Source organism: Leiobunum rupestre, chromosome 4 (genome assembly GCF_980474605.1).
Source record: "Leiobunum rupestre chromosome 4, qqLeiRupe1.1.hap1, whole genome shotgun sequence".
NCBI lineage: Eukaryota > Metazoa > Arthropoda > Arachnida > Opiliones > Sclerosomatidae > Leiobunum > Leiobunum rupestre.
The window spans coordinates 5,352,179-5,424,267 of record NC_143387.1 but is presented as its reverse complement, the minus strand read 5'-3'; the positions used below and the strand labels follow the sequence as shown (position 1 = coordinate 5,424,267).

At 37.2% G+C, this 72,089-nt stretch overlaps 3 protein-coding genes across 13 annotated transcripts; 2 read left to right on the top strand and 1 right to left on the bottom strand.

Annotated features, from left to right (window-relative positions):
* Positions 1-24,489: 24,489 nt before the first annotated feature.
* On the top strand, positions 24,490-43,787 carry LOC149945931 (zinc finger matrin-type protein 4-like). 9 transcript variants are annotated; one of them, XR_016480394.1, is made up of 6 exons: positions 26,260-26,713; positions 27,320-27,819; positions 33,384-33,444; positions 33,540-33,697; positions 39,590-40,934; positions 41,082-43,787. XR_016480394.1 is itself a non-coding variant. In XM_090172269.1 (5 exons), the coding sequence occupies exons 2-5, from the start codon at positions 27,363-27,365 to the stop codon at positions 40,108-40,110; spliced, it is 1,197 nt and encodes a 398-aa protein (XP_090028395.1). In that variant the 5' UTR covers positions 24,490-24,535; positions 27,320-27,362; the 3' UTR covers positions 40,111-42,137. The 9 variants fall into 9 exon arrangements, 5 of the variants coding, with proteins under 5 accessions (XP_090028395.1, XP_090028393.1, XP_090028391.1 ...); XR_016480393.1 differs by having other exon boundaries at positions 39,590-42,874; positions 43,569-43,784; XR_016480396.1 differs by having other exon boundaries at positions 39,590-40,629; positions 43,569-43,767.
* A 6,178-nt stretch (positions 43,788-49,965) lies between these two features.
* LOC149945930 (uncharacterized) lies at positions 49,966-51,784 on the top strand. Of its 2 annotated transcripts, XM_090172318.1 has the most exons (3): positions 49,966-50,084; positions 50,144-51,221; positions 51,303-51,784. In XM_090172318.1, exons 1-3 carry the CDS (start codon positions 50,022-50,024, stop codon positions 51,677-51,679), a joined length of 1,518 nt encoding a protein of 505 aa, XP_090028444.1. In that variant the 5' UTR covers positions 49,966-50,021; the 3' UTR covers positions 51,680-51,784. The 2 variants fall into 2 exon arrangements, with proteins under 2 accessions (XP_090028444.1, XP_090028442.1); XM_090172316.1 differs by having other exon boundaries at positions 50,144-51,784.
* Positions 51,785-52,306: 522 nt separating this feature from the next.
* On the bottom strand, positions 52,307-54,769 carry LOC149945929 (uncharacterized). 2 transcript variants are annotated; one of them, XM_090171801.1, is made up of 4 exons: positions 54,448-54,769; positions 53,991-54,369; positions 53,658-53,912; positions 52,307-53,209 (listed from the first exon to the last, which is right to left on the bottom strand). In XM_090171801.1, exons 1-4 carry the CDS (start codon positions 54,648-54,650, stop codon positions 52,517-52,519), a joined length of 1,530 nt encoding a protein of 509 aa, XP_090027927.1. In that variant the 5' UTR covers positions 54,651-54,769; the 3' UTR covers positions 52,307-52,516. The 2 variants fall into 2 exon arrangements, with proteins under 2 accessions (XP_090027927.1, XP_090027926.1); XM_090171800.1 differs by having other exon boundaries at positions 53,658-54,369.
* Between the last annotated feature and the right edge of the window lie 17,320 nt (positions 54,770-72,089).

Below are 72,089 nucleotides of genomic sequence, written 5' to 3'. Positions count from 1 at the left end.
ATGTTTTGTATGTTCTAATCTAGATAGCAGTACCTCCCCTATAAATTGATTTTTAACCTAAAATTGTACGTCTACCCAGTCAGGCAGACGCCAGTATGTGCCGGCCCAATAAAGTTATGTCTTTTGTTTAACTACTGAATTTATTACTATTAGTTATAAATTTAAGCATAATAAAACATGGTGCAAGAAGTGTTTCGGTAGCATAAGTAGATGTTATTTCTCTTAACGTCTACTGTTGTCAACCCCAGTGTTTCGACTTCATCTACCTAAATTCACTTTTGTTTAACTAGTCTTTATAAGTTATAAATTTAAGCATAACGAAACACTGACTGTTAGTTTTGTGTTTCAAGGTATATGCGTAATTATATTTAAGTTCAAAGATCTATTTATTATAATACATATTTACAAGCTATTCAGCTCTAGTCATTAAAAGTGTTACAATTATTTACATTAGGTCTTTAAGGGGGAAGAGTACGTTAAAATGGTCAAATTTGTTGGAGTAGCACGCGTTTGCTATAAATCCGACAGACCTAATTAATTTTTCTAGATTATATGGAACATTTATCTAGTGATTAAAACAATTTTAATTAATTTTACGTTAATACTTAAATCGTAATAATTAATTTACAATATCCTGTTTTTAGCATGATGAAAATTTCATTTTATTTCTTATTACATAATACAATGAATTCTGCTGTCAATGAAATATTTTTGATTACCGTGCGATTTTTAGTTCAAAAGATATTTAGAAAAATTAGTCAAAAAGTACCAAAAACTAGAGATGGCGCTAATATCCACGTTCGATGGATTAGAAGATGAAACATACCAACAGTCAGGGCCGTAACCAGGGGGGGGGGGGGGCGGTCAGGCCGTGCCCACCCTGGACCGTATGGTTGTATGTACAATTTTTTATTTTTTTTTATTTGTTTCCATTGCGTGCCCACCCTGAAATCAAATCCTGGTTACGGTGCTGCCAACAGTATGAGATATAAACGACAGTAGAAAAAAAGCGCCAAACAAGGGAGACCCCTGGGGCTCTAATTGTGGTCCCATTCGGTATTATTTGCTTATCACCAGTCCACCGTTTTACGGCCTTCTAAGAAGGAGGGTGGTTTTGACTATAGCGCAAGACGGGCATTGTCCGATGGCGCAGACTGGACGTTCTCCAATTTGATATCGGAGAGGGGGAGGTAGAAGTGAAGCGCATTTTTTGTGTAGAGACACCGGGAAATTCTTCCTTCTTTCCTGTGATAAGCTTGGGTATAAAACCTGCACTATTTTGGCCAGTCTTGCATATCTCAAAATCGGTTTATTCTCATATAAAGGCTTTTTTAAATTGAGTGTAATTGATTTTATTTCACCGATTTTTAAAAGTTTTCTTACCTTGTAAAGCTGTTATTAATTTGACGAAATTAATTAATAATCAGCGTGCATCAGTAGTGTAAAATAAAATATAATTTCCTAAAATTTATACTAACACGGTTTTTGGTTATTGTATAGCTAGAGATGTAAATACCAATTTGGTATAATAGTAAAATAATTCATACGGCTAAAAGTAAAATGCAATTTATTTGGACAATATTGGCGAGATTATTGTAAAACGTAGTACAATGTAGCTCAAAATAGTTACGGATAAATGAAAATCTATTGGTTTGAGAATTTTTATTTATATATATATTAAAATGAAACGTGCTTTATAGAATGGAAAAAGAACTTATTGAATACGTTTGCAAACTATTTTCTCATTTGTTATTTTTATTTATTTATTTTATTTTATTTTGACTTGGCTGAAGCGCAAAAATTATAAGCGCGTTTGGCAACTGGATAGGTTTATTCATTGATACATGAAAATAAAAACTCAAGTACGAATAATAAAAGAAAATTATACAATAAGTGCATTGATTATAACAGACCGAGGCGAGCTATATATTAAAGGGGCATTATTTACATAAGTTTACATATTACGCGGGTTTTGGTTTCTTATTTTTATTACCATTAGCCGTGCTTTTTCTTTTATATTCGGCGTTTTTCACGCTTCTATATGTAAAGAAATATTGTTTAAACGTTAGTATATATATATATATTGCTTTGTTGAATAGCTCGAGCTCGCGTCTCGTAAAATTAAAAGAAAGAGCGAGCACGAGTCTCGTGCTTTGAAAAAGAAAAAGGCTTAGATTTAAGTTTTTTAGAACGAACGAAACCTTTACAAATTTTTGGCTGTAACGGACATTCTGTATATTTGGATGTAGTCTCCCTGTTGCGCTCAATAAAAGCAATTGTTCTGATTAAATTAAGATCCGTTTCCTAAATCTATCGCGTCTCCATCACAGAGTAAAAGTAGAAGCTATTTCACTATATAAGATGGCTCTCGAGGTTCACTGCAAAAAAAAGCTTCACTATTAAATCACTAATAGCACGCTAAAAGTGCGCAACAAAATCGGATCACTATACACCAAGAGATCTCATTTGGAACATAGTACTTCGTGTGTGTAACTAGTGTACTATAGTGATCTACAAGCGTGAATAATACGTTCTTTAGCCAATTGAAAAGTGTGTACAGGTGGATCACTAAAAGATCACCTGCGCAACAAAATTGGCTCACTTGATCACTTAAAGCACACTTGGGAAACACATGAGATAACACTACTGTTTAAGTGTTCTTGGTGTGTTTTTAGTGTTCCTGAGTGATCATGTAGTGCTTTTTTGGCATTCTGAAAGTGTTTCAGAAATAGTTCAAAATAGAGCACTAAAAGATCACATGCGCCACTAAATTGGATCACTTGTTCTATTAAAGAACACACAGGAAACACAGCAGAACACTTTATTTCTTTAAGTGAACAGGTGAGCCAATTCATTTGCGCAGGTGATCTTTTAGTGCTCTAATATTGAACGGCACTTCTACAAATGGGCTGATGTAGTGCATTATTTTGGTCAAGCACGAAAAGAGTTGGTATAGATTTTAATTTTCAGTGTTCAGTAAAATTTATCAACGTCAAGGTTTAGTTTCAGTTAAATGTAAACCTTTATTACATTTTGACCCGATTAAAATAAACAATAACTAACCACAGTCTTCTCGCAAATCCCGCCTGTTGCAGCATCACACTTTTCCACAAATTTCTAAAGCTATAACGGCCGGCCGAAATAACAGAGTTGGCAGTGCTACAAATTGTCATATAGAAATAAGATAAATCAACGGTTGCTCGATTACGGTTCAATAAATAATAATTTATATTTTTTATCATGTGTCTGCTAAACGTTCTGCTTCTACAGATTTGACGATTAGATTTTCATACTTTCTCGTTGTTTTCAACGCCTGCGAAAGGGGCATAGCTCTCGGTAATAAATTATTTGAAACTATTTTTGTTTGCAATTTATTAACGTGGCTGATATAAGTATCTTTTTCTGCTACTACAGATATATCTAAAAAATAATTTAGACCCCGTGCGTTAAAAATCTTGGTTTTACCGATATTGTCCCCTAATGACCGTGTTAGGTAATACATATGTAAAAGCAATAGCCCTTGGCGTAGATTAGATATCAGGCAGCATTATAGCTATGCGCAGTGAGGAAAAATACCACATGTGGCTCTCATTTTTGTCTGCTTTATTAAGTTTACACTATAGTCCTTGGATAAATTAAAAGTTAAGCAGACGAATGTGAATTTACTTGTATTTACTCTTTTCATGCACGGGGCCTATAGACGCCGTGCGTAGAAAAACAGGAATAAGAGTCGTCGCGTACTGTCCATGTTTGAAAATAAGTGTGTTAGCCATACTGAAACGAATCTAGGTGGCGCCAGCGACGCAGAAGCTTTAGCTTAGCTTCTGCTAAGGGGGATCACCGTGTATCAATCGTCTGCTAAGCCCCATGCTCTCATAGCTTTGAATTCATTACGTATTTGTATCCTCTACATGTTTTGGACGGCCGCCGAAAGGGGGCATAATGAAAGTTTTCAGTAGCGAAAGGGGATAAAACCAAAGTATGAAATTTAAATTCGCTACCGAAATGAGACTAGGTGGCACAGCGACGCTCAAGCTTTAGCGTCTGGTAAGTTAATTTATATAAACTATTAGATGTTACGCATAGTGTACCAATTTGCACTATAAATTTAAAATACTCGAAAAGAGATTATGCGGTGTAGCAAATTTTACAACGTGGTGTTCTCAAAGTGATAATTTAGTGTACCAAACCATTGATACTAGTGTTCTAAATGTGTTATGCGTTCTTTAAGTGCACGCTGACCACTTTAAGATCACTGATAGATTAAACGAGATCACTTATAAGCGATATTTTTAAAAGAGTGAACACTCAGAGATCGTAAAAGCACACATGGGAACACTTTGTAGAACATATACAAATCACTTGTATGTGCTCGCAATGTGTAAAATAGTGATCTAAAGGTGAACGATTTATTTGCAGTGTTTATGTCCACTAGCGCGTTTCCCATTTGCGCAGTTTCCCAAAAGTGCGGTTTCCTTTTGCGCACTTTCCCGAAAGCGTGGGGCCTCAAGTGGTTTTCCACCACCTCAGTTTCCCATTAAAAAATAAAGAGTAAGAAAAATTTCCAGTTTAATCCCTTATTTTATTCCCAAAAATAAACTATACACATTTTTAGAATGCAATAGAAATATGATTTTCGTAAGCCCTATATCAACAAATGGGTTGAAAACACCTAACCTAACCTACAGTGCCTACGCGCCTACGGCGCGCCCTGCTAACTTAACCTAACCTAACCTAATCTAACCAGCACTCGGACGCTTTACCTCGAGACCATGGGTGGTTGGAATCTCCTTTAAATTTCCTTTGGTTTATTTTCATTAATTTTTATATACATATACGTAATGATCAAAACCGCGCAATTGGGAACTGCGCTTTTGGGAACCGCGCTTTTGGGACACTGCGCTTTTGAGAACTGCGCTTTTGGGAAACCGCGCAAATGGGAACTGCGCTAATAGGCATATACCGCCCTCGATACTTCATATTTCTCGTTTGTCGAGGATCTATTATTTCAGGGAGAAGGCATTTCATATAAAAACCTCTCTAGAAAAATGATCATTTTATTCTCCCAAAACGTTTCGTCCGCGGGAATTCTTTCTATCGAAATGCCTTTTGGACTCCATACTACTAAATCGCAATAACTCCTCCGCGCTATATGTAATTGTCCTTGCGTTTGGTAAAAGTAAAAATGGTTGCGAGAAAGTTTTAATACGCCATTTTCTAGTTTTCCAAAAAAGTATGATAAAAACTTGGGTGCCTCTTGTGGGGTCATTTTTTCTATAGTTTTGGAACATTTGACTTCAACGAGACCCTGTTGTCGTCTATTAGTCCATCAGGAGACTCAGCCAGATAACCCTTTTCTAACGTCAACACTATTTTCAACAGCACCCTCGGTGGCCAGATTTACGCGCATAACGGGCTTTGGTAAGAACGTTTTAAATATACCACTAAATATATTTGGCATCTGAATTTAATCATATAAATTAACTGTTATACTTATATTTAATTGAAATAATTTTTATTTTAACTTGTTAGACGACAAACATAGCCATACACTGTGATCGTGTTCTGTATTTCCATTCGTGTGGGGTGGCGGAGTGGTTAGCACTTTCGCCTCGCAGCAAGAGAAGCCGCGTTCGATTCCAGTTTGTTGCACTGGGTGAAAACTCAGAACCATTCTATCTGCGTAAAGTTTACAAGTTATCTCCCCACTTGTTATAGGGGTTTTCCCACGAGTTTTTCGAATTCCTCTTTCCTTGAAAACTTGTACAGGTTAGCGGAAATAGTTAGTGTAGGGAGATGTCTGCTCGCGTGGCACGAAGGACTCGCCACCACCCTCCTACGCATTGTTTAAGGCCACCTGTTTAAGGCATTATAAGTCGCTATATTAAGTTAAATTTTATCATCAATTATAAGTCGCTAGATGACTTGGGCCTAAGGTGGTGCCAAGGGTATTAGCCTAGCTTTTTTATTATTCTAAGAAGAACGTCTAAGCGTGTATTATTAGTAGGGTTGTCGAGCCGGTTCTAGGCCATATACAATGGAAGGCCACCGCCTGTCACCACCTGTATGAAGCGCGTACGTTTCTCCGATACTATTGTACACGTTCTACCGTACGAAGACCGTGTAAATTACGAATTAAGAAATAAACATCATTTTAAAATGCAAATTAGATTAAAATTGAACCATTAATTTCCCCGGAATTATTTTCCTAGTGAGGGTAATTCCCTCTCCGAAATACTTCATGTACCCAAACTTGCACCGCAAGTTTTTTCTTTTTAGGGTAATCTCTATGGGAGTTTAATATTACAATAAAGCTAATAGGTACAGTTAAGGGTACTTTTGGTCCGGAAAATGGTAAATAGGGCCGGTAATGGTGACTTTGGTCGCTTTTAGTGTATTTTGGTCCATTTTGGTCTATTTTTGGTTACGTCAGAAAAGCAGTTGGAAAAACGAAGAGCCGTAATTATACCACTCCTCCACCCCAATATCTATAATTCCAAGCAATGCTTTTTCCCTGTTACTATGATCTTCCAATCCTCTCTATAATTTAGTGGATACAAGGTATTATCAAATTAATGTGAAAAAAATGGATTGAAGGTGTGGAATAAGTAAACGTTATCTCAAATACTCCGGTAAAACGGTATATACAGAAATACATGAACCGAAATTATCAACGTCCTATTCCTCTAACACGGGAGGCAAGTTCCCATTCCCCCCCTCTTTTTAGTAAGGAGGAGAAAACCCCCCTCGAAATTCCGCCTCTCCCGATTTCACCAAAGCTACTTGAGTACGCCACCTGGCTATTGATCTTTCCTCTCACTAGATGTCGAAGTAATCTACCCGTGATGCACTAGAATTTTTCCTCTCCGTTCGGTTTTTATTTCCTCCCTCTAATCGTACTATGGGAAAATGCCTCCCAATAAAAAGCAGGTCGTTGATAATTTCGGTTCATGTATATCTGGTATATATTATTCCTTGCGAGGATAGAGTTAACTACGATATAAGAAATAAACATTATTTTAATTTGCATATTGAATTAAAATTTGAATTATAGACTTAAATGGTGTAGGGTGTCCGAAGGTTACTGAATTAGATGAAGACGGGCCCGTGTTTTCGGGTCTTATTAAACACAATACTAACTTTGTAAGTAAGAAATACTCTTGCGCTTTAAAGAAAAGCGCTTTATATGCAACGTGGCTGTATAAAAATGTCAGTCATGTAACTGTACAATTGGAGAATGAATAAAAAGCAATGATTAGAATATTCAAATTGGTTTTTATTCGAAGGCGAGAGAAAGTCGTGCAAGCGCATGGTGCGGAAGCGGGTCCGGCACGCGGAGTACCGCGGCTGTCTCTAGTAAACTAACGGTCGCGGACATGAAATGGGTTTTCAGTAATAAACATATTGTGACAACCATGCGCTAAAACAAATTTGAATCCCTGTGATGACCAAATTTTTATTTTTGAGGCTCGTATTATCGTAATAAAGCAAAATAAAATATTTTCTGACAAATTTATTGAGTATTTCTTATACATGAATTCAGATATCATACGATCGTTTACATTTTTGATTTCAGAAAATCTTTCCAATATACTAAACAATTTTATTCCCCGACACAAACTAATAGCAAAATATACGCAATAGCCACCGCAAGTCTTACTAGAATTTCCATGCAATTGAACCGAATTATACGTTGCAGTTAACTTGTTTCTCTCTATAAAATAGTTAAATTTAAACAAATCAGGGCTGTTCCCGAAACTCTCGAAGAATGTATGAATATTCCATTGACATGTTTGAAGAAAGAGACTAGCGTATGATCGCATAAACAACTTCTCTTTGAAATTTGGATTTAATGGTTTTGACGGGAGACTACTACCATCAAGGTATAGGGCGATTTGACTTAACGAAAAAATTTTAAAGTTAAAAGGTGACATTTTGCAGTCTAACAAATACGCATTCTGGTCTACAAATCCGATCACCACCTTACTCGGTATTTGACCATTATATAAGTTGTCTTTAACACATATTTTGTTCCCTTGTGAAATTGAAAATGAATTACATTCCGTACGGGTGATAGGATATTTAATTGTGGCCAGTTCCAAAGTTTTAGCGTGGGATAACATAATCTCTGGCGTCAAACATTGATGCGTGTGTGAAAATGACTTTGCATTTTTCACCGTCTGTGTGTAATTTTTGTACACAAAACTCGTTTGAGCTTTTGATAAACTTGAAATTTAGGTCTATCAGGTTAGGTATAAGTCGATTTTGTTGACAACCATCGGCTCGTACAACTCCTATCCTGTCAAAAACACCTTCTCGGGCAAATTTTGCGCGTTTCTTAAATCTGTCGTTACTGAAAACCTCGTCAAATTTTGCAGCTTTGTCTTTATAGAATAGAGACGCGGTTAAGAAACTTTCCTTGGCTGGACCACCAAATGTCAAGAGCGTTTGAATCATGCTCTTGTAAGGGTACTGTTGAGGGCATGACGTTACCCAATGATACGTGAACTTCGCCAAAGAGACTGTGTAAAAACAAATTTTCTGGACCAACTTTGTCCGCAGGAGTTGTTATTTTGGATACGGGGTCATGAATATCGGGTTTTGGTAAAGTTCCATCTTCTTTCACAATTTTCACTTGAACTTGAAGTAGGGTGTTTTTCAGATCAATGTACGTCTCCGAGTTTCCAGCGATACTAAAGATAATTGCTTGGTTTTCATTTACGTTCGATGTCGGATTATATTCAACCCATTGACTTCCTTTTATGCCAGTTTGAGTATATGGTACGTGAAAAACATCAAGTTCCGAGCTAATGCTGTTCTGCGAACTGGGGTGTACTAAATTGTTAAATGATGATTACGATAATATATCGGACTGTAGCAGAGAACGTCTTTTCTTCTTCCTAATTTGAACCAAACTGATAACATGAGACTTTTACGACCGTTTCCACTTACTTTACTCACTGCTATGAACGTGTCTAACTTGTATTATCTCTTACTTTTGATACCATTATGATCTCAACACAAAACTCTGGGAAATGTATACAAATAGTACAGAGTATACCTGATATTTTTTTCTAATTTTTAAATTGTGAGTTTTTGAAAAATTAACATTTAAATTTAAGCCTAGTTTTGAGGAAATATTTTTGAAAAAATTAGTTATACCTCATATAAAGGCCCATTAAAAGAGCTTTAAAATTAGGTATTGTACATCCATCAATCTCAACCGGTTCTAGAGAAAAAGGGCAGTTAAATCAAGATGACACCTTTTTCATTATGATTAAAATAATTAATATTTAAAAAAATTAAAACTTTTTGTTATGAATTTTTTTCATAGCTACATAACTTCCTTTAGTATACGAACTGTCATCAAAATAAAAAAATGCGTCTGAATCAGTGTGTTGATTTGACGTGGAATGACTCTAATAAGTTCATAAAAACGTTAAGGAAGACGGAATTACCCGTTCCAAAGTCGAACGCGTACGAGTTTCCGAGTCGAACGTAAGGTAGAACGTAGATCAGTTCCAGAACGGAACACATTGAAGTTCCAAAGTAGTACGCCTTCTAGTTCTTGCGTGAAACGCAATTTAGTGCCGGAATGGCACTTTCTGCAGTTTCAAAGTAGAAGGCATTCCAGTTCCAGAGCGGAACGCCTTCAAACTCTACAGTAGCACATATTGGAGTTCCAGAATAAGACGCATCCGAGTTCTATATATTGCTAAATAGATTTCCAAAATAGAACTAGCTACAGATCCAAATTACCACTTATATTTTTAAAATGGAACAGGCTACTGCGGGTCTACTTAGAACTGACTAAACTTCGTGCTGAGTAAAACTGCTAAACGTGCGATTTCAGGGACAAGACTATAAAACTGTCTAACTGTTCTAACTTGCATTTTTTGTCTAAGAGTGATGTATTATAAATTCATACAGCTTACCATCATTTTTTGGGGAAACGTCTTCGTTTATAGTAATTCATCGCCATATACCTCGCTCGTCGTATCATTGAGATTTGTGATCCAACAGTAGTCATAATGGGTGAACAACGAAACTACCGCCGATTTTGTACGAAGATTTATGAAAATAAATAAGACATAAAATGTGTAGGATTGTTTATGATACACGGAAGGCAACGTCGTAACCTCAACACTACTACAAATTAATTCTGCACGTTTTTTGGTTATGTCACTTAAACGAATCAGTTTTTCATGCGCGGAATCGCGGATAGAAATTTTTTTTGTGTTTTTAATAAACTATAGGCGCTACAAGCTCTATTGAAGTCTGATAATGATTTACAAAATTACAATTTGTCGGAGAGTGACTGGAAAACATCGCATGTTTGGTGACTATATTAAAGGTAGGGTTATGGTGTCATACAGGATGGCTCGATTTGCTCTGACCAGGTGTGTTTCTCAAAAACTAATGGAGCTATGGTACCGAAATTTCCAGAGTATACGTACTTAGTTGGCAAAGTATTAAATAGTAAATTTCAGATATAAAATTGAAATATTTCATGGTTTTGAAACATTTATTTTATGACCGGTAGGTGATGGAAGTAAAATGTCAATCAGAAAGTTGTAGAGCATACTTGAAAACGTACAATTAAAGTTGGTTCAAAAAAGAATAATTTTAACTTGGTTATAAGGTTGTGAAAAAAAAAACAAGTTTGTCGTAGGAGGCAACACGGTTTTACTATTAGCTTAAACGGCAACGCAAATGGCCAGGCACTGGGGTCAACAAAATATTAAGGTGGAAGAAAAAGGGACGGGATGGATTTTCAAGGTGTCGCTGCCTTCACCCCTTTCGTGGGCTAGGGAGAACTAAAAACATTAAGAGAAATTTAGAAAGGGTCAGTTTAGTCTAGTAGATATCTTTCGACGGCGGTGGAAGTTTTAAAATGGGGGTTATGAATAAAGAAAGCATTCTGTAAGACTTTGCGGTCCTCCGAACAGTTTTCTGGCCTCCCCCCCCAGTGGATGGCCACATGCGTTGCCGTTTAAGTTCTAGTCAAATTCTGTTGCCTCCTACGACGAACTGGTTTTTTCATGACCTCCTAAGTAAGTTACAAAATAAGTCTTTGTCGATCGAACCAACTTTATTTGTACGTTTACATGTGCACTCTACAACTTTATCATTGATATTTTCCTTCCATCACCTACCGGTCAAAAAATAAGTGTATCAAAACTGTAAAATATTTTTATTTTATTTCTGAAATTTAAGGTTTAAAAAGCTCCCAAGCATATTCGTATACCCTGGAAATTTCAAAGCACTATCTAAATTAGTGTTTGAGAAAAACGCCTGGTCAGAGCGATTTAGGACATAATGTATGTTAATAGTACGTAAGGTCTTATAGCTTAAACCTCATATAAAAAGTTACGGAATAGTTTTTTAGGCACTTTAATCTCGCAACTAAGAAGATCTCTTCCGTATCATATCCAAAAATTTCACCATAGTAATGCCAATATATCATTGGCTTTTATAATAGCTTCAATTGGCAATTGATAGCAACGACGGGTCTATCAAAGAAGCTTGAATTTTAGCCTAACGAAAATTGCAAGATTACAAAGAGTTGTCCGTTACGGAAGCAAACTGGATTGCTGTAGGTAAAAGTAATTTAGTGTCTTTCAGAGCTAGAGCGCGTATGTAAAAACAGATAAAAAAGTAACATTTATTCGAGGAATTTTTTTTCGCGAGACTTTGGGAAACTTGTAGATAAGAGTAAAACGGTTACAATTACGCCGGTGTGATTGTTTAAAATAGTCTTAGCCATTCGCAATATTTTATAACAAAGGCTTTTACAAAGGAACGCCTACGAGTGAGCTGGTACATTGAAATGAAAATTGCAACGAATACAATACGAAACAGAGTTAAAAGAGGGCGATACTTTGAGAGAAGAGAAATTTAGTGGAAATAAAGCCTTCGAGAATCGAGACGAAGAAATAACTTAAGTACTTATTTATTTTAATTTGACTAGTGAAATCGGTTAAAAGTTAGCGTCATTAAAGCTCATTTTAGAATTTTAGGTTATATACTTGTCAGACTCAATTTATACATTACAGATCTCAGCGGACGAAATGTCAATTCAATGAAATATACAACTAAACTAGCCAACCACTCGATGTATCTATATTAAGATAATACAAAACGTCAGAATAAAACAGGGAAATACCCGAACAAGTAAGTGTTCCTTTGGGAGAGATGGGCCTTTCAACCATCAAAACGCCCACATCTGGTGTTATGAAAATCCTCACTGGGTTTTTCCTCACCATCATCAACAACAACTCCAACTGAATGTTTAGGTGGGTTTGCTCGGGGATCACGTTATTGGCCCATTTTTCCTTCCAGCTCGTCTTAATAGACAACGGTACTTCGCGCTTTTGCAGAACGAAATAGCAGACGCTTTAGAAGATATTCCGCTGGAAGCTTACAGACGGATGTGGTACCAACATGACGGCGCACCACGCCACGTACCTAGCTGTGTAGTGGAGCATCTTAACAACGAGTTTCCTCAGCGTTTGGTTGTCAGGAACGGTCACGTTCGATGGCCTGCGAGGTCTCCGGACCTAACTCCGATGGACCTTTTCTTGTGAGGGTTCATCAAAGCACAAGTTTACCGTTGAGAATAACGAAGATTTGCGTCACCGAATCATTGCAGCCTTCGAACTTGTCACTCCTGATATGATCAGACGCTCGTTTCAAAACATGCTTCATCATGCCCAAACATGTATAGCGGCAAACGGAGGTATCATAGAACCTCACTTGTAAAATTCTTATGTTTATTCGAATTAAATGTTCAATTAAATCTTTAAGACATTTCTTTCATTTACGTACAAAAATGCGAAGGCTATTGGCCCCTGTGGATAGCTTGTTTTTTCCCGTGAAAAGTGTTCTTTTCCAATGAAACCGAGTTCTTTGAACATTTTCGACAGCACTATACGACTTTCTCATTGAAAATTTTTTTCTAGCACCTACCGGTGAAAAAATATTTTTTACAAAAACCCGAAATTATTTCCAATTTTTCTGAAATATAAGGATTTAAAGCGATCCCACACTAGAAATAATACCCTAAAAACTCCGCAACTCTGTCTCTTGCAGTTTTTGAAAAAAATACCCAGTCAGAGAAATTCAAAACACCATGCATATAAGCCGTTTTAATTCATGCTTATTCTAGGTTTCTACGTAAAATATGTTGGAAGCATATAATTTGAAACCCTTTATAGTTATTCTCTATACCGAAAATTCAAACACCTGCAACCAATTTTATTATGTTAAAATACATAGCCATTGAGTCCTGCCCCGAGTTACATTTTCATAGCTAGGGGGCATCTACGAATCAAATTCCGGGGCGGTTTTCGCTATTCGGGAAGGTTGGGAGAAAAGGAAAGGTGGTGGAAGCATAGCTTTGAAAGTGCTAAATCCCCAAAACCCTGCTTAAATACGCCATTGTTTTTTAGAAGTAAGCAAAGGTCTTGCAAAAAGAGTCACATAAGGAGCCCCTAAAAGAGTTTCGTGGGGGGCCCCGAGGACCTTAGTTACACCACTGATTATCACCAGTCTCAGTATTACCCAAAGTTTTGTAGATTTTTCTTCCAATAGAGCCAAGAGCATGTAGAAAATGAGCTACTTGAATAGGGACTGGATCCTTACTAAGTTTTACAGCTGTGGCCTAAATGGTGAAGCTTTCTTTGTAGTCTTCCCATGCTGTGGCAGGGTCTGGTCCGTGATTAAAATTGTCAAGACCTTTGATACTGGCCGTTGTCGAATGAGTTGATTGTGTCATCTTTAAAGACGCCGAATTTGGCGGGAAGCAAGGCTTAGCATTTAATCATACATGTAGGAGATCGTTGGTCTGCCCTTAGAAATATAGGCAGGCGGTATTTATAGTGGGAACTAGGCGGGAAATTGTCACGTGTTCTTACAGTTATTAACGCTCGTAGTTAAGCGCCATCTAGGCATATACAACAACTCTCTCTTTTTTTTAGATATTTAGTCTTGTAGGTTTCTTGACTTCACGGCCTGAACGTGTTGTCCGAGTTCCTTCAATCGTGGATTCATGTTGGTTTGACGCAGATTGGTTTCGTGAAAAAGGAGGGCATGTCGGTAGAAATGGTGAAACCGGAATCTGTTCGGTGGTTAAAGGAAGGACATTCCCTTTGTGTGGTTGCGACGTCTGATAAGTTCGAGGACTCCCCTTTGAAGGATCTGGCTGGTCAGTTGAGCATGGACGGGCTCCTATCGTGCTGGGAAGTGCGTTAGTTTTAGCTGGCAGGGAAGCTGGAGGCAGCTCTCGACGGTCTTCCTCTATCTGGTTGTTTCGGTTCTGCATTGGTATTCGTGGCCGGCAAGATGGTGATGTGGACAAAGGTACCTGACCATGGGCACCAATGGCCTGATTGGGGTTAGGTGCAGTGTTCTCCTTGTTTAACGGAAGCATCATAAAAGATGGATTATGGTTGTCTTCCCATCGGCCATATGAGGACAATGTTGGTTGCTGGTATGACGCCCTCGACAATGTGGGTTGCACAGTGCCACAAGCGCCAAGTTCAGGATATCGTAGCTGCGACGGTCCGCGTCTCAAGTGAATCCTTGTCCTTCGTAAGATTGCCCCAGATTCAGTCCTGATGACGTAGGAGTGTGGCTCCTCTGCCATCTTTACGATTCGTGCAGGTTCCCAAAGTCTATGTGAAGCCTGATAGTATACGCTGTCTCCTACTTTCAGGTGAAGTGGAGTAGGATGTCGCTGACTTTCTACGACTTTGATCACAGACTGGTGTCTGTGATTCAGTTGTTCCCTGATATGACCGATTGAGGTAGTATTGTTCGTTCGGAGCTGGCGTCCCATAAGCATCTGCGCCGGTGTGGGAAGTTTACCCACAGGAGTGATCCTGTATTCTAGGAGGACATACTGTAGGTCATGGCCTTCCCTTCGTGCCTTCGTCAGGAGGTTCTTGATGGTCTGCACGGATCGCTCGGCCATACCATTCGATCTGGGATAGTTAGGGCTGCTGGTAATATGGTTAACGCCCCATCTTAGTAAAAAATCTTTAAATTTGTATGACGAGAATGGAGGACCGTTATCGGTAATTAATCGTTGGAGTGCACCATACCTTGCAAAGTGAGGTTTTAGGAAATTTATTACTGAGTCAGCCGTAGTTGTTCGTAGCTCTTGCGCTTCTATAAACTTCGAGAATTGCCAAGTTGAAAAAGGTCCGTCGCTACCGCTTCCCAGGGAAGAGAGGGAACTTGATGTGGGTGAACCGGAATCTTGAAGTTTGCTGGATCACGAGTACGGCAAATTTGACAATCCTTGATGAATCTAGTAATATCCTCTGCAATCTGAGGCCAGAATACGTGTAGCCGGGCCTTCGCGAGACAAGCAGTTATATCTTGATGGACCGAGTGTAATTGCTTCATCACGTCCGGTCGCATAAGGGGGGGTATGACCAAGCGTGTGCCCCGATAGATGATACCATTCTGTTCATGCAATTCCTCCTGGTATGGCCAGTAAGGGGAAACCTCTGCTGGAACCCGTTTTTGTGATGATGGCCAGCCGTTGTAAATGTACGCCAAGATCGTCTGGTAGGTCGAATCATCCTTTATTGCTTGTTGGAGTGCAGAATATTTCGCGTCCGAAAGAGATGTAAGGGTGTGTATTGTAACGTAGGGCCCCTCCATCTCCGTGGTGTTAAACATCTTGTGTGCCAAAGGTGCACGTGAAAGGGTGTCGGCTATCTTCAGCTTAGATCCTGGGACACATGTCAAAGTGAAGTTAAAATGCAATAGGCGCATTACCATTCTTTGCAGGCGTGGTGGGAGTAAGTGTAGTGGTTTATGGACTATTGCTGTTAGGGGCTTGTGGTCCTTTTCAATGTCCACATGTCTCCCCATGATGTAGTACTGAAACTTTTCGCACGCATAGACAAGTCCAAGGAGTTCACGCTCAATCTGAGCATATCGCCGCTGGGTGTCGGTGAAGGTTGTTGATGCATACTCAACTGGTCTATCGTCTTGTAGGAGAGCAGCACCAATACCATCCGAACTAGCATCAACGGTAATCCTACAGCGTTTCCCAAGGTTGAAGGCGGCAAGGACAGGAGCTGAAGAGAGTAAGTGTTTTAGAGTATCATATGTTACTTGTAGGTTGGCGGTCCATAGAAACTCCTTGTCCTTTTTTAGTAAGTCTCGTATAATTCACCATACCCAGGAAACGCTGAAGTACACGCTTATCTTGAGGGGAGGTAGTTCAGTTATCACCCTGACCCGGTCTGGATCAATCTCTATCTGCTCTGGGCTGATGATATGTCCCAAGTATTTAAACTTGGAGACTGCTAGATAGAGCTTCTTCTTACTGAACGTCAGACCAGATGCTCGTGCTCGTTCAAGATCAGCAGTAAGAACTTGGGCGTGGTGTAGATCATCTTTCGCCCTCAGTAAAAAGTCGTCGGTGGAGATGTGTGTATCTGGAAACTCATGTCTAGGAAAAAGGGTATGCATCTCTTCTAGAAAAACTTCAGACGCCGTACTGATGACGTAGTGCATGCGAAGGTAGCGAAATGTTCCAAATGGAGTGGCAAAGGTGCATAAGAAGGAGCTTTGCTCAGTTAATTTCACCTGCCAAAAGGCACTCTTTGCGTCAAGAACAGTGAATAATCGGCTTCCATGAAGTTCGGAAAAAATCTCTTGACCTGTCGGCGCTGGAAAGTGTTTCCGTTTTATGGCAGGGTTGAGCTTACGTGGTTCGAGGCAAATAGGAATTCCTCCATTGGGCTTTCTCTCAACGACTATGGGATGGACCCAATCAGTGGGCTCGGTGACTAGAGCAATGATACCATCTTTAAGCATTTGTTGTAGTTCAACGTAAACTGGTTGATAGAGAGCCTGTGGAATTTTATGAGATACAGAGACATGAGGCGTTGCATTGGGTTTAAGATCTATATGATACTCAACAGGAAGACACCCAACACGGTCAAAGACATCGTCATATTGTTGGATAATGTCGGTGGGTTTCTTGTGTGCTTGTAATTCAGAGGTTGCAAGGGGCTGTGGGATGAAAATCTTTCTCATACAAAAAACTCCAAGGAGATCGTATCAGCAAAGGAGGTACACATCATGTCAATACTTCCCAAGATCGGTACGGTGTGGCCAGTATAGGCAATAATACGACGAGATGATGGCTTCAGAGGTGGTTTTCGTGGTAATGCATCATAGATGTGTCCAGGAATTATATTGACTTGAGATCCAGTATTTAGTTTGAAATGAATTGGGTAATTGTTAATAATGACCCGTTCATACCATTCGTCGTTGATTGGAGACTTTTGAAGTCCGTTAGTGACGCTGCATATGGTGGTGAGCATATATAATGAGAAGTCGTAGGATTCGGGGGGTGAAGAAGCAGGTAGTTCCAGAAAATAACCATCCGGGTGCCGGGTGCTTGTTTGAAAAGTAGTGTGGCTGTCTTCATGAGGTATCGAATGTGGGAAGGTCGGAGCATCTAAGAGATGAGTATTAGATGACCTGCTTCGACATAAATTCGCCCAGTGTCCCCGACGAGAGCAGTTGTGACACAAAGAGGCAGCGGCCGGGCACCGCGCTTGAGGAGAGTGGAGTAGTCCACAGTTCAGACAAGTATTTCGCGAGAAACGAGAGGAAGATCTCCCAAAAGTTCCTTGCGACGCATGACTTCGTGGCTTGGAAACGTGGTGGTCATGAGGTCCTAGATTCGGGCGGAGACCATGAGATGAACGGTGAGACTGGGAACGACACGTCTGAGAGGAAGAGCGTCTGGAGAGCGTGTGTACATTGGCAGTTGTTCCTACAGAAGACGGCAAGGTATCGACCAATCCTGCGTGCGTAGCCGACGTCTCCTCAGCTTGATATATGGCAATGGCTTGGGTTAGAGTGAGATTCCGATGCGAAAACCAGGTTTTACGAAGAGCAGCGTTGTGTACCCCAGCAAGTATCTGATAGCGAAGCAGAGAGTCAGTTCTGTTTCCAAAGTCACACTTCGGGGCCTGGGAACGGAGATCTGTCAAAAACTCATCAAAAGGTTGGTGTTGTTTCTGTCGAGTGTGGAAAAATGCATGTCGATGTGAATCCGGATTGTTATACGGCTCATAATGGTGGTCGAAAGCAGAATAAACTTCTTCTAAAGAGGGTACCGTGCGTCCAGCAGGGAAAGGTATAGTAAGAGAGTCATAGACCATCTGCCCCAGCAGACCAAGAGTGTACAAAAAGACTGCAACTTGCGTTTCAGCCGTTTCATCACTGATTTTCGATGCTGTGGCGAACAACTTAAAGGTATTACGATACGCCGTCCATGCAGCAGCCGGATTAGAGGTCCCAGGATCAAAATGGTCAGGTCCACGGAAGCGGGCAGTGGCAGGACAGCAAAAGAGAACCGTTTGGTTAGGCAAAGTATACAGGTAGAGGCAGCATGGGTGAAACTTCTGAAACCATGTTGTAGGTCTTATTAAGGCAGCAGTCGTTATATAAAAGAATGGTTAAGGCTTTATTTACATTTAATCATACATGAAGGAGATCGTTGGTCTGCCCTTAGAAATATAGGCAGGCGGTATTTATAGTGGGAACTAGGCGGGAAGTTGTCACGTGTTCTTACAGTTATTAACGCTCGTAGTTTAGCGCCATCTAGGCATATATAACATTAGAGAGGAATGGATTCGAATAAAGTTGTCACCATGTTATATTTGTTTAAATTCATTAAAAACTAGAATATAATTTCAGCATTATTCTTTAACACTTTTTTACTTATCTCTAGTCATGAGACTACTTAGTCCTTTTCATGTACATCTATCTCTGACCTCTAGCGGGGAGATTTATAATTACATTCATAAACAACAATACTGTCAAAGGTACGGCAGTGTACACTCTGTTCGAAAAGTCTTCGGCCGTCGTGATTTTTGCACTAAAGTAACTTTTTCTCGAAATCTATAGTAGGTACGACGGGGGAAGCATTGACTTGTTTTATTTAAAAAATATTTTCTCTCATAACCTTTTTTTATTTTTCGCAAAACATGCAAATACAGGGGTGAAACGCAAAATGTCGTTTTCGACAACTTTTTAAATATTATGGATACGAACCTGAAATATGCATTTTTGGAATCAGAGGGGTTGATTCATATTTAGAAAGTATAATTTTTTGCTCACTGAGACCAACGGTTGAAAAGATATGGCGTTTGGAAGATTTTGGCAAGATTCGAAAAGTACGAAACTGCTTACATAGTCCCAATTGTCCACATTTACTAAAAACCACCGAGTTTCGACAACGTTTTACAAAAATAACTGGAAATCGTATATTAAAGGGCAACGCATGTGAGCTGGCATTTGTGTGAATATGTATGCAAAGTGCGAAATTTACGGTAAACTCTGCGTGGTCTCGCCAGTACTGAGGGGGGGGGGTGTAGGGGGTTAAAAAGCGCTTTACTTTTTCTTTATTTTGCCACAGAGCTTGCGTTGCCCTTTAAGTTTAAAAAACGCTTTGATTTCGTAGCACCCAAAGATTTGCATAGGGACTATTTTAAACCGGGTTGCGATTTAGACGCTAGAATGTCTTGTTATCAAAGCTTTTCCTTAAAAGGAAATCTTCCGTTTTAATGGATATGGTATTTACGCTTTTAGCAGTGGCGGACTGACCATAGACTGGGCCTTCCCGATGGCAGGTGCGCCCCATGATAAGTTTGGTCAGTGGGCCCCCTTAAACCTTACACAATATTCCAACCAAACTTTCAATATTAAATTATAATATCACTCAATAAAACTAAAACTGAACCTAACCCTATATTTCGGGGTAGGGTATGCCCCCCCCCCCTGGATACGCCTGTAGTATTGGATGGGCCCCCTTTGTCTCCTTTCAGTTCACATTTGTAGACCCAGTCCGCCACTGGCTTTAAGGAATTAAATGAATACGACAATTGCTTTTGGGAGAGGTATTTTAATGTTTTCGCGATGTTAGGCTTAACTAGATTTTGGATATAAAATACACACAGGTTCCAATTTTTATTTCCAAACTAAAAACTCTTTTCAAATTTGCGATCTTACGCTGGGTATTCGCGCTCTCTTTTTTAAAGTCACGCGCCCAATCTGAAAACGTTTTAAAGAGCCCACAAAAACATTACAGGTATTGTCATAAGTTAATGATACCTGTAAGTAGACAAATGGCTATGCTACCTATGGCAGATATGTTTGTCCATATTGACCTATACTATCTCCGAACTCGGTATCAATCTAGCCTTAACAACTGTAAACCAGTCCGCAGAGTGTTTTACCCCTCGTTACTATATACTTTGACTTTGGCTCGCTTTGGTACCAATAACCGAAAAAATAAACATTTTTTTCACTTAGATTTCACACCTTGGATCTTTCGGGGGGAACAATCTCGGAGTTAGAAGAATTTTGAGAAAAACATTTGAACACAAGCTTGTTTTGCAAATAAATTGGAGTGGAAATGGAGGTTTTATACCATTTTCAAACCTTAACATCAAAGATGTTATTATAGGTAAAAGTAGAATATACGTATGTTTAAAAATATATGATTTGTAATTGTCTCTCTATTTCACAGATGATGTTCGTCAAATGCACAGATTTAGAAAAGTTACTGCATTTGACATTGAAGAGACCATCAAAATATGGCTCAAACATAAAGCAGATCGTAACGGAGAAAGGAAGGTTCGAGCAACAAAGCTCAATCCCATTGGCAAGCAAACACATCGAAGAGGAAATAACGATATGGAAGAGAATCTTTCTGCTTACGATTCCAACAAAATTTTTGTATTATGCGCTAGATTATTTAAATACAAGTAGTATTTAAAAAGTTTTGTAAAGCATTTATTCATAAAAGTTATTAAAAAATGAAGAAAAATATTTTGTACAATTTTAAATAAATAAAATATTTTCAAAATGTTAACAGCATATCAAATTATTTGTTTATCTGAATAGTACGTGAAATGGAAATAAAACAGTGGAGGACATTATAATAAGCCTCTAGTTTTATTTTTGTTTCATGTATGTATTAGGTAGTGTAGGTTTCCAATATTTAATACATCAGTTTTGGGTCGGAAAAAGGTATTTATATCAAGTCGGCCCGACGTCGTTTCGGAGTCGGTTTTTCGATCTTTTAAAAGTTGGTAAAGAGTCCACGTTTTTTAGTCGGCCAACCCTTTTACCCCTAGGACATTTCGACCCACAATCCGATGGTCGGCCGACCGTCGGCCAACTTCAGTGTTTTAGTGTGTTTCGCCGACGTCGGCCCGACTCTAATTTGCTAAAGGGGAAGCAGCTGAAGCGCTTCCTAGGTATGGCTTCTTACTATCGTCGCTTTATATTTCAAGTCCGTTAAATCATTTTACATAACGGAGTTACGTGGAATTGGTCGTCTGACCAAGAACATGCCTTTACTACTATCAAGAACAAATTGTCAACAGCTCCTATTCTTTCATCTCCCGATTATAATCACCCCTTTGTAATTTATTGCGATGCTTCCAATTCGGGCTTTGGGGCAGTCTTGGCCCAAATTATAAATAATAAAAAGGACGTTATTCAGTACGCTAGTCGTTCTCTAAGCGAGATCGAGCGCCGGTATTCAACCACTGAACGGGAATGCCTTGGCGTCGTATGGTCGGTAGAAAAGTTTAGACCATATATTGAGGGGTCCCAGTTTGAAATCTTAACGGAACACAGTGCACTGCGCTGGCTTCTCACAGCTCCCGATCCGACTGGCTAATTCGCCCGTTGGAATGCCCGTCTCCAAGCATTTAATTTTAGTGTTAATCACATTGCTGGAAAAGATAATGTCGTAGCCGACGCACTTTCCCGTATTCCGGAAGAGTCTGATTAAATTATGTCGGTTACTCCTGCGCCATTAGTAATATAAACCAGACCGCCCCGTCGGTCATTTTTGATAGCGAGGAGATGGTGCAGGACCAGCGGAGCGACCCTCAACTAGGTTCCCCAATTAATTATTTAGAACAAGATTTAGTTCCCTCTGACCCTGCTGTACAGAAATGGGTGGTAGACTTAGCGCCCCTCTGTGATATAAAAGATGACATTTTGTATAAAAGCGTAGGTGATAAATTTGATGTAGGGTGGGACCCTTTTAAAATCCTTGTTCCTGGATCGCTTCAGGCTAGAATTTTACATATCAGTCATGACATTCCGTCATCTGGTCACTTTGGTGTGAAGAAAACTCACAAACGTATTAGAACTCAATTTACGTGGCCAGGTCTTACGCTAGACGTTCATAAATATTGTCGATATTGCCCAGTTTGTCAGGCCCATAAAGTACCGTCCCAAAAACCGGCCGGCTTAATGAAACCTAGCGATATCCCCGAACCTTATGGGAAGTAATCTCAATAGATCTTAAAGATCCCTTTCCCCGCAGCAAACGAGGATTTAAATATATTTTAGTTGTCAGTGATTATTTAACTAAATGGGTAGAAATTTTTCCGTTACGCAACGCGACCACAACCCCAATAGTACGTCACCTATAGTTGACGATGTTTTCACCCGCTTTGGTTTACCGTCCAGTGTTGTCAGCGATAATGGCTCGGTTTTTATTTCCAAACTATTTAAAAACGTCTTTAACGTTCTAAAAATTAAACGTAGATATACCTACCTTTATCATTGTAATGTATGTTGTTATCTTGGCTCACGCTCTCAAAAGCCTACGTTCTCAGATGTCGCTATAATAGTCAAGAGTTCCTTTCCCCTCAAGTGGAGGCGAAGAAGCGCGCGGCCGGAGGCCGCCAGTGATCAGAGAGAGAGAGCGACTGAGTAAGAGACGTGAATAACCGTTAATAAAGATTTAAATATAAAGTATAATATGATTAATCATTAGTAGTTAAACAGTTATAATTAGTTATAGACAGGTATATTACAATAATCCTCAAAGTAATCTGACAGAACGATTTAATAGAATAATTGGTACCCAAATAGCGTCTTACGTCACCGGTAACCATCAAGATTGGGATCTACATGTAGGTCTCCGACAATATGCGATGGGCGTCCAAGAGTCTTCCGGTTTTTCTCCGGCTTAATTCATGTTTGGGAGGGAAATTAAAACTCCCCTAAATTTACACGCTAATAAAAATCCTGAAGAATTTTACAACAACGCCCTAAATGGCTTTCAGTCAAACGAAGCTTACATGTCAACGATCTCGTCCTACTTAAAGAGCAACGCAAGTGAGCTGGCATTTGTGTGAATATGTATGCAAAGTGCGAAATTTACGGTAAACTCTGCGTGGTCTCGCCAGTACTGAGGGGGGGGGGGTGTAGGGGGTTAAAAAGCACGTTACTTTTTCTTTATTTTGCCACAGAGTTTGCGTTGCCCTTTAAGTCAAAGATCTTCCTCCGACCTAATGGAAGCTGGACAGAATACCACGGATACATCGATCCTGGCGCAGACGGTTGTGTAAGAGCTAGCGGTCACTGTCAAGACAACTGACCGTGTGCTGCAGCGACGAATCAATAAATTATGCTTACTACCAATGGAATAATGCAATTTGAATAATTAAAATGAGATTTTAAGAACACCGGGATGTTGGATGTTCGCAACTACACGTTTTTATTATTTGAAATGTGTTTTTTAATCGCAGAGTAAGGTGATTGTTATATAAACTTTATTTTTATATTCTGATTTTCTGTATAAATATCATGGACTTTCAATTTATGGGCAGTGAGGCGAAGTAGGAGGGATGAACGCACCAGAAGTTTAGCGCGAACTCGGCTATAAAATTTCGGAAAAATGGCGGCAACACGAAGCGTAGCGGCCGCAATCTTGCCGCCATTTTTCCGAAATTTTCCCGCCGAGCGCGCGCTAAGCTTCTAACAAGGATGCTGGCGCGTTCATCCCTCCTACTTCGCCTCCCTTCCTATCCTCCTTGGATTAACTTGTTGTAAAAGATACGACGTCTAGCTTGCAATTGATTTTGAAGTATTTCTATTATCAGCAGACGCGAGTGTAAAATAATGTTTCTCAAATAGTTTCGTTGTATATATGTCACAAAACAAAAAATATTAAAGGGCAACGCAAGCTCTGTGGCAAAATAAAGAAAAAGTAACGTGCTTTTTAACCCCATACACCCCCCCCCCTCAGTACTGGCGAGACCACGCAGAGTTTACCGTAAATTTCGCACTTTGCATACATATTCACACAAATGCCAGCTCACTTGCGTTGCCCTTTAAACAACTGAAATAAGCTTTGACCAATTTGATTCGCGTCCATTTCCACTCTGGATAGTGCTCCTAAAAATACCAAAAAACCCTAAAAAAAGATCGCCCCGATTTCCCGTCGGTCAAAAGTTCGACCTTGTAAACCCGTTTCGAAAACGCGTCGAGCCAAAGGATTAGTAACGGTGCGACTTCGAATGGTTCGACGTTACGGATGTAAACCCCCTCTATCTACCCTTTCTACCAACACCCGCGGATTTTCGTTTTGAAAACTAGCTTTATCTGATTTACGAACTTTGCCCTCTTTCAATGTTACAACGTAGCGTACTTGATGCTTGCATCATTTCTGAAAATTCTGGTAATATTTAATTTATATTTGCCAAATATATTACTAAGTAGATAATTTGACATCATTTTGGGATGTCAATACTGAAACTTCATTTATCTGTAGAAAAGTATTTTAATTTTTCCTTGATAATCGGATAATCGTCTGGTGCTATTATGAACCGTTTCTCGGGCGTAAATGGTATCCGCTATTTTCGCCAAAAAACCGGTCTATGTAGTCAGGCTAATTTCTCCCGGAAAACAGGTAAAATGGGACTTTTTTTTCCTGTGTCGTGTTTGCGCGTTTGGGGAGAGTAATTATTCCTTTAATAATAATAATAATGTGTTTTAAAAATTATACATTTTTAGTCATTTAAATAAATTTACAGACTTCTTAAAATAATTTACACACCTCACGAAAACGAGCTTTTTCATTTAATGTAATAGGAGCTAATAGGATTTTATCGTAGGTTTTAATATGAAAATAAAATTTAACGTGAAAAATTAAATATTTCTTTGATAAATTTTCTATTTTCAAAGAAGTGAGTCGTTTTTCTAAACGACTGAGTGGAAACAGAGTTGCCAGTTGGGCTCCTTTTTAAAGCACTACGGGGGGGGGGAATGGCTTGGGGGGGGGAAATGGCTTGGGTGGGTGGGAGGCGGATTTTTGAGCTTGTTTTCATGGTTTCGACCGTTTCCACGAAATAGCGGCAGCGCAGCGGTCCAGGGGGTAATTCTATACAAAAATGGTTAAAATGAGGGGAAAGTTGAATGGAAAACCTGGGAAAAGGAAAGGGAAAGCGGCATCACCGAAGTGATAGAAGTCCAGGCCCTTCGGGGAGTAAAAATTATGTGTGACTAAAACCTCAACTCCGTCAAAAACGCAGTAAGAGTTAAAAGGGAGACTAGGGGATGAAGTTGAGAACGGAAAATTTCACGGAAAGCCCAGGAATGCCTTTATCGTCGAGCTACCATTCCCGATGTCTCTTTAGTGCCATAAACGCTAATAAGTAACAATCCATTGACCACTTAAGGGTAAAACCGTTTCTTGGAAAAATATGGAGTTTTGAGTCTAAATATTAAAAGTCTACAGTATTAAAATATTAAAAAACTTATGAAAATACATGTTCTGGTGTTGTTATTATTTATATACGGTAATTATTTGAATAAACTTCGTGCTACTAGATAAAATTTATCTATAAATTATGGCGAGAAGTTGGGCTCTTATTTTGAAAAACATTTTCAACGATGGGCGATTTTTTTGGGCTTGTTTTATTTCCTTTTGGGCTGATGGACGTAAATTTTATATGGCAACTCTGAGTGGAAATATCGGTAGTGACTCGGTGAGCGGGTGTGTTCAGTTTTAGTTTTACTTATAACGAAATCCTTTTACGACATTCAGAACGCTCTCGGATCACATTCCATCTACCATTTACTATGTGTAATTCAGAAAATGGATTACCAGAGCGATATGAGAGCGCCCTGAGAGTGGTTTAAGGAAATCGCCATATAATCGACTAAAGGTAACAATGGTTCCGAATTTCATTGGCTGCTGGTTATAACTTCGGGTTTCTTTTCCGTGGTCTACGAAATTCTCTACACTTATATTTTTCGATTATTTTGGCTAAGTTTGGTTAAGGTTAAGGTTGAGGTTAGGTGAAATTATATTAAATTAATGTAACATATTTAAGATAAATTAATTTAACAACATATTAAAGTCATATCGTCTGTCGTTTGCCGGAAATATACTTCAAGCGGTGAGATGATTTTGAACCATTGAAATTTGGGAACCGTTGCTACATTTACTTATATGATGGACTTTGAACTTCGACGTCAGCCACGTGTTATTACGTCGTGGACGTTTGACTAATTTAGAACTAAAAGTATAAGTCCTATAAAAATTTCGTGGCATTTAAATAGACTTTATAATAATTGATTGATTTGGAAGATTTCATAAATTAGAGTTCTTGGTGATAACCCACGTTATTATAAATAATTACCTTATCAACGCTAATCACGCGTTTACAATTAAAATAAAACCCCTTCTGACCTACCATTTGTTTAAGGAAATTTTCATATTCTTATTAATTATTATGGAAAGTGAAAATTCAAGCTTTTGTTCTGTGTGCTCAAAGCATTTTTCTGGAAAAGATAACTATTTCCAGCACATGATAAGCGAAAAGCATAAAAGAAAAGTAGCCTTTGCGCAGAGGTAATAATTTCAAATCTATCTTTTCGCCTAAACCATTAAATAAAATACTGTACTGAACCCAGCAAATATATAGCTTCCCTTAACAATGTGTTTTGGTATAGCATTTGAATGAAAAGGCTTGGTGGAATTTAAGTTAGTATCAATATTTATTTATTGAGATATCCATGTTTAAATTAAGTCCTGACTCCAATACAGCCACATCAGAGTAAGGCGTACATTCTATGTTCATGCAGTGGCGTTGCTAGGGTATTTAAGGCGGCGCTTGAGCCACCTTGTATCATTTCTAAAGCGCCACCTAAAATTTCCGAAAAGTGCCTCCTAAAATTCAGAATTTTTCCAATTCACTCAAGTGGCGAAAAGTGTATTCGAAATGCTTCCTTATAAATACTCATCAAAAACTTAATTTTTCCAAGTCAACTTTCCAAACTTCTTTGGACCAGGGCTTATGGCTTAAGCGCCGCCAGTTTTGAAATCCTGTTGATGCCACTGCATTCATGGGTGTATATGTAAAAATTCGTGATTAAATAAATATATTCACCATCTTACTTACTACTTGACACTTTTAATTGTCATTACAAAGGTATATTTTAATTTTTTGTTTGGAAGGCTTGGACTGACTGACTCTACTAGCAACAATTTAAGTGTAACAATGACTTCAGTCCATCCTGAAGTTAAGCAAGAATTGCCTAATGTTATCTTAGGCAATGGATTTTTCTGCGATATTTGTAAGGTAACAATGACTGGTCCAGAATCATACTATGCTCATATGGAAGGAGGTCCTCACGCAAAGAGAGCCAAAAATTTAGAACTACAGAAGACCGTCGATCCCAGACTCTTAGTCACCGAACAAAAATCAGGCTCGAGCTTATGGAAATTAGAAGAACAAACTACTTCTGCTCCAAAAGTTGTGAAACAAGACATGCAAGGAATGTCTGTAAGAAATGTAAATCACTGTGACATTTGTGGCACTACGATGACAGGTCCGCAGTCCTTTGCTGATCATATTAAAGGCGCTCCTCATGCGAAAAAAGTCAGGATCTTAAACTTTCAGAATAACATTGGAACAGCTACTGTGGAAGCAATTGAATCGACCACTTCTAAATTATGTAAGCTGCTAGTTCTATTAACTATTTTCAAAGCAAAGCGACTAATTGTAGCAATGATTCAAAATTTAACGAGTTTATTTTCAGTAGTCATTTGCTAGATCTAGTTGGCAAGAAAGCTTTCTCTATTGGCTAATTTGTTTTGTGGCAATTTTCTCTCTTACATTCACTAACGCATAGAGATACGTTCTTAAACGCCACACTTGAATGCGCTGGAGTAGTTAAAATATTGAGGACATATTCTCTTTTACTTCGCGGGAAGATCTCATTTGAAAATGGTGTTCAGGCACACTTTTGGGTCTTAGGTTTCTTTTGCCTCTCAGCCATAGTGCCATGAACATGGCTGCGAAACCCAACCTGAAAACAATTGGTGTAGTTTTTTAAATGTTTAGGGGCTCATGCAGTGAAGGGTTTTAAAGCACTTTTGGCCTTGCTGTGAATGGTTGAAAGCCGTAATAAGCTATTGTTGGACCCCAATTCTTAATAGCAATAAAATTATTTTCAAACCCTACTATAGAAGTGGTAAAATCAGAACTAACTTACAAGGAGACATCCCGAGGTGTTTCTCCCCGATTTTGTTCAAACTCTGTGGTTAAGTAGACCTTTTGACCTTGAAAGCTCCTGAAGGGAAAAGTTTCAATGGCCAATTGTTTTTCCATGACCAATAAAAATTTTTTAGCAACTCAAAATTTAACTTAAAAATGGGTAGAATCAATAAAAACAGACCATAAAATCAAATACCCAAATTTATCTATTTTAGCCAATTGTTTTGCTAAAATTTTAATTTTTTTCATTCTTTGAAAATGGCAAGGGGGGGGGGGCGTGATTTTGCCATTCTATTTTACATAGAGAAAGTTTAAACTTGTTGTGATAAACATTTTTGTTTGTCATAGCAAAACGAACGGCCATTTAAACTTTTCACTTCAAGGTACATACAGTGGTGTAGTCGGGCCAGGGCGTCGCCCCAGTGCTTTTTTCAAAGGCCTTAGTTTTTCCATTTTGCCTGGGCGCGCCCTGCCTCTTTTTTTCAACTTGCTTTTATTTCGTAAATCATTTTTCTTGAATTAAGGGTATGTGAATTTCTTATAATTTTTGCCCGCATGAAAATACCATAACAATTTTTTAATAGTCACCTAGTCACGGCCAGCTTCGATCACGCTAATAATCGAAGTTGGACGTACATTTATAGCGGCCGGTACAGCCAACTTCAATTACGTGCGAAATCGAAGTTGGCCGTACCCTGGTTCTTTTTTTTAGGACTACACCACTGGGTACATGAAGGTCTACTTAACCACAGAATTTCAACAAAATCGAGGAGAAACGCCCTTACCAAAAAATAAGTTGGCTAAAAACCACTTACGACAACTTGTATTTCAACTTGGTTTTCAGTTTGTATTTGGGACAAATGCCTACTTAAAAATAACTTAAATCCTCTTTATTAATCAACTTATTTCCAACTAAACCAGAATCAACATTTACATTTAACTACTTAAAAGCAACTTAAATCCTACTAGGGAAACATCTAAAAACCAACTTAAAAATATTGTAATTTCCTGACTACTAAAAACCAACTAATTATAAACTTAGCAAAAGCAGTATTTTGCTACCAACTTGTTACCCCTTTAATAGTAACTTGAAATATGCTGACAACTTGAAATATGCTGACAACTAAATACAAACTAAATACAAACTGAAATCCCTTATTTTTTGGTAAGGGACACCTCAAGATGTCTCCTAGGGTGGTTCAAAAAAAATTCAAATATCGAAATGTTTTGGTGCACATGGATTTTCTTGTTCATTTTGATGAGAACATGACCCACGAAAATTTTTAAGTAAATTCATTAATATTTAGGACTGCCTCAACGAGCTAAAGTTTAACCATTATAACCCTTACCAAAAAATAAGTTGGATTTCAGTTTATATTTAGTTTGTATACACATTATTAGTTGATATTAACTTGGCATATTTCAAGTTACTAGTTGAAGGGTTAATAAGTTGTTATTCAGTTGGTAGGAAAATACTTCTTTTTCTAAGTTTGTAATTAGTTGGTTTTTAGTAGTCAGGAAGTTTCGTATTATTTTTAAGTTGGTTTTAATTAGTCAGGAAGTTACATATAATTTTTAAGTTGCTTTTAAGTAGTTAAATGTAAATGTTGATTCTGGTTTAGTTAGAAATAAGTTGATTAATAAAGACGATTTAAGTTATTTTTTAGTAGGCATTTGTCCCAAATACAAACTGAAAACCAAGTTGAAATACAAGTTGTTGTAAGTGGTTTTTAGCCAACTTATATTTTGGTAAGGGAAACAAACCCATATGCATTTATAAGCAAAAATCAGTTATGTCACTCAAATACTTTACTTGAACGAAAAATTTAATATTTATTACTTATTTAAGTTTTTACAAGGTTTATTATAGAAATAAGTAACGGTACACAATAAAATATTTGGCAGAAAGCCCCACTAAACCAGGTCATAACTGCTGAAAATCACAAGTTAGGACCTGGTTTTGTGGGGATTTCTGCCAATTTTTTTACTGTGTACCGGTACTTATTACTATAATAAACCTTATAAAAACTTAAGTAAGTAATAAATATTGAATATTTCGTTCAGTTAAAGTATTTGAGTGACATAATTTTTTTTTGCTTATAAATGGGTTTGTTTATAATGGTAAAACTTTAGCTCGTTGAGGCAGTCCTAAATATTCATGAATTTACGTAAAATTTTTCGTGGTTCATGTTCTCATCAAAATGAACAAGAAAATCCATGTGCACCAAAATAATTCGATATTTGCATTTTTTTTTAAACACCCTAATGTCTCCTTGTTATTAGGAAGAATTTATACTCTCCCTCGTAAAGCAAAACATGTTTTTCAACACAAACCACTCCCAGCTCCCTCTATTACAATACCACTATAAATCTGAATTTTTTTATTTTCTAATAATACTATTATAACGCTATTAAATTGTGACTGGTATTAAATTATTATAAGTTCAGTGACATTTGAGGGACACCTCACCTGGTAACATTTAGTAACACAAACGCAACACATTGAGGAGGAAGAGGGTAACTTGTGCATGGTTCCTGGTAGGTTTTATTACCGCTCCATGATCTTGGGACATTTATTTTTGGGCGAGATTAGTTTAGAAAATAACGGAGAAAGGAATGAATAATATTAGGAGAAGGAGGTTTAGGGAAGCTAATACATAAACTTGAAAACCTAGTACGTCCATGGTAATTATTAATAAAGAAAACAGTTCCGAAAAGGTCTCATGGGTAAAAAACTATTGGTTACTTGTAGTTTTGATTGGGAGTGACGCGAAACTATAACCAGGTTTCTGATTCGCTGTTGATGACCTCAGTTTGTTTGGGTTGGCAAAGACTCCCTAATGGGCTTCATAGTCTATCTTTCCTCTCTTGTCTTTGGATGGTGAGTGGAAACGTTTTCAGGGCCTCGTGAGTCTGTGCTTCTATAAGGGAAGGCTGCAGAAGTTTCCATAAAGGGGGTGATATTTGGGGCTTCTTCCTTTCGTGACTAGGTTTCTTGCAGCACACTGGAGTTTATTTTTGTGGGGCAATCGTCCTTCAACTTGTTTACATCGACTTTCTCTTTGCTTCACTGACAATGGGAAGGGTGTCTTTAACTAGCCTTAGCTGGATAAATACTTAACTTGGATATTTAATGTAAATTCCAGGTCTACTTAATAGCTTCAACTTTATAATTGTTTTGTAGAGGTTTTAAGGGATACCAAATATCAATAGGTCCAGATTATCAGAATACGTTCAGTTGTAGAAGGTTGTAATTTTAATTGTAAAACTTAAATGGGATTTAATTTAATAGGGGAACCAATCTGTAAAGGTTGATAGCTCTTGGTCTAAAATGCTTATTACTGAACTAACTCTTTTTTATAGTTATTTGAATGCATCTATTTAATAAAAACAAGATAATTTTGTTCATATAGCTCGCAAAACAGATATCCACAATACTGCAATACAGAAATCGTTAAATTTAAATTTTAACACGGAAATATATATTCATGGGTCTAATATCACATTTAAATATATCTACTTTGAATTTCCATGTGTTTAATTTGAATGTATTCTGCATTATACAATGGTGATAATATCCCTAGGGTGAGACACAACCCTTTATGATGGAGCTGAAACAACTACTAGATCGTGGGCCAAATTTAATAATAATAATAACCAGCTAGGCTATTACCCAAGGCACCACCTTAAGCCTAAGTCATCAAGCGACTTTTAAAGCCATTAATTTAGTACTTCCTTTCGTCATAGCAATGCACATGTATTCACTCGTTTTAATATGACCAAGTAGCTAGAATTTGACCTACCTCTGTGAAAAAGCTTGATTCTTGAACAATGCTAAATTTTCAGATGCACACTCCATTTACTCCTGCCTATATACTAATTAATGCTAATAAGATTTATTATAGCTCTTAATTATTCAAAGTTAACGTTAATGATTTTTTTTTAATAAAGCACCATTCAAAGTTATGTTAGAGTGTGTGTCATTTTTGCATTGTGTGAAATCAACCAAATCTTCATGTTCTATACGCTCTTTGAACCTTGGTTAAGCAAGCAACAAGATAAAAATTAGTAAATGATTTAACTGGTCCAGATTCCAGTTTGAAGACACTGCTGCAGTTGTCAAAATGTGCGTTACAATTTGGAACAGAAATTTGTAACATAGTTATGCTGGATGAAAATGCAAGAACATGGAAGAATGCCAGTGAAATGACACTAAAATTATTTTGTTTTATTTCAATTTTTATTTATTCGAGCTCAAATCTTGTATGAATTTGAAAAATTGAACACCTTAAAGGGAATATAAAGTAGGTATTTTGATGGATGGTCAAAGAATTTGATGTTCCTTCTGCTAGCAAGTGTTCAGTCTTTTTGGATGAAGAAGTGCTAGGAAACTATCGTCCTACTCCATATGCAAAATTTACACACTTGCACCGACTCTGAGGGAATCCACTCAAAGTACAAACTGGAAAATAACTCCAGTACCGTACTGGAATGCAGTTTTGACTGAATGCGAAATCTGCATTGGAAATCTACCTTTCTACTCGCGCAATTACTACGACAATTAAAAAATTACCATTTCTTTGGAAGGGTAGAAAATGATTTAAATTGCAATCATAATGAAAAAAAAATTTAAAATGCCACTTTCAACGATGTCATCAGTAAGAAGTTTTCAACTGAAATAGGGGATAAACTGTACGTATAATGATGGTGGATCTATGTGTGATTTTTCAGTGTTTGTAGCACTGATTGCCTTCTGAGGTTTTTTGTGTGGCGTTTCTCCTATTGTAGTGGAAGATAATTCATTCAAAGAAGAATCTGTTCAACATGAACTTGAGGAAACCATTATTGCAGTTACGATTGAGTTGACTATTAAACATAACTTGTTATGTAACTTACATAGTTACTAAGACAATTTTTAAAACCATATATGCTCCTTTAAAAATATTTAGTTTAATATTAGTTGAACTATAGTGAAAAACCTAAATCAAATGTTCAGTAGTTATCAATGTTATTTCCATGCAGCTCAAGAAAGAATTGTGAATAAAAGTACCGAGGAACCAGATTCAAGTGTTATTAAGAACCGGTAAGCTTCTAACTTATAGGAACATCAATATTTGCTGAAAATTACTTTATAAAGACAAATGGTGGAAAACATTTTCTATGGTTGATTACGAACAGATTTAAAAGAAAATCTGAAGAAAATGAGAACTTTCCTGGCAAAATTCCAGCCCTCAATATTGAAGGAAACACTACGCCAAATTTAGTAATGAATGCACAGTTTCATCCAAACACGTCTCCATATGTGAACTTTTGTGCCAGTGATAAAATTAAAACTAGTAAGTGAACAATATATATATAAATGTAGAGGCTGCTGTTCTATTTTTCGTGAAAACTGACTTCTTGAAACCTTTATTCCGATTTCCTACTTTAAACATTCTATATTTATAAGTGATTTAAATAAATGTTTTAATGGTGTTTATTAATGAACTAGTAATGCAATTATTCCATCTATTGTGAAAATATTTTTTATGGTTACAATACACGTGTTGGTACTTAAAATTACTATAAACATACTTTTATAGGTAGTTTTGATCCGTGTACCTCCTTTGTAGGCTTGCCATTGGGTTTGGTTCAAAGTAAAGCAATGAGTCCCGAAACCCGATGTGTCAGGGTAATCCAGTATGGCAGGCAGTAAGCTAAATGGCTGCTCTCATTGGGTAAGGTTTGAGGTAACCTGAACCCGACCTGAAGCCCAACCGCCTACTCCTTTGGCTGTGTTAAATAATATATTCCATCCTTACTAATAATAACCAGTGCTTGAAATGGATTTATTCACGAACTGGAATGCGTTTCCTTTCAAAGCTTTTGATTATTCTGAAAAACTCCAGCTGTGCAATAAAAAAATCTCTACGAACCAGAATGATAAGAAGAAAAACTTAAACTGAATGCCGTTCCGGTGCTTTCCAGTCCATTTCGAGCACTACTAAAGCAAAATTAAGGGAACTCATTCCATGAAAGAAATTTGTTGGGTTAGTCACTAGAATATGGAACCAAATATAGTTACTAATTATTCATTAGAGCAATTAGATTGCAATCTAAGATGTTCCAAAATCTTTAAATTTTCAATACACTAAATGCCTCAATGGGCAAACTTTTTTCCATGCAAAAGTGGAAATTATTCTTCAATTTGGGATAGCAATTGAGTACAGAGTTTGAACATTGATTTAAACAAAAATAGATAGACATAAACAAAAATAGATAGACATAAACAAAAAGTTTACTTCGTGAGCCGCCACGAGCCTTTTGCAGTGTTCCTCTCGTAATATGAGGAGCCTTGAAACCTTCCCCTTTCCCCAAAAGAAACTAGCCAATCGGAGACGCGCCTTTTGACGTTATGTTTTCCCCAATTGTACAAAATAGTTCATCCCATCACTAGCGATCCAAGCATTAATGTTTAGCATTATCATCTGCTACAGTATATGTACGTCTGCTACCGTATAGTTTAGCAAGGCTTATGCGGATATCATTTCGAAATGGATACCCTTACCAAAAAATAAGCTGGTGTGTTACTAGGTTAGAACCAATTACCCCCCATCTTATTTTTACCACCTTATAACCTAGTTTTAACCTTGCATTTGTCTCATGCCACAGGTCAATACCACCTTAAACTTAGGTTATATACTATGTTCAAACCATGTTACATAATTACTTCTGTTCCCTTATATTAGGTTAGTACTATTTAAAAACCATGTGAATACCATTTTGGAAACCAGGTTATTGCTATTTAAAAATCAAGTTAATACCATCTTGAAAACTAGGTTATTACTATATAAAAACCAGGTTACCACCATCTTGAAAACTAGGTTTTTACTATTTATAAACAAGTTTAATACCATCTAGAAAACTAGGTTTTTACTATTTATAAACAAGTTTAATACCATCTAGAAAACTAGGTTTTTACTATTAAAAACCAGGCTATTACCAATAAAAAATGAACGACATAATATCGGGTTTTGCATAAATGTTTTATTAGTTCAATAACCTACACTTTTTCATCTGCCTTCTGACAGTTGCACATTTTTCATTTATGGTATTTGTAATCATTTCATTGCCGATTCTTATTTTAGGGAATCTTTGTTTTATATACACTAAAAAAAAAGGTAACATAAATATGCTATTTTAAAACTACAGTAGAAAAAGGCAATCTTACTCTTTATTGCAATGAAGAGGGACTGAGGAATCCCACTGCTTCCTCTCTTCCCTAAAGCAGACATTTTGGACAACTCATCTCTGCTATAAATTGTGGTTATGATAAGTCGTATAATTTTCTTTGGATCTGACTCATCCATTAAAGTCTATTATTGATTTTTGTTTCTCTGAAACCTTCACCCCACTGCCTTCAACCAGCTCTACCTAAGAATTCAGTAGAAAATATATCAGCCAAGTTCCTAATATGAGGTTTAATTAGAGTTTATTTACCATTTTTGGATCAGCTACCTCATCTATCACAATATTATTGCATGATTTAATTTGAGGTCTTTTACAAGGCTTAAATGTAATTTAAATTATAACAATTAATAAATTATGCATTAACTAAACTACTTACCATTTCATATGCAGCATCGGTTCCTTTTAAAATATCTAGCATTGTCTCAAGGAATATAATATTTGATGGCGTAGCTATATTGATCAAACAGTTCAATTTTTAAAACATGCATGCAATTTCAACTCGTACTAAAAAATTTATAACTTTACCAATGTCACTCAGCATTTTAAGTTTATTGACATCAATTCCATCCACATAAGCAGTTGACTCACTAATATATATATATATATATATATATATATATATATATATATATATATATATATATATATATATATATATAAATGCAAAAGATATTTAATATATACAAAACAGATTTATAAAATACCTAGCTTTACTCTCGAATGTACAGCTGTCACGCTGCTGCCTACAAATCCAAATAAAGCATATAAGGAATTAGTTGGTGTTAATTTAATTTTAAAAGGTTTTTAAGAAAATCATTTTGTTACAACTGATGAGACGGGAAAGCGCCGTAAAGTCAAAAAGCAAGGTATGCAAATCATGGCTAAAATTCTAAATCAACTAAAGATGCGTCTCATTTGGTAGATAGCTTTCGCTTACGTGAATTTACATTTTTAAAAGAATTAATTTCATCCCATTTCACATGAGGGACTTTCAAACTGAAAATTTCCGTTTGAGTTAAAGCATTAACACAGTCAACAGACTCAACACTAAAATTTGTTTGAACAGCTTGCTCTAAGCCTTTGATTTTCGACGTTATGTGCACTCTTGGTTCAAACTTGAACCTACTTCATAAACCTCTTTGGAAACTACGAAAGTGTTGCATATTGAGTTTGCTGGTTTTTAAACTTTGTTCCATCCAAAGAACCTATATTTTTATCTAAAGGTATTTTATTTTTAAGTAATAGATTTTCAGGCACAAAAATAAAATCTAAGAAATCCAAATGATCTAAAGTCTAGATGTACGGTAACAGACGTGATTTTTAAAAATAGGCGTCCAATAAGATATCTCGTAAATTTCAATAAGTGTCAAGGGGCCGCGAATGTACATTTTCTACAAACTATTAAAAATAAATAAACAAAGCTAATTTAATTAGAGTACGTTAGGATCAATAACTTATTTTCGTATTTTCCTGTGCGATGTCCCTCAATAGTAAACTTACACAAAGGGGGGAAGGCAATTTGAACGGACTCCTCGGCTTATGTGTGGCAGACCATCGCTCATGAAGTTGACTCTTTGTTTGTCTATCTATTTTTGATTTTAATGAGTACTTCGAGAAAAGTTTATGTGCAATATTTAGTAGACACCTCACCTAAAAAATGCTTAAATTTCATGCTTATTATAATCCAAAATGCAAAAAAGGTTTATGAAATATTTAGTCAATTAATAAAAAATTGGCAATTTTAAAAATTAACATTTTTGGTCTATTGCCAATAGTAATGCTTTTGGAACCTTTAATTTTTGGCTGCCACCTTTCTAATCCTTGGTAAATTGTATCAAAATCAATTTTTCATGGTGGCATTACCCGAAAAAAAAACGATAAAAATTAAGAAAGGAAATCAGATTTTTTCCATAACGTGGCTTATTATTAGTTATAGAAGAAAATACATAATTGAAGATGTGTAAATTGGTTCATAAACTAAGGCTTTTACTTTCATGAAATTATAAATTGAGAAAGCAATACTACCTACCCTAATGAAGAAGCCATATATCTACAACTACTTGAAGCAAAAATAAAAATTAAACAACTACAAACACTCACAGCAATGATAAGACAATCAAAATCAAGCAATGATCATGAAACCTCTAAAAAATAACATGTTTTCCTTTAAAGTACCAAGGGAAATCTATTTCATTGTACAAAACTATGCTTAAAAACCAGTTGGGTATACACAATTTAACCCTCACAAAACACTTGACTTATTATACAAATTAAATTCTTTAACCAGGGTCAAGATATATAAAATAAAATACACGACGGATACTTAATGTTTTGTACATATTTATTTTTAAAAAATTTAAAATACTGCAAGCTTTCGGGTATGACACCCCTTGTCAAGCGTTTTGGAGAGTTTTCACTAAAAATAAAAATAAATGTCATTTGAATTTGCATAAAAAAATCACAAGATTCTACGGTCTCACACAAATTAACATGTACCGTTGCAGGCTCTAGGTATTTTTCAATGATAGGGAATTTACATCCAATTGCACCTCAAATCTACCCTGTATTACTATAAGTATACTCTCTTAAGTTACACTCTATAGGGATATTTACTTATGTAAAATTATTACTATTTTCTCAACCCAATCATTTTCAAAAACTAGTGAGAACCCTTTGAATTTACATTTTTGAAATTGACTATAACTTAATTTTCTAAATATGGCTTGAAATCTTTAATTGATAGTGTCACATTGGCATACCATACCGAATGCAAAAACGACATAAAACACAAGTGTCTTAGCCTTGCATCTTTTTAAATATCTACTGAAAGTTAGTCTCACTATAGATTAAAAAGCCAACTAGATGCAATGTGTACTACCAAAGCTAATACCTAAAAGTGTTAGTCTCACAATAGACTGCATAGCCTACTAGATGGAATAGTACTAGCATTTATAATTTTATTCTATGTTCTGGTGCGATTTCCTCTTTAATTTTCTCACACATAGACATAGTTCTTAAACGCCCCACTCGGCGGCAAGCTCTCATTTAACATTATACTGTACTGGCACACTTCTGGGTCTTATGTCACTTTTGGCTTGTGTGAATTTTACTTCTGGCATGAATTCCTCTCTTCCTTTTACTCTTGCACTTAGAAATACCAGAGACAAATAAGATTATTCAGGGCAGCTTTCGATCCTCTGCAAAATGCGTCTTCTAATCGTAACCCTCGACTACTAGCTCCACCTTTTGAAAAAATGTTGCAAACTCAAAGTTATGTCAGACTTTCATAGGATTTTTTAGACAAACTAAATCTAACTGGGAAAACAAGCCTGATTTTGTACCCAAGTTAAGGAGACGACAGTTTAGTATAGGTAAGGTATAGGATCACTGTCTGGGATAATCTTTTTGTCTATGAAGATACGTTGTAAAATACCACACTTGGTAGTACTGGTTGCTTTAATTTAAACCAGTATTTGAAATTATCTCATTTTTAAACTGCAAAAATCTAATGTGGTGGTTAAGGGAAAGAGGAACTTTTCACGACTAAAATGAGGTAAACTAGGATGTAAATTTATGAAAATAGATGTAAAGTATCCTGAAAACTGATTTTGGACCATTTTTAAAAATGCTTAATTAACTGAAATATTTGTGCTTTTCCACTGATTTATTGAAAATAAGTTCATTGGCTTATTATCCTAGGGTCTCAAAAATTGCATAAAAAAATAATAACAAATACCACTTATATAAAAGTGCCTTAGGAGTAAATTGCACCTAGGTTGTCAATGGAACAAAGTCCGACGCTGAATAGGGTACTCTACGTACCTTGAAGAAAAATAAGGAGATAACCAATATTCTAGAGACTTGGTGGGGAGCTTAGTGTTTTTGATAAAAGAACAAGGTGTTTCCCAAAAACTTCTCTTATACAAAATTGCATTAATGGATTGCCATCTTTATTTACTCAGACACTCGTAATGCTAATGAAATTTAATCTATTTTAGCTTTATCTGGACCATCCAGCACAAATTTCTTTTGTGATATATGCCTGGTATCAATTAGTGGCATTACAAACTTCAACCAGCATCTCTATGGATCAAGTCATCAGAAAAGAATCCAACTAAATGCCATGCCTGAAAAGTTCCAGCCAACCCATATTTTTGAATCTGTGAAAAGTGATCCAACATCAGTTCTGTCCAGTTTAGCAACTTTTAGAGATAATTACACGCCACCTTTGTTACCTGTAGCTACCTGCATTTCTTTTTGTCATGTCTGTAATGTATCGGTTTGTGGACAAGAAAATTATGCTCAACATCTTAACGGCACCCTTCATAAGAAAATGGAAAGGCAAAAAGAATTAGAGAAAAGTACAACTCTGTTACCTTTAGCCAGTTTCAATAATAACGATCATGGGAAAGAAAACGAATCTGAACTAAACATGGAAGAACTTAAAGATATAATTCCAGATGTATTAATATGCCACTCTGACCAAGATCCTAAAGATATAATTTTGGGTAAATGGTAAGTTGTCATGCAACTTTAAAAGCAACTAACTACTGTGCTGATGTAAGTTAGACTGGGGATAATGTAAAGCAAGTGGTTTTTGTCCCACAACAGGTTGATGTAGTCTCAACGAAACTAACGTAAAAATTCAACATAACTTGCTTTGCATTCTTCTCAGGTGAATTTCCCACCAACGAACTAAATTATTAATATGTATTCATTTATAACCAGGTTAATTCAACTTTTGTAGGTTGGATTATGAAAGCTCTTGGATGATGCCCCATACCTTAGATTTGTTTTCCCCAAATTCCACCCAATTTTATTTGTAATAGTTGTTTTTATAAAATAACCTTGGCCATCTTGTTGAAATATTGCCTCCCCGCTTCGGCTGTGGATCCGTTTTCTCTCCCACTAAAGAGTTTATGAACTCATTCTTAGGCATTGGCTGAAGCCGCTGAACTATTCCAGGGCAACATTACAACAAGTTGGGGAAGCGTAAAGACATTTTATAATATCAACTATTGTAAGGAGAGCCAAATAGGTAATCTATTCCTTAATACTGAGTAAATATATACATAACTTTTAATTAATATTAGAGAAACTTAAAAATATATTTTTATAATTGACTCCCCACCATTGTTTTCATATTTTTTACGAGCTTCCATTTATCTCCAATAAAAGGGCTCTGTTGATAAGTCAACATGAAATCCTCCAACTTGAACTTCTATTACTGGTAGTATAGCATTGTATTCCAACATCCCAAAGTTTGTATAACCCTGTTATTACTGAAAAGACAATATCAAAAGCGACATATTTCCCAAAAGAGTGCTGTGTTTCACTAATACAGTACCGCCTAGAACAAAGTTCACTAAGCGAGCGCTCGCGTAAAGCGGCGCTTATGGGGGGGAAACATGATCTAGGGCTGCTGCCAGACCCCCGCTTCGCCTTAAGCGAGGGCTCGCTTAGTGAACTTTGTTCTAGGCGGTACTGTAGCTTGTCACAAGTAAAAAGAGTGTAGGAGAAAGGGTAAAGAATCATCAATATTTCAAATTATTTCCAGCGCCACCAAGTATTGAGTTTTAGAATATATCTTTTTGCCCAAGTGAAAGGAAGTCTCTCGCGCCAAGACAACCCTTACCAAAAAATAAGTGGTCTAGGAAATACTTTAAGTTGGTACCAACTAAATACCAACTTAAAACCAACTTACAAGTAATATGTCACTTTCTGACCATTAAAAACCAACTAAATACCAACTTAAAGAAAAAGGCATTTTCCCACCAACTTATTACCAACTTAACTAGTTTACTGAAATATGCTGACCACTTAAAACCAACTTAATATCAACTTAAATGTGAATACCAACTAAAAGCCAACTTATTTTTTGGTAAGGGAAATTAGCTTACAGACCAAAGAGAACGCTCCCAGTATATAGCCTTCTAGTTGGCTTTGTAGTTGATTGTCTAGCTTTCAGTAGGTATTTCAAAAGGTGCGAAGGTAGGGCGGACACACTATTGGGTCTTATGTCACTGTTAGCAATACAAATAAAATAAATCATTTTTCTGACTAGCGCGTTAATTTGTGTATTGGATTAAATTATTGCTTTAATATGATATATTTTTACTCGTAACATTGTTTTTCTAGATGGTACTTTCGTTAATATAGAAAATCGGCTTAGAATTGTAATTATAGCAGAGATGTCTTAACATTGTTAAGACGTAAGGATTATGTAAGTTTCAGTGTAAAACAAAATCCTATTAAAATGTTTTCTTAGGAGAAATTTACACCAATGCACTATTAAAAATGATTGTTAGAAATGTTGATATGTGGTAACGCGACTGTCAAACGAATTATAATAAATTAGAGTTGTTATAAGTGAAATAAATTTATGTTAAATTCTATTGCTAAACATTTTACAGTAAAATTACTTAGATGTTATTTTAGTGAATTGAAACGAGAAGAAATCTAATATATCATAATCCTTCCCTAAAATGTCAAGAAAACTTTTCTACTAGACCTGTAGAATCCTTTTTTAAATTAAATACTGTTATTATAACTCTCACATATAAAACTTAGAAATAAAATTGCACTTTTAGAATAGGTTTAAATACATCATTCTATATCCTAGTATTATTCAAGATCTCTATGCAGTTTGACTACAACTTTTGTGACTCAATAAAAAAATGTAAATATCAGTCAACTAGAAATTCTAATGGTAATTCTCCACATAGAATAGTAATTTCATCAATCAGTTTAAATGCTGGACATCTCAAATTTTTTGACTTGCTTGCTACTAATATAGTTAAAGGGGCTCCAAAGTTCGGTGACAAAATGTGTGTAAAGTCACTGAAGTGCGAAATTTACGGTTGACTCTGCCCGCTCTGCCAAGGCCGAGTGAGGGGTTTGGGGGGGATGAAAAGCATGCTCCATTTTCTTTTTTGTGGCCACCGAACCTTGGAGCCCCTTTAATTCGTAAATCAGAGGATCTGATTGAATAATTACACTTCCTGTAAATTCAAACAATCTGTTGCAATAAATTAAAGGATTATTTTGTAGCTACATTCATTTAATTGACGTTTTAATTTGATAAAGTTTTTAAGATCATTAATGCAGTTCAATGAATAAAGACTAATAGCAAATTTTCATTTCATGTAATCTTATGGTTCAGCTAATTGTTTTGGTTTCTCAATCTTTCTGCCTTAAACTTTGAGCGTATGAGTAAAAATGGGACCCTACCAACACTCTAAAAATTGAGCTTCAAAACCACTTACAATTGTCAACGGTTGTGGGTGTGTATTTCCACTCTTAGTGTCAGTAAAAGGTTTTTATCATGAAGTGATTAAATTATTCAAAATAAACTTTAGAGTAGTGACAATTACAGTATTGTTCAATAAAGTAAAACAATGGTAATAGCCTAATAGGACCGTTAACTTCAACAAAATATGCGTTTGAGGCGGAGGGTCTTTATTTTGTAAGCGCCTCTAAGGTATATTCTTTTACTATAATCATAATTAAAGGATTGCAATCTCTGACTTTAACAAGACATATGATCTTTTCAAAATAAAAATTACCCTCAGCATCTACGTGACAAGGTCTCTCAGGCGCAACCAAATTTATATAAAATTCAATGAAAATGATAAATTTTTAAAATTAAAAAAATTAAGTTAAACAATTAAATAATCATTTGCGGCCAAAATTAAAAATACCCTCGTCATCTACGTGACAAGGTCTATCAGGCGCAACCAAAATTAATTAAAATTCGATAAGGCCGCTGTAGTGCACTTCACCCGATCTTTCATTTTACCGACGTGTATGTAAATTTAGGTCCTCTTATTGAAACGTCTTGTTTCCAATTTGAAAATTTAAATGAACTTCTGACTAAAATGTGTCATGATACACAAAATTTGCATGGGCAATATGTGTAAAGTGTAATTTGCTAAACTATGTTTCATACGGAAAAATTAAATGTTTTGTTACACACAGATCATCAAGATCAAGACAATCCACACTATCATTGAAATATATGATGTATCAAAACCCTTTCAAAGTGGACCTAAAGAAAAATACACTCCTAATTACATTATAAAGTAGATGTGATCGGCATTCAAGCAATTAACATTAAAACATGGAATTTAACTCCTTGCTTTTTTATTGGTTTGGAAGAAAATTAGGTAAAATTTATTGTAGAGGCATCAAGCTAGAATGTTGTGTTATGATGTATGTGTATGTTATATTCTAATTTATCTATGTATAATTTGTAATAATAAACATATATCAAGAATTAACTGCCTGCAATAGTTAGCTTAAAATACATTGACCATCTTAATTACAAGTAAAACTAAGTTGATACTAGGTGAATATATTACACCATCTAAATACTAGGCAAAAACTATTTAAAAATTTTTACCACTTTCAAACCAGGTAAAATCCATTTAAAATCTAGTAGGCCTAACTAAAATGGAAAATAAAATTGACTACGTATAAACGGGAGCTACTGAAAAGCATACCAGCATACTTCGCATACCTAGCATACCAGTTAGTCAAGATAGAAGCGAACTTGGCAAATCGCATACCAACAAGCCGTCGCGTCGCGTGAAACTCATCTCGATTCGAAATGCGTTTCAATTTGTTTTTCACGTGTTTTCAATATTTACTCATTAAAGATCAAGTTTAATTTACTTGTATTAGGGTTTATTTTGTTACCAGCCAATGTTAGCTTTAATTCGTATCGTTTTCACTAGGTAAGAGGGAAATTCGAAACCGCATACCTGCGAAGAGAAATCGCATATCAACAAGTCGTCGCATGGAACTCGTCTCAAAGTGATCGCAGCCAATGTTAGCTTTAATTCTTATCGTTTTCACAAGGTAAGGCCCTTACCTTGCGAAGAGAAATCGCATACCAACAAGCTGTCGCGTGGAATTCGTCTCAAAGGGATCCCAGTATGCGATTTCGAAAATTGCCCCTTACCTTGTGAAAACGATACGAATTAAAGCTAACATTGGCTGGAAACAAAATAAACCCTAATTTAAGTAAATTAAACTTAAGTTTTTATTAATATATTAAACGCATTTCTAATCGAGACAAGTTTCACTCGACGGCTTGTTGGTATGCGATTAGCCTAGTTCGCTTCTATCTTGACTAACTGGTATACTAGGTATGCGAGGTATGCTGGTATGCTTTTTATTTACCCTTTAAAACCATGCGAATACCAGGTAAAAAAAAAATAAAAAATACTCCTCTCCCAAAAAATATAAAATCCGTTGTCAAAATACCCATTCGAACTGTCACTTTAAAAAACTACCTTAACTCTACTGGGAAAAGTTGCCAAGCCTACATGACGACTACTGAAGCAGGGCCGTAGCTAGGCAAGGGTGCCACTGGTTGGTTAGGGCGTTGCCTACGTTATAATAAAGGCCTGTGCGCGGGTGATATTTTTATTTCTTTTCTGGTATTTTACTTCGCCAAATAAATCCGCTAGGTTTGCTCGTAGCTGGACCGTTGCCTAGGAAACGGATCCCCATAGATTGAATGTAACAAATATGGCGATGTACCGGGGACTCTCTGCCGGGGAGTGGACTGCTCGCTGAGCTAGGATGTAATTAACGTTTCAACATCAATAAAGAAATTTAATTACCAAGAAATATGAAAAAAGAAAGGTAATAACTTCTTATATTTCATTAATATTAATTTTTTCAACAACAATAGTTTTACTTATTGGTTATAAATGTATATAAAGCTCAGCCTAACAGTGATCACAGATAAATCTATTCCATATTGACTAGTAGATTTCATTGTCGTGATAACTAACTAATTAATTATTTGTGTTGTAGGTGAAACATAAAAATGGTTGTCTGTTCTGTACTTAACTGTAATGAAAGTGAAAGGCAAAGAAGCAGGAAACGCAAGAGTCAAGGTGAAAATGATAGTTTACATCATATTAGTTTCCACTCATTCCCGAAAGAAGAGATTTCAAAAAGAAAATGGATAGAAGCAATATTTGGTCAAGCTAACGTTGCGGACAATATTCAATTAATCGATGCGCAAGGAGATGCAAAGGTGTCTAGTAAACATTTCAAAGCAGCCGATTTTAGTTCATCTTGCACGAGAAGACGTTTACACCCTAATGCTATACCTAATCAAAATATTAACTGTGGTAATGTTAAAAGCTCCAATATTAACTGTGATAATGTCAAAAGCTCATATATTAACTGTGATGGTGACAAAACCAAAATTATTGACTGTGATAATGGCAAAACCCTAAATATTGATTGTGATAATGGCAAAACCCAAAATGTTGACTGTGATAATGGCAAAACCCTAAATATTGACTGTGATAATGGCAAAAAACTAAATATCGACTGTGATAATGGCAAAAAACTAAATATCGACTGTGATAATTTTGAAAGTTCAAATTGGTCCAGAGATCATTCATACTGCAAAAAAAGGAAAGAAAATGAAGAATATGAAATCCCGGCCACACCATCAACTCCAAGAAACATTTTAACGCCTATTGAAAATAACTCTTGCCAAAGACAAAGTGTGATAAGCAGTTGCTTTCATTCTCCTGATAAACAACAATGCAAACCAGTCTTGTCCCCAATTAGTAGCATTCAAGTTGAACCAAGTATTTTAAGAGACAGATTTAAGCGATTCAAGAGAGCTCTTCATGATGATGACAGTGTTCCAGCCGCAAAGAAACGCCTATTTACATCTACAGACAAGTTACAAACTAGGACAAAAACCAAAGCTCCTAAAGTTATTTATGATGTTACAGTTCCTAAAAATCCAAATATTTTTCCTAAAATTCTGAATAGAATTGATCTCATTCAGCCAGTTCCTTCAGAAGTTTTTTCCGATCTCACTTTTCCTAATGAAGATAATCTATCTTTTGCTCAAAAAAATGGATCTATCCGAAATGATGAAGAAGAACCCCAGATTGAAGGCCCACTTTCTTTTACTCTTGGAAATGAATCTAATATACACGAAGAACCTAATGCAAATCAGCTATCCTCTACTTGTGACAAAGAACCTAATAACGAACACAAAGATCATACTGTTAATAAAAGCTGTTGTGGTAATGACAGGAAAGAAACTCGAGATTCATCAACACAGGCGTCTCCTTGTATTAGGAAAAGGTCTATACATTAAAGAAGAAGATTGAAAAAATGAAAAAAATATTTCTAACTTAAATGTAACAGTCAAAAAGCTCAAGGCAAAAACTAACAACGTAGAAGTAAAACAAGTAAATAAAATTATGGAAGCTGTTAATACAATGGACGACATAAAAGCAAAGTTTTTAATTGAACAAATTCTAGCATATGGTAAGAAATATAAACCCTACGAAGAATCCACTCTACGAATATGCTGTCTCATATTTAAAAAGTCCCCTGCAGCATATACTTATATGTGGGAACTTGAGATTCTACATCTGCCACACTGTACCACACTCAAAAGATTTATGGGTCATTCAAGTGGTGAAGACAGCATAACAAAACTTGTAAAGCAAAGATTGGCGATGGAATTTTCTAAAGTACAAAATGACAAAGAGCTTATGGAGTCTCTAATATTCGATGAAATGTCAATAAGAGCAAAATTACTTTATGACCGAAATTTGGATAAGTTTTTCGGTAAAACAAGTGAAAGTATCCCAAGAGAAGAAAATGAGGACCAAAGATTGGCTACACATCTGCTCTGTTTTATCTATCAAGGACTATCAACGAATTTTAAACTACCCGTTGCATATTTTTTTACTGCAAATTTGAATGGAGAGAAGTTGCACAAGCTTCTAATTGAAGTCATAAAAGCAGTTGAAGAAAGCGGGTTTCGCGTTTTAAGATTAGTTTCTGATAATGCAAAAACAAATACAGCCGTATTCAAAATCTTAGGAAATGGAGTTTTAAAGCATTAAGTCCAACACCCACTCGATCCCGAGCGAATAATGTTTGTTGCATTTGACCAAAGCCACCTTATTAAGAATATTCGTTCACAATTCCTTGCACGATATTTGATTTATATTGGCCATATAATATCGTCAGATTTCTTAATACGAGTATACAACATGCAAAAAGGTAACATCGTGAAGGCTGCCAGATGTCTCACTCGTAAAGTACTCTTTCCATCGAGTTTCGAAAAAATGAACGTGCTTCGAGCAGTTCAGGTTTTTTCTCAGCCGGTAACTGCTGCACTCTTAACTCTACTTGACCTTAACATGGTGAGCGCCGAAGAACGAGATGATCTAAAAGCAACCATCTTCTTTATGGAGGCTGTCAGAAAATAGTTTGAATTGCATGATATTTGCAACAGAACTCATGGCCATTATAGTCGCAATGATAACAAAGTTCCTTTTGAAAATATCGAAGACTCCAGATTGAACTGGCTTACTGAAGAATTCCTACCCATGATTGACATGATTCAATCCAATGCAACGTTAAAAAGTGAAAGGTTCACTGATGAAACCTATAAAGCACTGACCGTCACCACATATTCGACAATTGGCCTTATTACTGTATGGGTACAAATATGTTTTGACCAGAAAATTGTCTAGCGATGCAGTGGAAGAGAGCTTCAGTCAGCTTAGGAATTCTGGGGGATTCAATGATGTTATGGATGTAAGGTCGTGCACTCTAGGGTTGGAACATGCTCTCAAAATTGGAATACTCAAAGCATCAACATATTCAAATGCGAGCAGAGGGAAACTTGTTGAAGTTGCTTCGTCAGACTCAGGATTTGGAAAAAACCTTGTTTCCAAAGAAGACAAACAAATTTCAATTTGGCTCGATTCCCAGGACTTAAAGAAAACACTATCACCATACTTGTTGCAAATTTTAGATTCAATGAGAAATTGAAAGGAAATGGTAAGCTACATAGTTTTCTATTTAACGATGACTTTTAATAATAACGATTGTACTCTTTCAGAATATTGTCCTCCAACAATTCCAAATTGTACGGTTGCGATGATTGGGGGGTACATCATCAAAGTTGCAGAGGAACATACCACATGCTACGATTGCATTGACAAACTAATTCAACCAGTATCAAATGCACCAATATTCAAATTAATAAGATCACAAGATAACGGTGGTTTGAAATACCCTAGTAAATTATTAGTTTTGTTATTAGTTGCTGTAACAGAATTTACAAAGTTATCTCTACAAAATCTACCAAAAAACCATATACTAGCCACAGCAGTACAAATAATATTACCTCATTTTTCGAAACCACTTATTTGTAATTGCGGGGATGTAAACCTACCCAAATTACTGTTAGAAAAGTTTTTAAGGCCTTTACTATATAATTACGCAAGAGATGTGAGTGATACATTGCACATTAAGAAACCTTTGAACTACGTACCATTATCAAGAAAGGTACATAAAGTTTAACCGCTACTAATATTGAATCAACAATGTATTTTCCTATTATTTAACAGTGTACATTAAAAACCCTTCAAAAGTTAAAAATGTATTATTTATTTACCCTCATACACAATAATTTTATTAATGTCCCCAGTTCCCATAAACTTTATGGAAATCCCTAACCATGTCCAACTTTCTGGGCCATCTCTCCTGATAAAGTAGAAAATAAACAAGACGTCGCGTCTTTAAAAAATACCCCCCCTTGTTGGGGAGCGCGCACGGGCCTTTATTATAACGTAGGCAACGGTTAGGGTCTAGGGGCGCCAAAATATAATTTTTTCAATATTTCCGTTTATATTGTAGGGCGTCAAATTTCCCCTCGCCGCGGGCGCAATTTTTGCTAGCTACGGCCCTGTACCCAAGGGTAACCACAGGTAGGGCCTCTAATTTGATATAGAATATTTTTATAGAATAAGTGAACACTGTTATATTTCGCATCTGTGCTTAGTTTTATTTAATCGATAGAAGACCAAATTGAATAAACAATTGAACTAAATTTATTAAGATAGTGAACGTTATTAAAATATATGTTACAACTATACAAGGTGTCTCAATTTGCTCGATCAGGCCATTTTTCTCAAAATGTATTTATGCTAGGGTTCTGAAATTTTCAGGGTTTATTTGTTAGGTATGGAAGGCTTTGGTTACTAAATTTAAGAAAAATCGAACGATACACCTATCCTCATATACCATACAGAATAGATGAACCGAAGGGGCGCACGCCATCAACTATAAATTTTAATTTTTATATTTGTCGAAAGATGGCGTTCACATCGTGGTCTGTGGTGATTGGTTAAAAATGCGTAACTTACGTCTCGATGTAAAAAAATATCTTCCCCAACCTTTTTCATGTTTTTAATTGTACAAACGTTTAATTGTCTATTTAGTGATGTTTCTACGTAAATACCACTAAATATATTCATGTATTTATTTATTTTAATCTTCAGTTATACTTAAATTGAACTTCTCTGTACTGTTAAAATAGACAAAACAAGAATCATTTTTTTCTCTTAAGCCTTAGTCATGAGATACTGTAGTGTTTTTATGTGTAAACAAAAAGGAAACATAGATAAAGTTGGAAAAAATGTAAGTAACTTTGGATTAAAATATATGATATGTCTCCTAAAAATGGATATTTGCTTTAGGTGTCTTATCATAAAGTACCATCAACTCAGACTCAAAGGAAAAAATGGTTGCAACTTATTCGGAGAAGAGACTATCTGTACAATTCTGTAGCAGGCATTCACGTTTGCTCGTTACATTTCAAAGATGATGATTTTGTAAAAAATGTAGCCAATAAAAAAGGGATACTAATGGATGGAGCTTTACCATCTTTATTTCCTTGGAAAGCTTTTGAAGAACAAGCACCTGCAATTGAGGACACAGAAGCTACAGCAATGGTAGTGGAAGAAGGTCAAATGGAGAACGAAGAAATAAACAACGTCGAAGAATCCTTGAAACCCACGATAGAAACCCTTCAAGCTGAAAAAATTGATCTTCAAAAGCAAGTAGAAGTCCTAAAGAAGCAAGTAGATGATTTAGTAGTTAAGAACAATCATTTTAAGCACAATTTAGAGAAGACCCAAAAAGAACTTAAAGAAGAAAAAGAAAAGAATTTATTTCTAGGAGATAAATTGAACAAAATGGCTTTTAGCATCGAATCAATTAAAGACAACGACGACAATATAAGTTTCTATACAGGGTTACCATCGTACAAGAAACTCATGGATTTATTTGACTATTTAAACCCAGGCCCAAACGGAGAAAATGTGATTATATGGAGGGGCAGGAATACCAAAGAAGATGGCACCTCTCCAGCTGGACGCCCTAGGAAATTATCAGTTATGGACCAATTTTTGATAGTTATGATGAGGTTAAGATTGGGTCTTATGGTTAAAGATTTGGCACATCGGTTTGGTGTTTCCGAAAGTGTGATAAGTTCTACGTGCATATCGTGGATTAACTTCATGTATTTACAACTGGGCCAAATGAATATTTGGTCAGATCGAAAAGACATTGATAAACACATGCCGGAAGTGTTTAAAGTTAAATACCCTTCTACACGGTGCGTAATTGACGCAACGGAAATAAAATGCGAAGTTTCAAAATCTATGGTTTTGCAAACGGCTACTTATTCCAACTATAAATCGACGAACACGTACAAAGGTTTAATTGGAATAAATCCAAATGGCTACGTCACTTTTGTGTCTGCGCTACACACTGGTAACATTTCTGACAAAGAACTGACTAGGAAAAGTGGTTTTTTAGGATTAGAATTTAACGAAAATGATTCAATTATGGCAGATAAAGGGTTTCTCATCGAGGATTTGCTAAAAGAACTACCTGTGAAGGTTTTTTTAAACATACCCGCCTTTTTAAAGGAGAAAAGTCAATTTTCAAAAGAAGAAATAATTGAATGTCAAAATATTGCAAAAGTTAGGATTCATGTGGAACGTCGTATAAATAAAATTAAGCGATTTCATATTTTTGACAGGCCAATTCCTATAACATTAGCTCCTATGATCAATCAAATTTGGACTGTGGTAGTACTTTTAACCAATTTCCAAAATCCGATATTGAAGTGCGAAGAAGACGAAGCTACTGACTCGTTAATTGACTTGGATGAATTTAACAAGTTATTGGCAATTAGCGAAGATGGCGATGAAGAGAATTGGATGTAATTTAAAAACATGACAACCTAATGTAAATTTTAATTTTAATTTTTTCATTAGAATGTAAACCAGATCAAAATACATTGTGTTTAATAGGTTTTAAATTAAATTTCTTAAGAGGCAAAAATACATTTGCACTGATTTCACTCATTTTCATTAGTTTTAAACTGTAAATAAGTCAATTATCTATTTTTACTATGAGATCTTTTAAGGAAAGTTGTACTTTTACATACTTACTCATATTTGAAATATATCTAATATATTCTAAAACCATAATTAAAATTCATTCTTATAAACAAATTTGGGGAAATTAAATTTTTACAGAAATAAAATATCTCACTAAATTGACTTAAATATGAAAGGAACTAATTTTTAATACCCTGTTTAAGGCAAGTTGTACTTTTACCTACTCATAAAATCTCACTAAATTGACTTGAGTATGAAAGGAACTAATTTTTAATACCCTGTTTAAGGCAAGTTGTACTTTTACCTACTCATAAAATCTCACTAAATCGACTTAAATATGAAAGGAACTAATTTTTAATACCCTGTTTAAGGCAAGTTGTACTTTTACCTACTCATAAAATCTCACTAAATTGACTTGAGTATGAAAGGAACTAATTTTTAATACCCTGTTTAAGGCAAGTTGTACTTTTACCTACTCATAAAATCTCACTAAATTGACTTGAGTATGAAAGGAACTAATTTTTAATACCCTGTTTAAGAAATGTTGTACTTTTACGTACTAATATTTAAAATATATAATTATATTCTAAAACCCTAAAATTAAAATTCATTCTAATAAACAAATTTGGGGAAATTAAATTATAAAGAATAAAATATCACTTATTTTCTTTGAGATTCAGCAAGAGCTGGGAGCATAAAGTTGAAGTAAAATTCCTCAAGCTTAATGATCATATCATTCCACTTGTTTTCATTTAATCTAATTCTCTCTATTATTAAACCCTTTTCAAAGTAGACCACGAAGTCACACCAACTAAAGCCTGTCAATCCCATTTGTGCTGTAACTTGATAATGATATGGGTGAGATGTTTTGAGCTGTGGCGAACCATCAACTAATTTCATATATGACTTTGGGTCATTTATTGCCTCCGACGGTTTCATGTCTTTCATGGTATAGGCCGACTTAATTTCTAAAAGACCAAAAGACTGAACTTCTTTTGGGTCGAACACTATGCCATCTGGCGTAGTCCCTAACCAAAACATTTCTGGAGAGATAATTAATCCATTCAACTTCACTTCAACTTTATGTCCAAGCTCATGCATATGTTTTATGTACTCTAGCCTTGCCACAGATTCCATTTTTTTACCATAGTTCACAGCTCTTATGTGGCCAATGTCCGAAGGAAAAATAACATTTTCTATACCTAGCTTTGACCACTCCTTCCGCTTAGGCCGACAGACAGAGGCGAATGAAGACGAGCAAAGACGGTTCTTTCTCATATTCTTCCATTCATCGGATTGATCTACAGTTTTTCTCTCCACTTCTGCACATTCCTTCTGGGTTAGCGTGATATTCTGTAATTTGATGATAGTCAGTATTTTTATATTATACTAGATATTAGCAGAAGTAAATGAACCAAAGTTATCAAACCGAGCATGAAAATGGGAGGCATTTTCCTTATGGATTTATCTTAATCACTTAGCTTATGTCTAGTGCTATCTAGCGCGTACGTATTTTCAAAAAATCATTTTATTCCGTAGTAAAATCACTTGTTTGTCATAAATAATAATACATTACCTGACTCAGCTAGTTTAAATAATAGAATACATAAGAAATTGTAGATGGCCTCACCAAATAAAATTTACTATATTGTGGTAATTTTAGGGTAAATTGGGATACGCGAAACACAATATTGAAATTTTAGATTGAGCGCATAAGGAAAATGCATCCAGTATGGGAAATATAGGAGACTGATAACTTCGGTTCATTTACTTCTGATATTAGAGTTTAAGCTTCACCTACTTTAAATAATTCCGATTGAACTTCATTCAAAGGGAACACACAACTCATTGATTTGTAATGATCAATATGATTGACAAATGTTGGAATCTGAACTGATGAGATATATTTATTCCGCGAATCCCGAAATTGTGGTGCATACTTGGTTAGATTGTGGATAAGATCTGCTGAACTATCTACGTTTGTCAGTTGATAGGTTAGAGGTGAACCATTTGATGCACAGCCAAGCTTTGTTTCTTTCCACCCTTTCGTATTTGGCTGTGGAATCAATTTCATGAAGTCAAACTTCATTGCCATCTTGGAGACTTCTTCCTCCATTTCTATCTTAGTTCTTACATTTCGGCGAGCTTCGTACGTCTTTGAACACATTTCTTTAGCGGAGCCATTCTCCTTTGGTGACTGGAAATTTACATCTAAAAGACACAACGGTCTTATCTTATCCCCTCTTTTCCTATTCCAGCGTTGCGGCATTTCCGTACAAGAAACTGGGGTATTTTCAACATCATCTCGTGACCTTGCAGATGTTTGAAGATGTAGCAATAGTCTTAACATAGCTATTAAATGGTTACATGTTCCCGTAGTTCCATACGGGCATTCACAATAACCATCCAGTATAATTCCTTCTACATGCAATGCAGTTACTACCGTATAAGGATCTAGCCTTGATTTTTGGCTTCGGAAGCATTTTCCTTTTACGTAGATAATGCATTTGTCTCTGTTAAAAGAAGAAAATAATAAAATGTTTGAACCTAAAATTATTAAGGTAAACCTAAATATGAAGTCCGAGGCTTACCTATCGGTGAACGTCATTATGGTTTTCCTTTCTACGTATTCTTCAATAAAGAAGTTATAACTTCTTTTCAAATGATCTTGCGTATTGTTCCGGGATTTATAATACTCTTGAATATCATTTTCACTAAATTTTGGTATGTTCGATAACGAATGTACATAACCTACGATCGGAAAAATTAAACCATCCGGAACTCCAGCCGCCATAGTTTTCTGTGAAAACTTAAAGGACTCGCGATTGGTTTAAACGAAAATTGATATGAACGCCATCTGTTACCCATCTCTTGCTAAAAGTTTTTATAGTTAATGAAATTTCGCCCCTGTGAAAGGTTCTTTGCCTCTGGCAAATGAAGATAGGTGTATTATATACTTAATTTTATTTCCTATTAATTTATAAATAATTTCAAATATTTCGAAACAATTTACTAACTACAAATTGCAATTTATAATTTATGAAACTTTTTAAATTATACTGAAAATATAATGAACATAATTTATAATTAATATATACAATAAATTAATCAACGTATGAAAGATGTCATTTTATATATTATTATTATATGAAATACTCGATATATTTATATTTAAAAATGTATTATTTTATAATTGAATAGCAATAGAAACTTACCTAAAATTATATACTAATAAAACGCAAGTAAAGCATATTTTTAAGGATCGCCAAAATACCCTGTTTTGGAGAAGAAAATCCGTAGTATTTTTTGAAACGACGATCATGTAACAGCTCCCCTTTTCGGAACGTCGACGTTCGTCGAAAGTCGACGTTCCCTTACGTCGACGTTCAGAGCCCCATGTAACCGTAGTCATTATCTTTCTTGTTTTGGTAGTTATACAGGGTGTCTCAATTTGCTCGATCAAGCCATTTTTCTCAAAATGTATTTATGCTAGGGTTCTGAAATTTCCAGGGTTTATTAATAAGGTATGGAAGGCTTTGGTTACTAAATTTCAGAAAAATCGAACGATTTTGTGCCGTTTTGGAAAATTTATTTTTTCACCGGTAGGTGTCACGCAAAATGTTTCAATAGAAAAGTTGTAGGGCATAGTCGAAAGTGTAAAAATAATTTTGGTTCGGTTGAAAAAGACCTATTTTTCACTGAGTTTGGAGGTCGGGGGAAAAACAAGTTGTACTAGCAGGCAATAGCCTTTAACGTAAACAATCGTACATAATCACAACACACATGTACCTTTATTTTAGGGAACTTATGCTTTCAGCTATGTAGTTAATAATCAGATCTGCAAAAAGTTATTGTTAAAGAAAATTATTACGTTCAACACATTAATTAGACAAAGAAGACAAAGATCGCGTCTTCCATTTCGACGTGGTTACGAGTAAGATCATCAAACAAAGATTTGTAGACCAAAAATTACGCTTATTTTTCTGTTGTTGTTTTTTAACGTGAAATATCAATTGTCCGAGTAGTATTTAAAGCGTTTACATTTCAAAGTTAAAACATTACCTCAGCTTGGCCGATTGTTGTCCAGTATGCCTCTTTACACTCGAGATCAGCGCGCTCATATGCTAGAATTATTTTACGGAGAAGGTCGTCGTAATGCTACTCTAGTAAGTCAGTTATTTAGACGAAGATTTCTTAATTGCAGACCAAGTCATACGACGGTTCTTAGAGTGGTCCGCTACTTCGACAACTGGGGTAATATCAATCCGAGGTTTCGTGGTCGTGGTCTCCAGGACATCGACATGGAAAACACCATACTTGCCTACTTCGTCGCCTATCCTCGAGCGAGCGTCAGGACTGCCAGCTTTGACTTAGGGTTGGATCGAAACTACGTTTGGAGAACACTCAAAAGACACCATTTTCATCCTTATCGAGCGACACTTCACCAAGGACTGTATGACGGTGATAGACAGCGCCGACTCGACTTCTGCAATTGGTTTTGCCTCATGGCTGACGCACACCAGGATTTGGGCCTTTCAACCGTCAAAACCAACATATGTGAGACTACGAGAATCCACACTGGGGATTTCCTCACCGCCACCAAGTACAGTTTCGCTTGAATGTGTGGGCTGGGCTGTTAGGTGACAGAATTATTGGCCCGTTCTTCCTGCCTAATCGTCTGAACGGTCAAAACTACTTGGAGTTCCTTCAAAATGAAAGATCCAACGTGTTGGACGACATTCCTCTGGACGAGTACAGACGCATCTGGTTCCAGCAAGATGGGGCGCCACCTCACCAATATCGTGACGTGGTTGCATATCTAAACGACGAGTTTCCTGGAAGATGGATAGGAAGAACTGGTCCTGTTCGTTGGCCTGCAAGATCCCCTGATCTAACACCACTCGCCTTTTTTCTTTGAGGATTCGTAAAGGACTACGTATACCAAACACCTGTGACGAGCGTTGAAGATTTACGACAAAGAATCATCGAAGCATGTCACCGGGTGACTACAGAAATGGTTCGGGGAGCATTTCGCAATATGCAACATCGTGCATATTTGTGCATTGCATCAGAAGGTGGCATTTTTGAAAACATTTTGTAGAAGTCATTAAAAAACATTTGTCACTTGGGCTTATTATTATTTGTTTATTTTTCGAAATCTTATAACTGAAATGCATGTTACCTACAATTCGTTAAAGGCTATTGCCTGCTAGTACAACTTGTTTTTCCCCCGACCTCCAAACTCAGGTCTTTTTCAACCGAACCAAAATTATTTTTACACTTTCGACTATGCCCTTCAACTTTTCTATTGAAACATTTTGCGTGACACCTACCGGTGAAAAAATAAATTTTCCAAAACGGTACAAAATCGTTCGATTTTTCTGAAATTTAGTAACAAAAGCCCTCCATACCTAACAAATAAACCCTGGAAATTTCAGAACCCTAGCATAAATATATTTTGAGAAAAATGGCCTGATCGAGCAAATTGAGACACCCTGTATACAGAGTTACAATTTTCGAAAACGTATCTACGACAAGGCATCGACGGCAACAAACGTTTCCTCTAGATGAGCGCCATATTATAAGGGTGAAGTATGACGTCACTAAAAAAAACGATGTTCAAAGTTCTATGGCCTATGACGTTATTATGTCTCCTTCACACTCCTCCTGGATCTCTGATCCCCATCAAGGAGAGCATCCCTTGTAATTTAGGACCAGGAACAATCTTCGTGAATTGATCAGCTAGATTTCGGCTAGTGTTTTCATAGCTGAGTTGATTTTTTCCCTCTTCAATCAGGTTCCTGATATGAAACATTTTAAGATCAATATGTTTCGATCGGCGAGACGTTGTCGGATTCTCAGCCAACTTGATTGCTCCTTGGTTATCCATGGCTACCTCAACTGTTGCTCCCAGATATTGTTCCAGGCCGATCTCTTCCAATAGATTACGAATCCAGATACATTCTTTGGCCGTTTAGCTGAGGGCTGTAAATTCTGCCTCAACTGTACTTAGCGCCACAGCTCTCTGTTTCTGACTGCCCCAACTTACTGCGCCTTCACCTAGTAGAATAACATTTCCACTAAAAGATTTTCGGTCAGTAGGATCCGATCCCCAATCGGCGTCAGTATATACTTGCAATTTCTTCTCAGACTTCTGATAACGAAGTACAACGTCTTGGGTACTCTTCAAGTATCGTAAAATATGCTGCACCCCAGTCCAATGTTCTTTACTGGGATTTTGACAGAAGTGACTCATATACGTCGTAGCAAAAGAAAGATCGGGTCTGGTCTGCGTTGACATGTATAACAATGATCCTATTGCTGTTCTGTAAAGATGAGCTTCATTTTCGAGCAATACTTCTTCTTCTACGGCAGTATAGTACTTCGTTCCAAGACATAAAGGAGTTGAGACAGTTTTACAATTTTCCATACCAAACTGCTTCAGGATGGCTTTCGCGTATGATGTCTGATCCAGTGTAATTTCTTTCTCTTTTCTGACCAGTCGAGTAGAGAGTACATTCTTGGCTTGTCCAAGATCTTTGATATCAAATTCTTGTTTGAGAATAAGTTTCATCCGATTAATTTCTTTGGTTGTGCCGTAGAATAAAATGTCGTCTACGTACACTGTAATTATGATTTCTCGACCTGGTTCATAATAGACACATGGATCCGCTACGGACCTCTGCAGATCTTTTCGTTTCAGGAAAGCGTCCAAGTGCCGGTTCCACATTCTGCCAGATTGATGCAACCCATGAATACTCTTTCGAAGCTTCCACACGTATTGACCATGTTCTAATTCTTCTGGTTCTGGATTTCCACTTGTTTTCGTCAATTCTGGTAGCAATGACAGAAACTCTGGAGGGATTTCCATGAAAACGTCGTCTTCCAACTTTGCGGCTAAATAGGCCGCCGTAACATCTAGATGGTGAATGTCCCAATTCTTCTGTGCCGCTATGGAACACAGGGTCCTTGTTGTCTTGGGTTGAACTACGGGCGCAAATGTCTTATCATAATCTATACCGGGTCTCTGGGTATGTCCCAATGCTACAATTCGTGCTCGATACTTGACAGCCGTTCCTTGGTCATCACGTTTACACCGGAATACCCATTTGCTTCGGATTAACCTCTGACCCTCTGGAATCTTCACGAATTCGAATGTGTCATTTTTAATAAGATTTTCAAACTCCTCCTTCATTGCGGATCTCCATCTGGGGCCTTGTTTAGAGTTGCGCGCTTCATCTGCTGTTTGTGGATCCTTACCATCATTCGGTCCAACTACTTGTTTGCATATCGAGTCGTCTCCCATGTAATAGTCTTTAATCCATTTAGGGGGATTAATTGTTCGACCAGTTCTTGACGTTCGTTGTGGCTGATCTAGCGCTGTCATGTCGTCAGGAACAATTTCCTCAGTAACGCACGCATCTGAACTGTCTTCAATTTCTGATTTTTCAAGCGAACTGTCTTCGATTACTGATTCTTCAAGTGAACTGTCTTCAATTACTGATTCTTCAAGAATCAGGGTAGTTTCATCGTCAGTAATTTCCTCTGTTTGCTGTCCATCTTCATCGCTTACTGTATAATCTTCAACTGACCAATCCATGGTTTGAGCGCTGGCTTTAGATTCTACCTGGACCGTGTTACAAGGAAACATTGACTTCTTAAACTGAACATCTCGTGCGATAAAAACTTTATCCTTGTCTCTATTCCATAGTCTATAGGCCTTGGCGCTTGTATCGTACCTAATCAATATACAGGTTATTCCCTTAGGAGATAATTTACCGCTTCGTTTCTTGTCAACTGCCCAAGCTTGGCATCCAAACACTCTGAGGTGTTCAATGTCCCTTTTCTTGCCTTTCCACCTTTCCATTGGAGTCCGACCATCGTTCGCCGCAGTCGGACACCGGTTACGAATATATGTAGCGGTTGCTACAGCATCTGCCCAGAAATCCACCGGTAGCCCAGATTGGAGAAGTATTCTTCATCGCAGGGTCATTCCATGACAAATCGTCCAAAGGTATCCACCCTACCTTTTTAGATTTGGATAAAAATTTGCCTTAAGGGTTATTTTGGTCGTAAAAGCCGATTTACAAATTATTTTTAATGTGCGATAAGCGGTTTTTGAGATATTCGCTATAGAACTTTAGCAAAAAAGGCCAAAAAGGCCTCAACACCAAAAACTTGGAAATTGATATCTCCGTCAATAAAAGTCTGATTTTAATGGGATAAAGCTTATTGTAAAGCATTTTTCTTATACAAACCAGCATAAAATTTTAAAAATTCTATATTGATTTTCTTAGTCTCAAAAAACAGTTTAAATTGTATGACCTTTGACCTTTACCTGTTACCCCAATTTTGGTGAAATATAAATATTTTTTTTCGAATTCCCCGTTTATGATTTAGTCGGAAAGATCAAAATCCCAAAGTAGTATTTTTAGTTCTTTAGAAATAAATTATTTTGTACAACCCCTCGTGCAGTTTTAGAGACATGGAACTTGGTAAACATATCTTGTTAGTCCAGTCGATTTAAATTAAAAACGGGGTGTAACTAAAAAAAAATTGAATAGAATTTTTCTCTTTTGCAATGTGTTCCTAAAATCGGTCTGAACAGCCCCTGAAAAAATTTCCATGAATCCCACCATGGGAAAGTGGTCAAAAGTGGTCACAGGTGGTCAAGGTAGATTTTATTTGGAAAATACGGTCGGGGAAAGTTTAAAAAAGTTATTCTGACTTCATGCTTTGAGATAAAAGGCTGAAATTTGGTGAATATACTTCACAGCTATAGGGGATAATTATAGGTCAAAGCTTTTTACCGCCGCCATCTTGGATTCAATATGGCGGACGCAAGTTCGGTGTAAATCTCGGAATATCTTATCAAAAAACCTTATAACGTATGCAAATACTCTTGATATTGTCTATTATCTATTTTTCCGGTTTATCACGGGCTTGCGCGGTAATAATATTTTCCCGCCATTCGCAAAATACAATATGGCAGCCGTTTCAACCTACAAGAGAGAGAATCACAATTGTTACTTGGACGATTTATGCCGAGTTTTGGCTTATTCTATAGGAAACTACATTCTCGGAGCGTTCCCGTCAAAATAAACACTATTTAAAAAAAGAAACATGAAATTAACCTAAATAATTTATTTTAAAAATTTTAAAACTTAAATATTTTCGGTATCAGAGTTCAATATCCGGTTTCAATGAGTTTTCGCAAATAGCTAATTGGCAAGGTCCGCAGGCCGACGAACAATTAAGGCTTTGGCTTTTGCATCGACAACTCTTATCGGAGCACCTCTTGGTACATTTGCAGCGTACTAAATTTAGTAAGCAAATTATAGCTGGTGTTAAGTCCATCGTTATCGGACCACCCTCTAATATCCATCCCCGGTCACTATGGTTCAGATTTTTGACGTTTTATTTCCATACAAATACAAATAGTTAGGGGAATACTCTCGGGTTTCACAAGTGAACTCTTAGATGCAACTTTTGAAAAAAAGGCTATGTAATGACCGTCAAAGTATCAGTTGATGTACCACCAAACATGGACTAATAGATTTGTATAGCCCCGTACCGTAAATAGATACAGAAACAGATAAACCCTGTTCCTTTAGAATAAGTCCAAACTAAATCGTCCCAGTAACAATTGTGATTCTCACTCTTGTAGGGTGAAACGGCCGCCATATTGTATTTTACGAATGGCAGGAAAATATTATTACCGTTCAAGCCCGTGATAAACCGGAAATATAGATAATATACAATATCAAGAGTATTTGCATATGTTATACGGTTTTTTGATAAGATATTCCGAGATTTACACCGAACTTGCGTCCGCCATATTGAATCCAAGATGGCGGCGGTGAAAAGCTTTAACCTATAATTATCCCCTATAGCTGTGAAGTATATTCACCAAATTTCAGCCTTTTATCTCAAAGCATGAAGTCAGGATAACTTTTTTAATTTTCCCCGACCGTATTTTCCAAATAAAATCTACCTTGACCACCTGTGACCACTTTTGACCACTTTCCCAAGGTGGGATTCATGAAAATTTTTCAGGGGCTGTTCAGACCGATTTTAGGAACACATTGCAAAAGAGAAAAATTCTTTTGAAATTTTTTTTAGTTACACCCCTTTTTTAATTTAAATCGACTGGACTAACAAGATATGTATACCAAGTTCCATATCTCTAAAACTGCACGAGGGGTTGTACAAAATAATTTATTTCTAAAGAACTAAAAATACTACTTTGGGATTTTGATCTTTTCGACTAAATCATAAACGGGGAATTCGAAAAACAATATTTCTATTTCACTAAAATTGGGGACACAGGTAAAGGTCAAAGGTCATACAATTTAAACTGTTTTTTGAGACTGAGAAATTCAATATAGAATTTTTAAAATTTTATGCTGGTTTGTATAAGAAAAATGCTTTACAATAAGCTTTATCCCATTACAATCGGACTTTTATTGACGGAGATATCAATTTCCAAGTTTTCGGTGTCCAGGCCTTTTTGGCCCTTTTTGGTAAAGTTCTAAAGCGAATATCTCAAAAACCGCTTATCGCACATTAAAAAAAATTTGAAAATCGGATTTCTCGACCAGAATAACCCTTAAGGCAAATTGTTATCCAAATCTAAGAAGGTAGAGTGGAAAATTTCAAAAAATTTGATCGATTTGTCGTGGAATGACCCCGCAATTGTCAATAAAGCAGCATGCCGTGCAAATGGGTAATTCCATGCCAAATCACCCGTTTTCGGAAAAATTTTCCCACGGCACCATGCGCGATTTCGACGTTACTTTACACGTTAGTAATATAGATAGTTTTAGTGGGAAATACAAATTTTTAGCCCAAAATTCAACGTAGTTTTTAAAATAAGATTTTTTGAAATAATGATGTCTAGGGTGTACATTTTCGAAATGCCGAAAATCTTGGTATGTGCGTACGAATAACTCAAAACGTATTCAAGATAGACCCACGAAACTTTTTATACTATAAATATAGGTAACAGTGAGTAACTAGGAAGTTTTTTTCCGAAATATGTAAATTAGGTTTTTAATAAAAAATATTTGAAAATGGTGATTTTAACTGAAATTTAGTTTTTTTAGGTATACTAAAGATGATGTTGTCGCCAAGATATTAAATCGGAGATAAATATGAGAGTTGATATTATGTTAAATGGACCCAATGAACACGAAAATAGCGCTGAAAGAAATCTCAGGAATTTAGTTTTTGAGTTATAGCTACGTGAACCGACCTATTTTTTTGAAAAACTACCAAACATGGTAGTGATTGCGGCAAAATTACGGTACGTAGGGAGTTGAAAATCAAAAAAAGGTTGCCACCGCTAAAAAGCTAAGGTTTTAAGCTACAAAATACGTAAGTAAAAAAGTTGTTTATGGGAGACCTAAATAACCAAAATCAAGATTCAATTTTAACTTATTTCAACTTGCTACGTTAGTTCCAAAACTTAAAATTAAACGTAGAACACATTTCTAATTGGAACAATTCTTTTAATCCTAACGATTCTAAAGATAAAAATTGAATGACCTTGAAGACCTCTATGTAACCTGCAAATTTCCAATTCTTACATAAAATACATTTGGAGTAATTGGCTCTGTATCGTTTTTTAGTTATCACCCTGTATACTGTGCCTAGACGATATTTTGGAAGTTTGTAGCAGACCAAATCTTTAGTTTATCTGTTTATAATCTGATAAGCCCACGACATAATCCGTAAAAAAGGAATATCTAAGGGTAGAAACTAGAAACAAACGTTACAGTTTGCCGCGACACGTGTGCGAAGTTTTGGAACTTACGTAGCAAGTTGAAATAACTTAAAATTGAATCTTGATTTTGGTTATTTAGGTCTCCCATAAACAACTTTTTTCTTTACGTATTTGTAGCTTAAAATCTTAGCTTTTTAGCGGTGGCAATCTTTTTTTGATTTTCAACTCCCTACGTACCGTAATCTTTTTGAAAAACTACCATGTTTGGTAGTTTTTCAAAAAAATAGGTCGGTTCACGTAGCTATAACTCAAAAACTAAATTCCTGAGATTTCTTTCAGCGCTATTTTCGTGTTCATTGGGTCCATTTAACATAATATCAACTCTCATATTTATCTCCGATTTAATATCTTAGCGACAACATCATCTTTAGTATACCTCAAAAAACGAAATTTCAGTTAAAATCACCATTTTCAAATATTTTTTATTAAAAACCTAATTTACATATTTCGGAAAAAAAACTTCCTAGTTACTCACTGTTACCTATATTTATAGTATAAAAAGTTTCGTGGGTCTATCTTGAATACGTTTTGAGTTATTCGTACGCAAATACCAAGATTTTCGGCATTTCGAAAATGTACACCCTAGACATCATTTTTCCGAAAAATCATATTTTAAAAACTACGTTGAATTTTGGGCTAAAAATTTGGATTTCCCACTAAAACTATCTATATTACTAACGTGTAAAGTAAGGTCGAAATCACGCATGGTGCCGTGGGAAAATGTTTCCGAAAACGGGTGATTTGGCATGGAATTACCCAAATGAAACCTTTTTATCATTTTCGAACTGACCTTTATTATCTCCGGTTGATTTGATATTGTCGCCTAATCTTTTCTCGGCTCTCAGTGTGACGTCATTGAATGGACAAACTCGGCCGATATGACCCCATTCTAAACACCTGAAGCATCTAAGATTTTCATGGGTTTTGGATGGTCGTTGTGTCCCTGCGGAGCCAGCTGGTTCTCTTCGTACATCGGACTGTTTACTTCGTCCCCTTTGAGTGCCTCTACCTCGATAACTCCCTTTGTAGGTGATTCTACTTGAAAGTAGAGCTTTGCTACTGAATGAAACCCTTTCGTCAGTTTGGTTTTGCCTTGAATGCAAAATCCTGCGTTCCTCTTCCACTAGTTTTGCCTTGGGAGATGCCATATTTAGATCACCATCCTCCATACGCAAACTCCTCGAAACAAACTCGAACTCAGGTGGTAGTCCCAATACTGCAAACCCTGAAAAGATTTTATCATCAAATTTAAAACCAGCATGCTTCACTTTATGATACAGCGAGTTTCGTCTTGCCAAATACTCTACTATTGACTCATCGCTCGTCTTGCTAGTATTTACAAACTCTTTACTAACAGTAATCCATGCCAGGTGTTGTAGCTGGTGTGTATTCGTTCAAGCGTCTCCCAGATTTCCTAAGATGTGTCACATTCGGCAATGTCATATAACGTCTCGTCACTTACGATCATATAGAATACACCCAGTAGCGGCCCCACCAAGTTTCTCTGGTGGTGCGAGATCTCATTGTGGCGCCCCCCCATATGCGGTCGTATATTCGTTATTTTTTTAATCTATTTTCACTGTGGAGCCTCATTTGGAGGCTGTGTATTTAGAAGATTTATTTTCTCAATTTACTTTGCCTCCTAGCGATTTAACTCCTCTTGACTTCGGTTTGACGTACTCCACTGTTAGACGCTACCTATAACGGCTATCGGTTGCTAAATCTCCGGGTCCAGATAATGTTCACCCTCGTCTGCTACGCGAGGGCGCTTTGATTTTAGCCTCGCCTTTACTCTCGCTTTATACGCGCTCTATCTCACTGGGTAGACTTCCTGGGTTGTGGAAACGTGCGAACATCCGTGCTATCCGTAAAACCCCTGGCTCCTGTGCCTATGATAATTTTAGAGGCATTAGTCTTACCTCTATCCCTTGTAAGCATTTAGAGACAAATGTTCGAGATACTTTGGTGTCTTTCCTCCAGGGTTGATCGTTCTTCTGTAAAGATCAACATGGTTTCCTGTTACAGCGATCTTGTTTCACTAACATGTTGTCCAGTCTTGAGGCGGTCACTCGATGTCTTGATGGTGGTGACTCGTTTTATTTAATTTATTTGGACCTGCGGACAGCTTTCGACACGGTGCCACATCCTCTACTTATTCGTAAACTGGAGCTTTTAGAGGTCCCCTCTACGATTGTACATTGGATTTCTGAATTCTTGACTGGTTGCTCTCAGCGGGTTGTTTTGGGGGTGCGCGTTCTTCTTGGTGTGAGGTGACCAGCGGTGTCCCCAGGGTTCGGTTTTGGGTCCAACTCTCTTTGTCATCTTCATCAATGACATGCCCCAGGTTGTCAAGGAGTCTTTTCTGAAACTATTTGCAGACGACAACAAAATAGGCCGCAAAATTTCGTCACTGGGTGACTCGACGTCCCTACAGAATGACATCCAAGCTCTTGAGCAATGGGTGTCTTCCAAAAGTATGGGCTTCAACGCCTCTAAATCAATGTTACTGCATTGTGGAGATAAAAACCCGTCTTTTGGGTACCGTTTGAGTGGTATGCTAATTGAGGCTCGAACTGTAGTCCGTAATCTTGGGGTTATGCTCAGTGGCCGTATGTTTGGAGCTACTCATAGTCGTGCTGCCGCTGCTCGTGTTATGCGCGCTCTCTGTTTACTACACCGTTCCTTTTCGCATTTCAGTGTTAAGTCGTTTACAATATTTAACAACATTTGTATATATTTGCCCTTATCTCGAATACTGCTCGAGTATTTGGTCACCCCATCTAGTCAAAGATACTGAGCATATCAAGAGAGTACAAAAAAGCCACGAAATTGGTTAATCGTATGCATACTCATTCTTACGAAGAGCGCCTTAAACGCTTAAATTTAATGTCCCTTAAGGACAGGCGTGCAAGATATGATCTCATTGAGACGTTCAAAATTATTCATGGTCTCTACAATGAAAAATATAATGAGTTTTTATAGGTCAAATGGTCTGGGCGCAAAGCCCCCACAATTGTCAAAAAGCGCTGTAATAGCGCGCAACGCCGTGTGTTTTTCACTCAACGGGTTGTAAATGATTGGAATCAGCTCACGACAATTGTGAAAGTTAAATCCTCAGCCCCAGCGTTCAAGACCCGCCTTGATACGTTTTGTGGCTTGTAAAAAAAAATATACAAAATGTATATATATAATTTACTATCTGCTGCATACCCATATTGGCTCTTAACGGGTCGGAGTGTGTAATAACTGGTGGCTTTACCGGGGAGTCGGGGTCCAAATCTTGTAACCAATAAGGGCGGTGGCGCACTGGGAGATGTAAGCTCCATCCACATGGTCCTATCTCCACCTCCGACTTCGGTCAGGTGTGGGCTGGATACTGGGCTTCGGCCCAGGCTAACGGAGAGGGTCCAGGCAAACTGGCTGCCTCGGCGGATTGGGTAGCCTGCTGTGGGGCGGTGGGCCTCCATACGCGGGCACGGCGGCCCTGTTTCCCGGCCTTTTGGAGTCCACCGGGATCTCCGGTGCCAGCTGTGCTGGGTTACTTGGGCTGCTGTGTGCTCGTCGTTCCCCTTTAGGAGCTCTTTCCAAAGGGTTTGGCTCTCTACCTTCCTAGGTAGGGTGTCGGCCGGAGTTGCCAGAGTATCCGCTCTCATTCCCACTGCTGCGTGCGAAGTGGCGAGCTGGTCGAACCATTGCTGCTTCTTTTGCTGGGTTGAGCGGCTTGCGTCAAGGGTTCGACCATCAGTAGTAGGGTTCTGCTGCCCATGCTGGTTTTGTCACCTGTCCGGGCTAGGTGGACGCTGGCGTAGGGCACTATAATGATAGACCTCCGGTGGTATAGTCTTTGTTACTAGGTACGCCGGGCTATAAATTCTGACACACTGTTTACCCATATTGTATGTTACTTTCGTTCATATTGTTTTCTCTTGTTTGTATATTTCGTTTTTCAGGGCTCAATAAGTGTATTTCACTTTCTTTTCCTGACTAATAAAATTGTTATTATTATAGTAATAGTCCTGTTTATAAAAAGTAACTTTTTTTTATAAACAGTATTACAGGATTATTACTAATATTGTTCCTATTACCTACCGTTATATAATATAACTTATATTTTGGCAAAACTAACGTTAAAAGTTTAGTATTCATTTCATTACTAATTACTAATAAGTTAGATACTGACACATAGTACCTGAAATTGTCTTCTGCTGAAAACTTGACTGCTTCTGTGAAAGTTCGTTACACAACTAGAAACTTTCATAAGGGCCTTTCGTCTAGAGTTCTAGACTACCGTTCTAAATTGACAATTTAAACTAATTTCACAACAAATAATTTGCTTCAAATACAACGAATTCCGGTTTGTTCTTCTTTACTACGTCGTTGGTTCTGCTCTATCGCGAATTTGATATTATATACCGATTAATTTCCCAACGAAATCGAATCGAGATTACTTCGTACATGTGGAACTTGGAAGGGAAATAATATAGTAAAGCAAAATACACGAATAGAAATAATATAGTTTGCATAGTTGGGCATGACTAAATATAATATGTTAATAGAATATATTTTATTGATTTTGTTTCCTTACTTTGATATTTTTTTAGGGTCCAAAATTATATTTTGAGGCGTTTCGGTTTGCGGTCAAACATTATTGGTCCCTAGCTCCCGATCCCGTTTCGGCACCCCCACCTATGATGGCGCCCGGTGCGGTCGCACAGTTCGCCCCGCCCTAGGGCCGGCGCTGACACTCTGCCACCTGACGAAAGACCGGATGACTATTCTTTTTGCGATGCACCTTCCTACTTTATACCTATTCCATCACTCATAATCGGATGCTTTCGATGATTTCTCACTATATGGCCTAACACTTGACATTCACAATGTCACAACCTACAATTCTAATCAATGTACGGCTAAACCTACCACAAACACGCTTCATGATTTGTACATTTACAACAAAGTTGTAACTCTGAAACTGGATACTGGCTCGCAAGTGAACATGCTACCGATAGAGCTATATCAATCTTTTTTTAAAAAAAACCGCTCCTACACCAACCTTCTCACAGAGTAATGGCCTATGCAAGTCATACAGTGCCGGTTGTGGGCGTAGCCACCCTTCCATGTGCCTCTAATTCTTGCCAAGCTGATTTCGATTTTTATATTACTACAGCTTCTAGTCAGCCCATTCTTGGTGCAAAAGACTCTATAAAATTTGGTTACATTCAACGCATTAAAAACCCACTACTTCCAAACCAAAATCTCTCAACCTATTCCCTACTAACACCCAAGACGGCCCCCAAATATCTCTCAGACCAGTTGAATCTCTCCCTCGTTTCACCCTCTGACATAATCGAGCAATTCAATTCACTTTTCGACGCTATTGGTTCTTTACCAGGTGAACATGAAATAAAGCTACACAAAAGTGCTATATCGTGTATATCGTCTGCGCGTAAAATGCCTCGTGCTCTTCGTCCCAAGGTACAGAAAGAACTTCAGCGTATGTTAGACGCCAACGTAATTGCTCCTGTATCTGGTCCAACAGAGTGGGTTCACCCCATGGTTGTGGTCACCAAGCCTGATGGCTCCTTACGTATTTGTCTGGACCCACGAAAACTTAATGAAGCTATTAAAAGAGAGTACCACCCAATGCCAACTACACAAGAAATTTATAATCAACTTCACGGCTCGAAGATATTTACGGTCTTGGACGCCAAGAGTGCCTTCTGGCAGATTAAACTTACTGAAAAAAGCTCAAACTTGTGCACCTTTGCCTCTCCATTTGGCCTCTATAAATGTCTTTGACTTCCCTATGGCATTTGTGCTGCTACTGAAATATTTCAGCGCACTATGAAACTGATTTTTCCACCACACTCATTCCCCAAATTACACATTTCCACGGATGACATGCTTCTACCATCACCGGCAGGGCCGTGCTTAGAGGTCTCGCGGCCCCGGGCGAAATGCATGGTCAAAACTGAATGTAGCGGCCCTCCGGTATATACATCGCTATGGTAAAATTTTAGCGGCTCGCCCCCTCCCCCCCTAAGCACGGCCCTGATCACCGGACATTGAAACTCACAAGCATGGCCTCGTGAAATGTATCAACACAGCTAAAGATAACTCACTAACCTTCTCCAAACAAAAAATGCAACTTGCGGTTGACAAAAATCAAATATCTCAGCAATGAACTGACCCCTGCTGGAGTGCAAATTGACTCCGTTAAAATCGAAGCTATGACCTCAATGTCCCCCCCAACCGACATCAAAAGTCTACAACGTTTTTTAGGCATGCTTAACTATCTTGTACGTTTTATTCCCGATGCTGCCACTCATACTTCACCATTGCGTAATCTACTTATTATTATTATTATTAGTGAAAGGGGTGAAGGGCTAAGGACCCATTCGCGCACTTCAACCAGAGGTCCATTGTGCAACCCTGAACCTTAAGACTTAAAAAGCCCGATATCCGACACAAAACGGAGAATCCTTTTGGCCGGTATATTGTAGAAATCAGAAGTTTCCAGTTGATGCATACCAAGATGCTAGAATCTTTGGGCCGCGTAGTAATCGCACCTACAAAGCACATGAGAGGCGGTTTCCTCCTCAACCTGACAAGCCCTACAGATTGGATCATCGCTGATTCCAATCAGGTAAAGGTGTCTGTTAAGGAGACAGTGACCTGTAAGTAGGCCAACGACCAGCCTGATACTAGATTTGGAGATCGAGAGAAGCTCTATAGCTCTCTGCCTAGAGGGGCCAGAGATAAACTCTTTAGCCTGCCTTTGGCCATCCATCTCAAGCCAAAGCTTGAGTTGACGGTCCGTCATGGAGTTAGAGATAAGGCCGCGAACTATGCCAGAGGGGATAGGAACGGCAGGTTGGGGACCAAAGAACCCAGCCTCTGCCCCCTTCTTGGCCAGGACATCAACCTTCTCATTACCATAGTACCCCCGATGGCCAGGAACCCAATAGAGTTGAACTTTATTGTTGGTACCAAGCTCCGAGATGAGATTCAAACAGCTGAACACCAGTTTTGAAGAAACCTGAAACTGGTTGAGAACCGTGAGGGCTGCCTGACCATCCGAATAAATTTGGATAACCTTGCCATGAAGCTTCTTTTTGAGACAAAAGTCAACACAGAAGCAGATAGCGGCAATTTCCGCCTGAAAAACGCTAGCATAAACACCAAGGCTTTCAAAGAAGCTGAGATTGCTAGTAAGACAATACATACCCGAACCAGATCCAAAGCGGGTCTTAGACCCATCGGTAAACCAGACGATGTCTCCTCTGGCCCCGAGGGTACTATGGTTGGCCCACTCCGTACGGCTTGGATAATAAGTATTGAAAGACTTACTAAAATGCACCCATCCCTGTTTAGCCTCACCAAAAGCTCATCCACAACCAGGCACCACAGCAGCGGTGATAAAACACCACCCTGCGGGCAACCACGGCTGGTGGCGATCATAAGGGATTCACCAAGCAGAGAGGATACCACCACACGATTCGTCAGCATAGCTTTGATCCAGAGACACAGAGTGTCATTAATGCCAAAGCGCTTTGCAGCCTTCATGATGACTGCGCTGGACACCTTATCGAAGGCGCCCTCTATATCAAGGAAAATTGCTAACGCTATTTCCTTATAGTTTATAGCCCTTTCAATGCAATTAGTTATGCCATGAAGGGCAGTCTCAGTAGATTTACCTTTTTGGTAGGCATACTGAGCCGTTGAGATAAATATATGAGAAATAACCTCCCCCCTGATATAGTTGTCTACCAATTTCTCCAGAATCTTTAGAAAAAAAGAAGTCAAACTGATTGGCCTGAAGGCCTTAGCCTCGAGATAATTAGATTTCCCCGGCTTTGGTATAAAAATCACTCTAGAAAGTTTCCAGGTGCTAGGAATATATCCAAGGGCAATGCAAGCCCTATAGATTCTACTCAACATCGGGCAGATAATATCAATGCCCTATTGCAGCAGAATGGGAATTATCCCATCCGGCCCCGGAGACTTATAGGGCTTAAAAGACTTTATTGCCCAGATAAGTCTGGAGTGCGTGACAATTTTGTTTGCCACCGCCCAATCCTCCCTTTTGGTACGTGCAATCCTAAAGGGAAGGGGGTCAGAATCAGTACTGTTCGTAATTCTGGAGTCAGGAAAGTGTACATCTAGTTGAGTCTCCTTACCCGACGAAGAATGGCTACCATCGTTCAACTTAATAGTGTCAAGATGTTTAGTGTTATCGTTGGCCATAATTTTCATTAACTTTGCCGTGCTGGGAATATCTGAGATATTTTCACAGAAATTCCTCCACGAGTCCCTCTTGACCTCGCGGATTGCCTTATGGTACGCAGTGAGGGTGTGCTTGTAGGCAACCCAATCAGCCGACCTTTTGGCTTTGTTAAAAAGCCTCCTAGTTTCTTTGCGAAGTTTGCCAATCTCATGGTTCCACCA

Bases quoted from the DNA above. Each gene is read 5' to 3' on its own strand.
- LOC149945931 (XM_090172265.1), top strand. From the start codon at position 26,595: ATGGAAAGTGAAAATTCAAGCTTTTGTTCTGTGTGCTCAAAGCATTTT. The intron at 26,714-27,319 runs GTAATAATTTCA...TTTGTTTGGAAG, and splicing joins AAAGTAGCCTTTGCGCAGAG to GCTTGGACTGACTGACTCTA. The intron at 27,820-33,383 runs GTAAGCTGCTAG...ATTTCCATGCAG, and splicing joins ATCGACCACTTCTAAATTAT to CTCAAGAAAGAATTGTGAAT.
- LOC149945930 (XM_090172316.1), top strand. From the start codon at position 50,022: ATGAGATACTGTAGTGTTTTTATGTGTAAACAAAAAGGAAACATAGAT. The intron at 50,085-50,143 runs GTAAGTAACTTT...TATTTGCTTTAG, and splicing joins TAGATAAAGTTGGAAAAAAT to GTGTCTTATCATAAAGTACC.
- LOC149945929 (XM_090171800.1), bottom strand. From the start codon at position 54,650: ATGGCGGCTGGAGTTCCGGATGGTTTAATTTTTCCGATCGTAGGTTAT. The intron at 54,370-54,447 runs GTAAGCCTCGGA...TTCTTTTAACAG, and splicing joins ATAATGACGTTCACCGATAG to AGACAAATGCATTATCTACG. The intron at 53,210-53,657 runs GTAGGTGAAGCT...ATCAAATTACAG, and splicing joins TTCAATCGGAATTATTTAAA to AATATCACGCTAACCCAGAA.